The sequence below is a fragment of the Hippopotamus amphibius genome, chromosome 5 (assembly GCF_030028045.1).
Source record: "Hippopotamus amphibius kiboko isolate mHipAmp2 chromosome 5, mHipAmp2.hap2, whole genome shotgun sequence".
NCBI classification, from domain to species: Eukaryota; Metazoa; Chordata; class Mammalia; order Artiodactyla; family Hippopotamidae; genus Hippopotamus; species Hippopotamus amphibius.
This window is the reverse complement of record NC_080190.1, coordinates 111,165,169-111,237,257: the sequence shown is the minus strand read 5'-3', so window position 1 is coordinate 111,237,257 and position 72,089 is coordinate 111,165,169. Positions and strand designations below refer to the sequence as shown.

Below are 72,089 nucleotides of genomic sequence, written 5' to 3'. Positions count from 1 at the left end.
TCCCTTGGTCTGAAGTGGGTTTCTTGTAGGCAGCATATAGAAGGGTCTTGTTTTTGTATCCATTCAGCCAGTCTGTGTCTTTTGGTTGGAGCATTTAATCCATTTACATTTAAGGTGATTATTGACGTGTGTTCCAATTACCATTTTCTGAATTGTTTTGGGTTTGTATTTGTAGGTGTTTTCCTTTTCTTGTGTTTCCTACTTAGAGAAGTTCCTTTAGCACTTGTTGTAAGGCTGGTTTGGTGGTGCTGAATTCTCTTAACTTTTGCTTGTCTGGAAAGCTTTTGATTTCTCCCTCAAATCTGAATGAGATTCTTGCTGGGTAGAGTATTCTTGGCTGTAGGTTTCTCTCTTTCAGGACTTTCAGTATATCCTGCCATTCCCTTCTGGCCTGCAGAGTTTCTGTAGAAAGGTCAGCCGTTATCCTTATGGGTTTTCCCTTATATGTTGTTTGTTGCTTTTCTCTAGTTGCTTTTAATATTTTTTCTTTGTGTTTAATTGTCATTAGTTTGATTAATAAGCATCTTGGTGTATTTCTCCTTGGGTTTATTCTGTATGGGACTCTCTGTGCTTCCTGGACTTGGTTAATTATTTCCTTTCCCATGTTGGGGAAGTTTTCCACTATAACCTCTTCAAATATTTTCTCAGACCCTTTCTTGTTTTCTTTTTCTTCTGGGATGCCTACAATTCGAATGTTGGTACGTTTAAGGTTATCACTGAGGTCTCTGAGACTGTCTTCTAATCTTTTTATTCTTTTTTCTTTTTCCTGCTCTGTGACAGTTATTGTCCCCATTCTATCTTCCAACTCACTTATTCGTTCTTCTGCCTCAGTCATTCTGCTGGTTATAGCATCTAGAGTATTTTTAATTTCAGTTATTTTGTTATCCATTGTTGTTTGTTTTTCTGAGTTCTTATGAACTGTTTCTTGTACTTTCTCTATTTTGTTATTGAGATTTTGTATCATTTTTACTATCATTACTCTAAATTCTTTTTCAGGCATTTTTCCTATTTCCTCCTCATTTATTTGGTCTTGTGGGTTTTTTTCCTGCTCCTTTGCCTGCATGGTGTTTCTTTGTTTCCTCATGGTTGTCCAAACTTTTGGGGTTGCTTGTCCTGGCGATAGAGGTGTTTATAGAAGACTGTCCAAGCCTCAGACTAATGTCCAATATTGGATTAAACAAATATTAAGTCTAGGAAACACATACATGTATAAGACACACAATTACTGAATCCGTTAGGACATAAGGCTCTAGAAAGACCTGACAGAATGTGCTATCAGATATTCAAAGAGAAACCCAGCAGAAATTGACAACTGAAACAGAACAAATCAGAGACAAAAGCAAAAGCAAACAAACAACAAATAACACCCTACACATACAAACATCAATCCAGGGAGATTTTGTAAGCTAGGATCAGATATAGAAAAGAGCTGGAGTACCACCAGAGAGAATGGAGATTCTCAGAATGTAATTAGACAACTGTACTAAGAACTAAGATAAAGACAAAAGCCTAATATTAAATACCAAGGCAGTGCGTCATCTGGAGAATAGAGCAAGGAGTCTGAGCAGACCAATAGTGTTGCTTATAAGTATGTTAAGATAAAATAAACTTAAAATGGCTGGAAGAAAGGGGAACAGAAGAGCGTAATGTGGTTGGAAATATGCAAATAAAAAGAAAGGAATAGAAATGTATAAAAGATAGGGAAGAAAGGAAAGTATGAGAGATATTTTGTCCGTACTACCAAAAACTTAGCTAGATATAGAAGTATATAAAAAGGCAAAAAAAAAAAAAAAAAAGAATAAAAAATATCATTAAAAAATTATGTTATAAAACTTGTAGATCCCTTAGGGCTAAGATCGTATTTAATAAATCAAAAAAAAAAAAAAAAAAAAGAGAGAGCGAGAGAGAGAATGAAAAAAAAAAAAGTCCAGAACTGATCCCAGAATGGACCAGTTCAATAGGTATTGATACTACTATTTCTGTTTCCTTAGCGTCTCAGCTGTAAGTGTCCTTCTCCTTGCCTTGGGTTTTTTTGCGTTATTCTGTGAGCAGCAGAGGTTCCTTTATTGTTCGTCTGTAAGTGTCGGTGTGTGGAGAGGGAGAGGGTACAATAGTGGCTCCCTCTCCTGGGAGTGAGTGAGCAGTGGCACACTGTTGTTTCAGTCAGGCTTGGAGGTGCCTGTTGCAGAGGGCGCTGGTGGCTCAGGCGTACACAGAAAGTCTTAGAGTTGGGCCTCTTTCCGGGTTTTTTTCTTTTTGATGCTGTTGTTTTTTTGTTTTTTTTTTTTCTCTCGGCAGCCTCCCTGCTGCTGGCGTTGCAAGGGGTTTTAATCTAGCCCCGCCCGAGTGCCTGACGGTGCTTGTTATCCCTGAGCGCCTTAGGTGGCCCACGGGGCGTCTCTCCACTGCCTGTTGCAGAGGCGCCGAAAGAGAGAGAGAGGCTAAGTGCGCGACTCCTCCCCACAGCCAGTGAGCCTGCAGCCTCCAGCCACCATCATGGCCGGGCAGCTCTCAGGGACGGGCACTCCTCTCCGCGGACCTCCTCCCTCCTGTCCGCTCGGTCTGTCACCCTACCAGCAACAATGTTTCTCACCCTGAACCAGCTCTCCGGTTCCCATGCTCCCGCTCCTGGACCCTCCGTTCAGCCGCGGATCGATGTCTCGGTCCGGGAACGCTGAGCTGCGCTGCGCTGCGGACCCTCCGTATGTTTCTCACTCCCTCCCGTCTGCCACAGCTCCGCCGCTTCACCCTCTCTGAGCCCTCGTAGATGCCTCCCTACCGGCTATGTCGGGCTCCCCGCAGCCCTTTCTGGTGTCCGAGGCCGTCTGCTGGTGTTCAGCTGGTTCTCTGTGGGAATGACTGTGTCCTTCCGTGCATTCCCGTGCATTGGGAATGCATCTGTGGAGAGGGATGCACTCCACGTCTCTCTACTTTGCCGCCATCTTTTTTCTCCTTAGGTCCTTTTTTCTTAAGACCCTCTTATTTGACTGTCTCCATAGAGCTTGTTATTTTTGGTGGGAGGGTGGTGAAATTGTGTGTTGCTGTGTTGGGTGATGGAAAAGTCGAGCACAAAGAAATGAGCAGGAGAGAATTCTTTTTCTTTATGATTGTTGATTGGCTTTGGAAAGAAAAAAAAATATTCTGTTTGAGTTTGGAGCAGGAGGGGCAGGGCTGCAATAGAAAGCAGAGGGTAACATGTGTTATCTGAATACAGATATGAATATTTATACAGTATCCAGGTGTATAGATATGTTAATGGGAAAATGCAGGGATAAGTTATGGCAAGTGTGGCCTCAGTCATTCAGTTCGTGGAGAGAAGTGAGCAGAAAGGAAAGAAGCCAGACCTTTGGGGCCAGGAAAACTGCCCTATCTACGGGGCTGGTCCTAATAAGAGCAGTAGGATGATCAACTGAACAGAGTACACTGAGTAGGGGTTTCAGACCTAGTTCAAGCGTTCATGAGTATAGGAAACATCAGTGGCCGGGGAAGAGCATTGATTTACAAGCAGGCTCACAGAAGTGGTATGTTATCTTCAAAGTGACACCCATGGTAGTGGTGGAACTCCACCCACTCGCAAGAAGAGAAATGGGATGCAGAATCCAGCCCACCAGGGGAGGAGGCTAACAAAACTAGAAACAGTCTGGGTTCAAGATGTTTTCATTCCTTAAGGGGAATAAGCTTGTCGATCACATGACAAGAACTCTGCCCTGGTTCACAGGTGGAGCGGAAAGAAATCATCCAGAATCCTGAGACCCAGGCATAGAGTCAAAACTAGAATTCACCATTAAGGACAACACGATCTAATTTCAAGATCCGTTAGACACAAAACATGAAGCTTCTGACATCTGTACTTAATGCCCCAGTCTGGAATACATCTGGGCACATAGATAGAACCATTTTAAAAAGAGATCCTACTAAAAGGACCTGGCTATGCAAAAGGAAAGGAAATAGTGCAGGGGGTGGCAATAAGAAGGGAGGGAGGAGGAAACAACCTTAGGAAGTTTGAAGATAAGGGACAGTGTATCACAGAGACTGCTTGCAGCTGAAATTAAAAGTCCAGAATTTGTAGAAACTAAGTACATAATAGAACTACTTTTGACCTTGTGTTTCTTTCCTTTATTATTTGAATAAAAAATTCCTTGCTGTGAATGCAAAACAGAAAAGCCTGCTCTTTTCCCCAGTATAGTCATAATCGTTTTTAAGTACAACATTAGGAGATAGGATAAAATAAACAATGTTTTTTAAATAGAGGTTTTTTGCTACTCTGCCTGGGAACAGCTGATATATATGAGGGTCTAGTCTAAGACCCAGTTCAAAAATAATATTTTCGTTGGACCAAACGCTCTTGTGATTTACACCTAACATTACCCTTAACTCTGACTAAAAGCCAAGTTTTAGCAACAAAAAGAAAACTAGTGTAATTTCCTCGTTCTGAGTAACACTGAAAATTTGAGGAGACTAAGCTAAGATCCAAAGGGGCTTTCCCATCTTGTCATCAGATGTCTGTAGATTGATAAACTCTGGTTCTGACTCTTAAAGTCTACGAAGTTTCCCATGTATATTGCTAACCCATTTATGGTAAGTAACAGAGCTAAAAGAATGAATCATTTCTCCCCTCATAAATGCTTTGTGTATTTTCAATAACACCAAGAAGTTGAGCAAGCTAGATTTTGAAAATATTTTAAAATTCATAGCTTTTCTCATGAGTCTCTAACTTTTCTTATTCCTTGAAGATTCATGTAGTCTCATGAAGTTCTAGACTCTGTTATCCATGCTTTGACAAGTTATAAGTTCTCTTTGGTTTTCTCTCTGGATGTTTCTCCCAATATCAGGACTTGCTCTGTGAGAGCTTGTGCAACACCATTCCTTTAAAGTTTCACATTCAACTCAAATATGTGAAGTTACTTACTGGATGAATTCTTCTGTGAGAAAAATCTTAATTCTTTATTTGAACTGATCCTAATTCAGTAAGTGAACATTAATTTTAATTACTTGCATAGAAATAAAAAATGAGAAAATAAGCCTTGACAATAAAAACCCCCAAACTAAAAACAAATGTGAATTATATTAGCTCAATTTAGATTATTTCTGTACTAGTCACTGTTTGTATTCACTATACTACAGTTCACTTCTATTATGTGAATATTTCAGAATTAAATATATTGAATTATATCTCTGCTTTACCTTCAAATTAATGAAATATATGATCCTCCCCTTAGGAAAAAGTGATGTTCGTCTGAAACTCCTTACTAAGTCACATGTATTTGAAGAAAATATTTCTTAGAGGGAGAAGAATTCCTAATGTTGTCTAATTGGCTTTTGTATAGAAAGAAATGTCTTCCCCCAAGTGCTTCCAGAAAGCAGTGTCGGGGGACAATGTAAAGAAGAAAGTCAACTGAAGGGAAGAGAGACAGAGAGAGAGAGAGAGAAGAGAATCAAAGAAAGATGTTGAAGGAACCAGATACAGGGCAAATTTTAATGCTCAAATGATGTAGTGCTAATACCACTAATGGGTTTGCATTTCTAGAACATCAATTTTTTTAAAAAAAATGTAGTGTTGGGCTTCCCTGGTGGCACAGTGGTTAAGAATCTGCCTGCCAATGCAGGGGACATGGGTTCAATCCCTGGGCTGGGAAGATCCCACATGCCGCAGAGCAGCTAAGCCCATGCACCACAGCTAGTGAGCCCACGCACAGCAACTACTGAAGCCCACATGCCTAGAGCCCACACTCCACAGCAAGAGAAGCCACCGCAATGAGAAACCTGCACACCACAATGAAGAGTAGCCCCGCTCTCCACAACTAGAGAAAGCCTGTGTGCAGCAACGAAGACCCAAAGCAGCCAAAAATAAAATAAAATAAATAAATCTTTAAAAAAAAATGTAGTGTTGATTCTCTCCTGTATTTCATTAGGGTTTTTGTTTGTTTCTAAGAATTGCATCATCTGGTCATTCAGGTGTGATGATGGTTTTAAAAGTAAGGAAACATTTATTGGTCAACCATTTATTTTCCCATAGTCGTTTTTTCCTATAGCCCCTGAATTGCATTTTTAAAAAGTCAGTTTGATTTTCTCAATAGAATCCACAGAAAAACAACATGAATTGATTAATTTGACATACCTAAATAACTTTAATAAGCTTTATTATTTTGATTTGTTATTAGTGAATTTTGAGGTAATGTTGTTGTCCTAGTCATCATGTTTGCTTTTTTAGACACTGATCTCATTACTCTTACAGATTCTATTGAATATAATGACAGTCAATTCTATAAGAGATCCAAGAAGAAAATTCTTGCTTCCTTCAGACAATACTATAAAGGTGGTACAATTATTTTAAATGTTTTGTGCGTAATATTTTATTTCTAAACCCCTGCAGAATTAAGCTTATCCAGAAATTTTAGTTCTAAATTAATTACAAACATTTCTAGTACTTCATAACTTACATTTTTGAAAGCTGGCAAGAATTATTTGTCAAATAAGTAACTGTCCTTTGATCAACAGTTTGTCTAGGGGCAAAAAATATGCTGTGGCCCTGCTATTACTTTTATCTGTGATCACAAGCAAAATTCCCAGTTGAGAGATATAGCTTCCCAATAGCATAGATTTAGGATTAGCATTGTGCAGATGGTTTTTTTGGAATACATTAGCAAGCAAGGTTCTCATAGTTATCTAAAACATATCAAACAATCTCTTTTTCTGGCATCACAAAAGATCCAGCCATTTACAAAAGTTTTCCAGTTATACCCAATCCAGCAAAGTATAATCAGAAAAAGCACTGGACTTGGAGTCAAAAGAACTTGGCTGAAATCCCAGCTTCAAATTTATTAGCTTATTTAATATTTGACAAGTTAATTTACCTTTTTAAACCTTACTATACTGCAGTGTAAATTTAGGATAAAAATACTTACCTTAAAGGGTAATTTTCAAGACATTCCTGGTATAGGCCTATCATGTATTAGAAACTCAATATGTGGTAGTTAAATCTTAGTCCGATGCTAAATTGACATAATGGAAATATCCAATAAGTTTGACATTAGGCAATCTCATTTTTTGTGTACTATGATTCTTTGAGTCATCTGGAATATTAAATTTCATAAATATAAACATACCCCAAATTGTTTTGATTTCAAAATTAACATTATTCATGTTTGGTTTGGAGGATTAAGGATAGTGAACATTTGTTTGATCTTTATCTAAACCCATGGGTTTTGGATAGATGACTAAGTATCTCTATTGTTTTAAACCTTTCCATTACCTTTTCCAGAATTCTAGCAGCTTTTAAGTAATTTCTGTTTCTTACATCTGTATTGTCAAAAGAAAAAAAAATGGACCAGTATTATTAATAAGATAATTATATGACAAATTATTTACTTTGAGTAAAGAAGTGGGAATCATGATTTGCTACATTGCTAACACCAGACAGCATCAGGGCAACTTTATTTACTGAGACCGAAAAGAAGGAACACCCATTTTAAAAGAAGACCTTAGATCCAGGCTTACACAAAAAGCAAATGGCAAAATGCTACTGACTTTAATGTGCATCCAAATACTTGTTTTCCTCTTCACACATTTTCCTTATTCCCCTTCTTTGTTTCAAGAATTGCAATATTATTCCTCTATACTAAAAGAAATGAACAATTGTAAGGAAGCCAATAATCAACCAGATACATTATTCAACTTTATTGTTCTCTGCCCTACTCCTTCTGGCTAATTTCATATTTCTTCTAATTTTTCAAAATAAATACACAGAACTCTCTATATTGCACTGATTTTTACAGCATATGTTTCTTTCATATTATTTTTATTTATATTATATCCATTCCTTCAGACTCACTCAACTTTGTGTCTCCATTGGTTGACTTATTTTCCAAAACTGACTTGACCATTTGTTTCACTACTATGCTAGGCAATGTCAGAGACAACAAGATTAAGTGATTTTGTCAATGTTTTACAGTCCAATGGGGAAAAAAAGCATCTTACCCAAATAACCATATATATTTTCTCTCTTTCTCAGTATATATATGAACATACATATATATACACACTCACATTATATATATATAATATATACACACATAATATATATATACATATATAATATATATTATTCCTCTCTGTATATATTTTATATATAAATAGCATTAATTTATATATTATTATTTGTATATATTATTTATATATTATTATTTATATATAAATAATATTAATTTATATACTATTATGTCTCTCTCTCTCTCTCTCTGTGTATATATACACAGAGAGAGAGAGAGAGAGACATAGATTAATTTATTAAAAAGAAATGGCTTATATGATTATGAAGCCTGACAAGTTCCTAGGTCTGCGGTCAGCAAGCTGGACACCTAGGAGAACTGATGGTGTAGTTCCAGTCTGAATGCCCTCAGGCTCAAAATCCAGGAAAAACCAATGTTTCAATTTGAGTCCAAAGGCAGGGAAAACTCTGATGTCCCAGCTCAAAGCAGTCAGGCAGGAGGAGTTTCCTTTACCAGCAGGAGAGACAGTCTTTTTGCTCTATTCAGGCCTTCAACTGTTTGAATGAGGCTCCCCTACATTAGGAAGGGCAATATGTTTTACTCAGTCTACCAATTCAAATATTAATCTCATTCAGAGAAGCCCTCACAGACACACCCAGAACAGTATTTGAACAAATGTCTGGGTAACACATGGGCCAGTGAAGTTGACATACAATTAACCATCATATCACGTTATGGCAGGGAATGAGGCAAGAGCTAAGGAGTGTAATCCAGTATTAGTTCTGGTTAAATAATGTTCAAATCAACATCAGCAGCTCTGACTTCTTACTCCACTTTCAATCTTATGTTCTTCACTTCCTATAAAACACCTCCATGTGGATATTGTTTGTTCACCATAAATTAATTATGTTTAGATAAAAAAATAAAAATGTTGGAATCACTTTCCATTCCTTGTCAATGTCTTTATCTGTGGCACTATTAACCTTTTATCTTGCTGGCTTTACAAACAACTCTGAGATTACATAATAGTAATCCCAATTATCTCAGCACAATTACTAAAGTTTATTGTTTTACTTTTCAATGTCTGTTGTATTTATTTACTTATTCCCACTGCCATCATTCCAGTCACAATTTCATAATTCTATATCTGGATTATTACAACAGCATCCAGATTCAACCTTGTGTCACTAGTTTCTTTCACTGCCAATCTATTTGCATTTCAGTCCAGACTTCCTACAACACAAATTCTCTCTTGTGGTCTTTTGGCTCCAGGAAATACAAAGGGTTCATGATGGCCCATAGCATGTCTAATCTCTTCATTACATTTTTTGAGTTTCTCAAAAATCAGACCTTAGTTATCCATTCTTTTTTGCATACTTAAACTTTTAACATAGCCTTCACAATTTTTCTCTCAACTTCTCTTCCTATCCCCACTATGTGATTTTTCTCCCATGTCATTGTTCAAGCCACATTCTGGCCATGCCCTTCCTATTTTATCTCAATTCAAATTGTATCCACTTTTAAATTTCACCTTTAATTAAGGCCAACCTCTCTCTGCCTCAATGAAAATTTTGACTGCTTAGATTATCAGCCATCTCTGAATTTTCATTGTGTTTATAACCTGTCTCATTTAGCCCTTGTTCATGTATTTGCAAGTATTACTGCATTATTATTTCATGTTTGTTAGCTTTGCTCCTCTTACATACAAAATGTGTATGTATTATACTTAACAGTAGATGTAAACATTTAATATGAGTTTTGATTAACTGGTAAATATGCTCACTCTACTTTTGCAATATAAAATATCACAGACTTTTCCAAAGATAATTTCAGACTTTTGGACTATCGTACTTGTGTTATCTTAAAACTTTTAGTATTCTGCTCCCAAAATATAATACTTTAGTGGGAAATGACCTACAGTATCTGTGTATATAGCTCATGAGTCAGGGAAGCCATGAGGTAATTTCCCAGTGGAAGGAGGGCAAGACTAAATACCCACATCTGGGATTTAGTTAGTAAGTGAAAGAGAGAAGAAAGGCGGGAAAAACAACTGCACACTTTTATACATTCTCCTTTCCCTCCTGGTTGTTGAGATTAAATAGAGTGGTACATAATAGACATATTCCTAGCCAATGGGACACATCAGAAGTGTTTATATTTCATATTCTAAAAATTTTCTAAATGACCAGTTTATGAGATGAATCAAAAGTATAAGCAACGCAGACAAAGATGATCACGAACTCCCACTAATGGATGGACTTGTGAGATTAGGCTGAAGAATTTTCATTTAAATTGAAAGAGATAATTAGCAAGTAAGCTATGAGTTGCTTTGGCAATTATTGCATCATGAAAACCACCTGCCCTGATAGACTTGCTAAAATCCAATACGAGTCACCCCAGCAATGACCTTTCTGTTAAATCACCTAAACAAAATTCAGACATAACCTTCCTTTCTCTGTTAAAAGCGTATGTACTGTGGTTTCTTTCTTTTATCTTTTTTAGGATATTGGTTTTTTTTAAAATAATAATTAATAATTTGGTATCTCTATTAACTCTCTAGTCAGATAATTAAAGAATTATTGCCATTAGCCACCCTTTAAAATTTATCAATATGAAGTTCTATGATTCAGTAAATAGATTATTCAGTAAGCAGATATTCTTTTTCCCACGCATGGAAGAAGCATCAATATATTTAGCTTACTTATATTAGTAGATGGTACATTTCTGCAAATTGCATTCTACAACCCCCTTTTGTAGTTATATGGTATGTATGTGAGAGTTGGTTAGAATACATTGGCACTCTGTCACAGTTAACATATAGGAGAACCTAGGTTTAGGATTTAGCAGAGATTAACAGTCTGTTGTAAATGTGACCTGTTTTAAGCATCAAGAACTCATCATGTTGGCTTCCTTAAAGGTCATTTTAACACTTTCTGGCATTTTTGCACTCATTTCAAAATACAGATAGTTGCTGTTGTTTCTATACTAGAAACTGGGCTTTTCCTATAGACTCCTGACAGTTACTTGGGTTAATCTCGTTACCCAAAAAACACAAAATAAAACATTTTAGGGTCTTTGACATCTGCATAGTGTATGAACTATTTCTTGTGGTTGCCTGAATTTTGGAAGCTTTAAATATTATCTATACAAACATTAAGAAGTCAAGTCAGATCCTCTATAACCTGGTGTTCTTGAACTTCTGAATCATTTTGATTGGCTTTGTCCCAATCCATGTAGAAAGAAATTCCCATCCACTTTTCAATATCTATTTTTAAATTTCATGGTTATTTTTGTGGAACATCTGCATATAAAATTTATTAGTTACATATCTATCCATAAGAGAAATCTTCCCAACTACGCTAACTCCAAGGAAAATTACTTTAAAATGTTATGATTTTTCAACCACTGCTTGTCACAAGATCTTAGACTTCAGGAACCATATTGAATATTTTCATTGCTTTTTCTGGAATTTATTTTTTATTGAAGTATAGTTGAATTACAGTGTTGTGTTTCCATTGCTTTTTATCCCTCCCTGTGAATCTGAGATTCCATCAGGTATTATTTCCCCTTGGTTGAATAACTTCCTTTAGTATTGCTTATAGTGCACATCTACTAGTATTGTATTTCCTCATTTCTTTGATTTGAAAATGTTTTCCTGTTTATATTTGGAGGATGATTTTATTAAATATAGAATCCTGAGTTGATAAGTTTTCCCCCCAGAACTTTAAAGACATCATTCACTTGTCTTTTGATCTATTAGTGTTGTCATTTTCCCTTTAAGTAATATTCTCTTTTTTCCTCTCTCTCAGCTGCTTTTTAGACTTTTCTCCTTATCTTCATTTTCATCAGTTTATGTTATGACTATGTGTGGTTCTTTTTACATGCTTGAGGCTCTTTGAGGTTGGGGCTCTTTCAGATTACATTCTAATCATTTTGGTCCCGTCCTCTATATAATCAGTAGGATGTTGTTAGTATAAAAATGTTTCCCAGAATTAGCCATAAAAATCTAGGTTCATGCTCAGCATTACTAATCGTCAGGGAAATGCAAATCAAAACCACAAGGAGATATTACCTCACACCTGTCAGAATGGCTATCTTCAAAAAGACAAGAAACAACAAGTGTTGGCGAAGTTGTGGCAAAAGGGAACATTTATTCATTGTTGCTGGGAATCTAAATTGGTGCAGCCACTATGGAAAACAGTATAGAGGTTCCTCAAAAAATAAAAAAAATAGAACTACCAAATGATCCAGCAATGCCAGCCCTGGATATTTATCCAAAAGAAACTAAAACACTAACTTGAAAAGATACACGCACCCCAATGTTCCTATCAGCATTATTTACAATAGCCAAGATATGGGAGCAACCTAAGTGTTCATCAACAGATGAATGGATAGAGAAGATGTTTATATATATATATATAAAATGAATATTATTCAGCTCTAAAAAAGAATGAAATTTTGCCATTTGGACAACATGGATGAACCTAGAGGGTATAGCGCTTAGTGAAGTCAACCAGACATAGTAATACAAATACTATGTTTTAACTTATATGTGGAATCTAAAAAATAAAACAAATAAATAATTATAAAAAAATAGGAACAGACTTATATATAGAGAACAAACTAGTGGTTACCAGAGGGGAGAGTGGGGTGGGGGCGCAGTAGGAGGAGGAGAGGAAGGGCAAAATAAGTGAAGGGGGTTAAGGGATGCAAACTACTAGGTATAAAATAAATAAATTACAAAGATGTAATGTACAGCACAGGAAATATAGTCAATACTTTATAATGACTTTTTATGAAGTATAATCTATAAAAATATAGAATTACTATATTATACACCTGAAAATTAATATAACATTGTAAGAAAACTATACTTCAATTTTTTAAAATCTAGCTTCATAACTACCACAATAAAAATAAATAATAGTGTCCATCAAAATGATAATAATTTTTAAGTTATTGAATAGCTGAGACTGTAATATTTCTTAGTCTGGATGTAATGTTATTCACTGTGCAATCCAGGACTGTTTTAGCTTTGTTTTCCCAGCAACACTTTTGTTTCATACATTTTGAGGTTTTCACTACATGAACAGTTGTCATGAAATGGGATATTGGAAATTATTATTTCTGATATTCAATAAGACCCAAAATGTGACTCTGGGAACGGTTGGTGATAGAATGTGGAATAAAGGTGAAAGCTGCTAAGGTCCTTGAGTAAAGACACTAGATTTAGTGAAGATACTTTACAAAGCAAAGGCACTGGGACAAATTTTCTATGAAGATGATAGACTCTCCTAGGATATATATCAGAAATTTGAATGTAAAGAAAGGCAATAAATCAGGTACCAATTTCTCAATGAATGAGGGTGATTTCACAGGAAGTTGGAACAAGACAGTGATGTTGGGAGAACCCAAGTATTCCTTGGCTTCTAAATTAAATACATTTTTATCACTAGCTTTCAATAATTTCTTTATTAATTGATTTATTCAAAGTATTTATTGGGAATCCTCCAAGAGTTACCTACTTTTCTATTTTTGCCTCCTTCTACAGGCCATTTCCTTTGTCCTGAAATGATTTCCTTTGCAGCCTTCTACACTAAGCAGATTTTCCCCTTCAACACAATTTTGTATTAAAAAGCAGATCCTCCTGAAAATTTATGACCAACTTTCATATCCAATTTTAACCCAATAATATTCTTAGCAGCTTTCTATATGCTGACACTATAGCAATCATTTCTTTCTATCTGATAAATCCCATTCCACATTCTAAACTAGAACCAAGATTAGCAATTTACTGCCACCTAGTCATCATTTCTTTTCCAACCACCTGGGTCATAAACATTCTGTCTTCTCTGTATGGAATGTCCCCTTAATTTATTACTAAATCTTCCCTAATTCATTTATCTAAACTGTATGTAGATTAACATCCTTCCTAACATATCCCTAGACTAAACTTCAGCATCACATGACACCAAACAAATTCTGGTCAACTAAATTACTCTAGTCTCCTCTCAGCATCTTGATTTCCAACTTTCTCTGGTCACACTGTTTTGTCTGAAGCTGCTGTTTCTTTGCAGTGCATAACTGGAGGTTGTGTCTTAAGATTTCTTCTCTTCCCTTAAGATGCAGCACAAGTCTGATTGTCTTCTTATCATTTCTTCAGAGGCTTCTGTGTCATTGATTTTTTCCCATTTATTAACATTTATTGAGCCTGCATTACATGGAGTTCTTTTACGTTATGGAGAGAAATATAAATTGAATTGGGTAGGGATGTTTGTTTTGCCTCAGGTTTGCCAAGTAAAATGAGATGAAATAATTTCTAAGGTAATTTCCAGCTCTCACAGATAAATGTTTAAAGTGAATGCAAAGTAGGTTTTCTTTCCTTTTCTCTGAAAGTACAATACTATTCCATTCTTGATTTTATGCAAGCAAACTCAGTAGCATTAGTTAAGCAGCTGTGGTTTTGATATCACTGGTTCCCTAAGCTTATTACTGTCTGGACTAATTTTGTCGGTTATATTCTTTTTGTCCAACCTCATACTTTTTTCTAATACTTTATTGGACTTATTCTTCATCAATCCCACTCAAAATAATTTTAAGATAAAAGAATATCAAAGATATATTTGACAAGCAGATCCAACAATGCATTACCAGACCAGTTAGTTGTATATCTCACAAAGGACGCCTACGTCTGCTGCCTTGACTTCTACTCTTCATTCCTTGTATTCACTGCATTCTGGTTTTTGTCCACTAACTCACTGATGCTAAGTTTATAAAGGAATTTATTATTTCTAAGTACAGCTGTCCTTTTTCAAACCTTACCCAACAGGATCAAAGTCAAATTCTGATGCCCCTACGCCAATTGGCTTCTGCACTTTATCTAAGAAGTACCATTATCTCACTCAGCTGTTTCTTGAACTCTTCCCTTGTTTTCGTTTCATTCATTCAGATAACTTTTTGTTAAGTCAGCTCTACTGTCATGTAAATTTTTTGGAATTTGTCCCACTGAATAGCACACTCTCACTTTCTTGGTTTAATCATTCATGATCTGTCACCTGGACTATTATAATAATCCTTAAAAATCCCTTCTTGCCTGTCTTTCTCTCTCAATACATTGTTCATGTTGTCACATGAGTTATCTTCTTTTAATACAATTGTCATTATGCCATTTACTCACTCAAAAGCATCAGTGGCTCGTCATTTAGTAGAGGGTAAAGTTCAAATGTCTTAGCATAACAGAAAGTCCCTCTGTGATTTGGATCTAGTATAACTTTCCAGTCTCAACTCCCCATCGTCTCCATACATCTTACATTCTAATCACACAGTACTTTCTATGCCTGGAAACCTTTAGCTTCTTTAAAGCCTCTCACCTTTGTTTTTGCCATTGATCTACACCCCCTACTTGTTGAAATTCTACTTTTCTTTCAAGATTCAGATCAAATACTTCTTACCTACAAACTATCCTTACTGTGCCAGTCAGAAATTATCATTCATGTTTTTGATAACACTGTGTTAATACTTTTACTACATCATAAACTGACCTCTGCTTGACTTGTGACTACAGTGGTAATGTATCTTTTGCTCTACTAGAGTATGAGTGGCTTGAAGGAATAGACTGAGTCTATCACGAGGGTATCTCCAGTGACCAACACTTATTTCCAATTCATAGAACACTGTCAATGCATGTTTGCCGAAGGTTTCCAATTGCTGCTTAAATGACACTTTTCAAAGGTACCACATTCTCAATATACATTAAGCATTTTGGCTAGAAATATAGTACAGAGTAGCCTTTCTATTGAAAAGCAGTCACACTAATAGGTTTGGCTTGATCTAAAAGTATCTGTGAAGAACAAAGTATTCATAGTCCACTGCACTATCGATAGTGCTTGCCTTACTATAGACAAGGCAATGGCAGGATCATGGCATAGTTTAATTCTGTAGGTCTGTGTTAGCTCTTGCTTACATATGTATTTTTAGCAAAAACCTAGAATATAGAATAGAAAAGATTTACACCCTGAAAATTGACATTTAACGATTGTTAGTAAAACTTTTGAATTAGTGGTATTCAGGAGTGGTCAGAGACCACTGTCTTCCCACATTGAAAAGAGGGCATATTATCATACTCCATCTTAATACAACAAAAGAAAAAAAAAATACACACACACCACTGCAGCTCTCCTTTCCTTCTTTTCAATTTTGCTATTTCCTTACCTCAAAGATGTACCCTGGTAATTTCCTCCCCCAAAAAGCATATACAAGCAAAAGGAAGTCAGCTGCCTTTTATAGTTATCATTGCTGACAGATTTCCTCTGGTTGCATTTCCAGATGTGCATGACCATCAACCCAACTCCATTTGGCTAAAATCTTATTAGAGATCACTCCTGACATGAGACCCACCCAACCTCAGCCAGAAGAACTGATTTGCAATACTTCCAGGGATTATCTTGTCCTTTGAATACTGAGGCAGGAGAAGCTGGGTGACCCAAGACTCTGGAACTCCTTACTATCCTAGAGCTCACGATGTCAGAGCTTTTGGCTCAGAACCTCTGCCAGAGTGAGGTTGTGGTTCTCTGAGAGATGGGGTCATTGTTATTATTCTTCCAGTCTCCAAGGCAAAATACATTGTGTGACCAGCCATGTAGGTAATGCCAAAAACCACCTGGAAAAGACCCACAGTTGTCAATGGGCCACATTGAAATGTGAATCACTGAAAGTGCTTACCACTACAAAACCATGACAATTTTGTTTTTTACCTTTGCCAGATGATGGTTAAATTAAAGGACCAAAGAGAAGGCATTTAGAGATAGAATTCAACTTGCTTAAAAGTGACATTTATTTCCTTCTGACTTACTATGGCCCACATGATGTTATTCTAACTGACCTATTTAGAAACATTTAAGAGTAATATAACAAGCAGTTGGTGGAGGGCTGGCAATTTTCTTAAGCTGGTTCATGCGTCACTCTGCTTTTGTTTGTCCAGCTGCCAGTATAAATTATGATCTGTTGAAGTGGATCTTGCTTGGCGCCCTCTAAAGTTGGCCCAGACTTTAGGACAGTCACATGTATCTCTTTCTGAACAAGTGCATCATTCAACAGACTCATGTAGCTCAGATGATGCACAGATATTCTGTAAGCACAGAGGCAATCACTACTGTGGGAAAATGGAACAAGGGGAAAATCCAAAGTACATCTGAGACTGTCCTGTTCTAGATGTTACTCGATATGCTAAGACAGTGTGACATCAAGACTTCACTGGTGTGTTCAGCCACCCAGGCTTTTCCCAGACATTTTGATGAATTGCTTCACTGCCTGTTACTGTCCATGTATCCTACACCTTCCTGCTTACTTTCTCCCTGTTAGTTCCGTCTTCACCTTTCCCATCTCAGCCTTCTTTGAGATTTGGCACATGCCTCCATGGCAGCTGGTCTGAGCACCTCACCCTGAGGCTGAGAATGGCACTTAGGAACAGCTGTGAGAGACTGTGTCCCTTAGTTATAGTTGTTTTCTCTGGACCTTCTTTCTTCTCTCTTTCACTGCATTAAATTCATACTGTATATCCACACACATTAAATTCAAATTGTAATTCTATTCCTCTTTATGATTGTCTTCTCAACTCCATACCATTTGAAGACAATTAGAATATTGTAAGAAATTATTCTTTTTTCCTTTTATCAGCAATTTGGGTACTCTCCTTCCTTCCCTTCTTTGTCCTCTCTACCTCCCCACTCCCATAATTTCTACCCTGTTCTCAGGGTTCTTGGGCATAAGCAGCAATGTCCAAAATGTGCTATGGAATATGTGTGTGTGCATGTACATAAAATTGTGTCTGTAATGCTTTCCATAAGTTTCTTCTCTTAATTTTTCCAACAACCCCGTGTGGTAGAATATAATCCCTCCTTTAAGGAGAAAAAAAGCGTAGTCTTAGCAAAGATTAAGTAATTGACAATCCTAGAGCTGGGAAGTCATGGAGCAAGATGTATGCTGGAGTGTGGTTGTGTATTTCCAGAGTACACACTCAAACTGCCCTGCTGTCTCATTTTTCTCCTCCCAATATATGGAAAACTTGAGATAAATGTGAGGCTTGTACTTGTACAAGCTTGAGATTTTTTAGAGCTAGGAAGAGATAAGAAGGAAGAAGCCTTACTGCATGTCTTACCGATTAATTCCCACCATTTTCTGGAAAAGTAAAATATAATTTTCTGTATTACAGGGCTTTTCAGCTTTGGGTACCACTTGTTACTTTTCAAATCTTTGAAAAGTTGGCTTGAAGATGTGGCTCTGAGCCAAGAACACAAACTTGGAGGAGTTAAGAGATTACACAGCTGACGTTATACTGTAGTGGGAGTATCTACACATCAAAAAACTGTTTAACAAACAACAGAAAATTTCAGGAAAAAAGTGGGTATTATGGGATGATTTTCCCACCACAATGTTGGGAAATTGTTCTTTTTGCTTTAGTTGCTGTTAGTCAGAGGTAGAGATTGCATATAGTGGTTTTGTGAAAGACGATTTCACTTCAAATATTAAAGGGCAGCACTTTTTTAAAAAAGTTACCTTTTATTTAGTTTGTAAGGGTTCATATTAATCACAACTTAAGTCTTTTTATACAGTTTTTTTCCCACTCATATTATGATCTGTACTTCTCATTAAGGTAAGAAATGTTCTTTTTGACTTTTATATGTCTAAATAATTCAAACAGACAAAAAATATTTGTTAAATCCATATGTAGTACAAATTATTTTTCTAGGTATTATGAGGCTACAGATGATATAGTACTCGTCCACAAGGAATTTATGATCGTGTGGTAGCTAGAAGACTGATATACATTATACACAGAAGGAATAATAAAGCATATAATCTAATATAGAATAAAAATGGCATCAGTTATAAGTGAGATAAATGTTGGTATGCACTTCTTCATCTTGTCTCCAAAAGGATTTGAGACAATTTGTTGAAGTACTCTAGAAAGCCTGTAGGAGAATTTACAGAGGTAAGGAGGGAGTGAGTTTATGCCACTGGGGACACATTCTGAGCAAAGCTGCAATGAGCATAGGCATCATCTCCTGTGGAGGCAGCTGGCTTGACTAGCCTCATATTAATGGTAACTATGAATAGACAATATGATGGAGAAAGAAGGACTTACTCCTGGAGTAAGAGACTTTTGCAGTTGTAAACAGGGGACTAATAAGACAGGGGTGTTTATGAAATAAATAAAGATGTTTATAAAGTACTGGTAAATAATGGCATTAGGACAAACAGAAGTCAAGTTGTTAGTTAAGTGTTTATTTGAACATCCATATCATAAATGCCTAAGATGGGGTAATCAAAGTTCAAATGGAGAGGTGAATCTGTCCATTCAGTCCATGTTTGTTATTGTACTGTGCAGTGTGCCAGCCCAGTAGGAGTTCAGAGATGAACCAGAGACCGTCTTCTCCTTACCTCCTTACCTTGTGAGGGAGATCAACATGAAATTAACCAGCAACTCTAACTATGCAAATACCTACAATCTTCTTCTAAGTCAGTGGTTCTTATATTTCCTTGACCGTCAGAATCACTATGACCTGAGAATATGTTAGAAAAGCAAATTTTTGAGCCTACTACAGTCCGACTAAGTCAGAGACTCTGGCCCAGCAATCTGTGGTTTAACTTGCCCTCTGGGAGATTCTAATAATGCTAAAATTTGAAAGCCTTTGTTCTAAGAGAATTAGGAAGATAAGGTGAATTACAAGCTGGGGTGAGGATGGGGTGGGGTTTTGGGATGTCCTTGGGGCAGACCATCTGTGCCTTTCAAGGGTTATATAGCAAAATCAACTTACTGTACAAGAGTGCTGATTGGAAAAGAAGGTAAAAAGTTGCTTTTAGGTAACATAACATGAATGCATGTTACCACTGACCTGTGGACACATTCGCCTTGCATTTGTCGCCTATTTTGTTAGCAACTCTAGTTTGGATATTCTTATCAGAGAAGGGCCAGGAGGTTACACCACAGTAGAAAGTGGGGAGATTAAGTGATAAGTAGTCTTGAAATTTCTTCAAAACATATTATAATCAGTCACTATATGTGCTTGGAAACCGAGCCCTACACAATGACATCTTCAAATTAGTCAAGGCCTTTATTTTCTATCATATTAGATTGTATAGCTTTTATTTACCTATTTTTATATATCTTTTTGTTTACCACCACTACCTTAAATAGCTAGCATACTTTCAAGGATTTCACTCACATCTAGATTTTGAAGACTATATTTATTTCTAGTCTTCTAAGAATATTTTTGAAGGTCTAGTGCTCTTTTTTTATGATCATAGCCTACTAAATCTCACGGGACTCAGTCTTTGTTTAGTTCCAAATGCACACACCCTTATCTAACCACCCATCTATAGCTAGCAACATATAATAAGGCCTCACACCAGAGATTATATATTCTGGTTTTGCTTTTTTCCTCTAGATTTATTTCCACTTCTTCCTCTCATTTACATAGCCTTCTCAAACTTTATGCCTGCTTCCTTATCTGAACTAAGAAGATATACTAAGTTACTTATTCACATATTAACTGATTCTCTAGTGCTGATTGGTTTCTGGACAGAACCTGACCTGCAGTATATTCTATGTCCTCCTCCTGTCTGTCCCAGTGTCATAAATCCTGACTGTTACCCAATTCCCAGTACTATGTCTCCAACTCCACAGCTTAATATTTCCAATTGAATATCATTTCAAACTCAACACATGCATATTAAGCTTTTCATTTTACTTCCCAGGTGGGATTTCCATCCCAAATTCTTGGGCAAAGATTTTTTTTTTTTTTTTTGCAAGCTTCTAGGCTTAGAACTTTTGAGACATTTCAATTTTATTATTGATCTATTTATTAAACCCTATTCCCTGACTACATCCAATTGCTCTGTCCCAAAAAGTGCTATCTTTTATTTTTGTCTCTGTGTCTAATTTCTATTTTTTTATGTGGAAGTCTCTGTCTTCACCTACATCAGTTTATTCTTAGCCATGCTTTATATTCAGTCAAATTTTCATCTTTTGATAAGAAATCCACAATTAATATTGGCAGATTTCCATTTAAAAATTTCCGAATGGTTTTCTTCTACTACTTAGTATATGAACATATTTATTTAGAAATTACCTTCTATAATTTTAAATAATTCAATACATATGTCTTATTTCTACAACTAATACATAAGACCGTTAAGAGCATAGGGTGATTGATTTTTTATTAGTATTTTTGTTGTTATCATTAGTGCTCAACAGGGGATTGAAAATTGAGTAAATTTCTAATAATTATTTAATAATTCATTATTTATTTATATAAACCTCGTTTTGCTTCAAAATGATGGTATACTACAGTGACTTAGCGATCATGCTTTGTCTTCAGAAAAATATAGGTTTGTATCCCAGCCTCAGCATTTTCTAGCTTTGTACTTGAGTAAATTGCCTAATCTAATTAAACCTATTTTCTTTGCAGTAAAATACAGATGTGTGGAAACTTTCTCACAGGTTATAATTTGTTGTGAGAATTAAATTTTATCTTAGAAAAGTTCCTATCATAAGAAGTCTCAATATATCATGACAACTATTATTTTTATCATTATTTGCTGTCATTAAAGAATATTGGGTGACATTTTAAAAATGAATCAGAACCATATTAAAGGGAAAATAATTCAAAATCATGGCCAGCAAAAACATAAATAGATCAGGAATATAAAATCAGATGAATAAGTAGATATGGAAACCTATAGTCAATGTTCGACACCGAAATTGACTACCTGGGTTCCGTTAACCAAAGCAAAAAAGGAAACACAATCAATTTACAAGGTTTGAAATGGCATAAAGGAAAAACATACAAATACTGGTAGAGAAATGAAGCTTTTCCTATTACCTATAGGAAATAAACTTTTCATGCTGAGACCTCTGGTGGAAACACTGAATATTGGCAACACCCTTAAGAATATCCCTGAAATTACTGAGCTAGCACCATTCCCCTTTCGGTTAATACTTTTGCATCTGAGGCACAGTACCAATGCACAAGTCAGCAAAAGCACTCTTATAGCACTAAAAGAAATGTGGTCTAAAAGTGTGGCTCTCTGTTGACATTTAGCTTAATCCAGAGATAACACCCAAGCAGTGAGACAGGTCCTCCAAACAATCCTACATAAACATCTATGGTGTATTAGAAAGTTGATACATCACAATTCAGGATTTCTCCCAAAACATTTTAGCTCCTTTCTCTTCCCAAATCTTCCCCCAAAGCCCCCACTCTGCTAGTTGGATTTGTAGGTAAACATATCTCTAAATTTGCCATAAGAGGGAATCTCAACTCAATCTGTCTTCAGTAAATAACCAGTAGTTCAGAATTTCTCCTTCATCCTCTAACTCAAGATGACACCAGAGAGTAGAGAACATCTTGGATAATTTCATGAGGATAGAACTTTTAAATTTTGTGTCTGTCTTTATCTCCCCTGGATGCTAATTTGCTTTAGTGTTAAAACTCTGTTCTGTCTGGTAGCTGGGCACTATGTTAACATCTGCTCTCAAAATTGCAGTGCTAAAACTTGAGACTCTCACTTAGGACAGTGAGAATCAGGTGGCCCTCCATTGCCAACTTGCCCTCACTTGGGCTCTCACTGGCACTGCAGGGTTTCTGAATTTCAATCAGGTTTTTCTTCCCGGCTCTTGCCTTGGGCTCTCCACCTCCATTTGCAGCCTTTGTTACAATGTTACCTCACTCTTCATTACTGGCTTCTCTCCCCCAATCCTCTCCACCACTGGGGCATGCTGAAGGTTGCTTTCTGTGGTACTTGTGATCAGGAAGAGATTTGGCATATACTACATCCACTCTTTTCTCAGCTCATATATGCCATGTTGCCATTGCCACCATTCCATTCAGCTATGGGAATGGCATATCTGGGCATCCTGCAATGGTTCTCTTCCTAAAAGCCCCGATTAGAAGTAAGTCAAAGCCTTTCTACTTTTGGCTCTCTGCTTTGTAATACATGAAGTATCTATCCTTTGCCACCCATGCTTCATCTTCCAGGACTGTCACCTGGAATGATGAGTTACAGTTATCTCATCTATCTTTCTGTTTGTCTTTTCTTCTCTGGAACAAGGCTTTCTTTTTCTTCCTCTTCTGTCTAGGAGGGACTTGTGCTATGTGATAACATCCTTATCCTTGACGTGTCGTTAATCCGTTCCGTTCCTTGGGGCCGCAGTGGCAGTCAGGCTTTGTGGAAACATGATTTATGGGGAGCATAATAATTATTTCAGTTTATTATTTTCAGGCTATTAACCCATTATGCATAATTTTACTCAGCAGAATTTTTCATAACTGTTGATTACCAGATAGTCTGAGGTTACTTTCAAATGTCTGGAATGGTACACATTCCAGAGATTTTAATGCTCTTTCCATCACCCTTCATAAGGGCCGCCTGATTGCACACCTCTAATCATGGTCATTGTGAATGACAAATGATGGACTTTGTGATATATAATCTGCCCAATGACTCAAGGCATCCTAATACCACCATCTCATATGTTCATTTCTAAATTTTTACTGGGCAGCTAATGAGACTTTCCCACAAAGTTTATCCAGACCTTCTTCACAGTGAAAGGACCAAACAGAATTGATGACTCTGGCCAGAGTGCAGATGGCTTTTGGAGAGCGCAAGTTTTTTCTGGCTGTGTGCTGAGGTCCTGGATTATAAAAAGGCCATGCTGATATAGCATTTGTTTATTTATCACATTTAACAAACATCTTTTGAATGCCGACTATAGGCAGAGTCTGAAATGATGCCATGAATAAGTGCATTAAAATCTCTCAGTCTGCTTGACAATAGCACAGACCTTTTGGCCTTTATTTTGATGTACTCTTGGCACATGGAATAAGTTTCCTACCATTAGGTCACTGTGCTGTTTTCTTTCCTAGAATCAACTTTATCCTAAATATTAGGGAGAAAAAAAAATATATAGCATAGAATAGAAGTTTAGGGTTTTTTCATCTCTGGATGGTAACCATACAATTTCCGGATGATCCTAATATCCAAGGCTTTTTTCCCTACATTAAATAACTAATACTCATACTCTAATTCCAACAACTTTAACCTATGTTTGGATCTTAGTGTGTTTCACCTGATAATCCAATATTTCATGCCAGAATTTACCATTGTAACTTTATCTCTTATTTGTTAATCATAAATGTGATTTTTATACCTTATGAAGCCAGATAGTTATAAATTCAGTTATACAATCTTTCAGATGCATTAAAGTGTCTCAATGGAGAACAATACAGCTCTCCAATTGGCTATTTTTCTGACACCAACACAAACTCATTAGCTGTTTGAAGAGTCCCTTCATGTTTGTCCTCCTTTAGGGCTGGCAAGATCTCTAAATTAATGAAGTGTATCTAAGCTATGAGATTCTTCTTGATTCACCAGACACTTTGGTCTTAAGAGTCTTGAGATTATTACCCATGATTTCTGAAGGAAATCTAGAGGAAGTAGAGAAAAGTATGTACTCATTTTAAGAACTAGTTAGAAAACAGAAGGGTGCCTTCCTTTAATACTGACGCTAAAGAAACCATGACTATAGTGTTTATATACTTCATTTTAAAGCAACAACACAATCCCTAAGATGAGAATTATGGCTACCTCCTCTTTATCCAGGGCCATGAAACATCCACAGCCAGGACCATGAAACTATTACATATATGTTCTTTCAGGACCTCATTTTCTCCAGTGAAACACAGAAAGATGAAACCATAGCCTCAAACTCTGACAAGGAAGGTAGGCAAGGATCTATAGGAGAGTTATTCTAGGAGTGAAGCTATTGAATTGTTAAGATAAAATGCTCCAGTAAGTTAGAAGCCCCTGTAACATAAATCCAATGAGAGAAAGCCCAGGCAAACTCAAGTGTGGTTTCACTCTGATTTCCATCTCCAGTTTTTTCATCTGTTTATTTGCTCAGTAGACATATTTTAATCTGCACTTTTTACCAAATTAATTTGTATTAATTGATTAATTTTTACTTTAACTAGGTTATAAATGTATATACTTTAAGAAGTCTAATAATACTATAAAATTAAAATAAAATATATATTAGTCCCATGTACCTTACTTCCATTATATTTCTGCTCCCCAGAAACAACCACTTTCACCTCTTTTATTATTATTTTTTAACTTAATTTTTATTTTATGTTGAGTTATAGTTGATTTACAACATTGTGTTAGTTTCAGGTGTACAGCAAAGTGGTTCAGTTATACATATACATATATCCACTGTTTTCCAGATTCTTTTCCCATATAGGCTATTACAGAAGATTGAGTGGAGTTCCCTGTGCTATACAGTAGGTCCTTGTTGATTATCTATTTTATATATAGTAGTGTGTATGTGTTAACCATCCTCTTAATTTATCCCTCCCCCCCCCCCCCAACATTTCCCCTTTGGTTACAGTAAGTTTGTTTTTGAAGTCTGTGAGTCTGTTTCTGTTTGGTAAATAAGTTCATTTGTATCATCTTTTTAGATTCTACATATAAGTTATATCATATGGTATTTGTCTTTCCCTGTCTGATTTACTTCACTTAGTATGATAATCTCTAGGTCCATACATGTTGCTGAAAATGGCATTATTCCATTCTTTTTCATGGCTGAGTAATATTCCAGTGTGTGTGTGTGTGTGTGTGTGTGTGTGTGTGTGTGTGTGTATACTACATCTTCTTTATCCATTCTTCTGTCAATGGACATTTAGGTTACTTCCCACTTTCACCTCTTTTAATAGTTTCTTCTTGATAGGTAACCCCATATTTTTAATTAATATACATACTTCTTGATTTTAAAAAAATTAGCTATTTTCCAAAAATTTCCTGTGGTAAATAGCCTTCAAGATGACCCTCAATAATTCTCACCTACCGGTTCATGGTCTTACATAGTCTCCTCCCTCTTTGAATAGGTCTGAGTGGCTCATGTAACCAGTAGGATATTGTGGAAATGCTAGTGTGTGAGTTCCACAGGTAGGTCGTAAAACACATTGGATCTTCTATCTTGCTCACTCTTGGATCACTCACTGTGGGGGAAGCCAATTTCAGTGCTGTGAGGACACTCAACCAGCTCTGTGGAGAAGTTCATGTGGTGAGGTCCATATGCATTTCTCTCCTGCCAACAGCACCAATCTGTCAGGCAAGTGAATGAGTCATCTTGGAAGTTAATCCTCCAGCCCCATTTGTCTTCCAGCCACATTTGACTACATTTAGTCCCAACATTTTGACTACAACCTTGTAAGAAACACTGAGCCAAAACATTAACTAAGCTACTCTCAAATTCCTGACCCACAGAAACTGTGTGAGATAATAAATATTTACTGTTGTTTTCATCTCTAAGTTTTGGAATAATTTGCTTTGCAGTAGTTGATGTTATTATACATTTACTATAATAGAAGGTGAATGTTTATCTCTCTTTCAAGCCCCCCACCTCCTTCCCTGTAAACATATAAATTCACACTTCTTTCTTCATCCTTCCGACAGAGTACTTTCACATCTTTGGGTTACAGCACTATTCATTGTTTATATTACGTGTATGTAATTATTCATGGCAGGCTCACATAGTATTCTGTGATTATATTTCCTTTCACCTACAATGTTTCACGAATATACTCTCAACATGTTAAAAAGTATTATGAAATACATTAATCTCATTTTTTCCCCTTTAGGAACCCTCCATATTGGTGTTCTTTGTGCTTATATTTCGATCTAGACTGTCTGCCCCATAGGTTACCACACGTTTTGCTTGAGAATTCCCTTCACCGTTATTTTGGGAATTTCCAGCTTTGAGGGAATCTCTTATTCTCCTGTTGTGTACCTATTTCTTGGATTCCATATCTATCTTCTTCTAGATTTATTTCTTTGCTTTGTTGTAGGAAATTCATCAATAGCTTTTCTAAAAAGGTACAAGAATGAGAACTTTTTAAAACCTTGTATGAATATAACAATTTTATTCTACTTTTAAATTAAATATTCCATTAAACAATTATTCTCTATTACTTTGCATTATTTGTTTATTTTAGAATCAAGCTGTGTCCAGGACTTAAAAGGCTACTTTGGAACCATGCTTTTCAAAGCAATGAGAAAGCTCAAGTGTGGTCACACAAAATTGTAAATTTTTATGCTTTTTCATTGAAGAATACCTAAAAGTGTTTTCGGCTTTGTTTTTATTTGAGGAAAAATAAACATACAGAAGTTGGAATAATCACACAAGTATCATAACGTGATATTTAGTTCCTAATCACTTTTGGTAAGAAAGAGAAAAAGGAGAGATGATGGTGACTTAAGGTGCAGAGGCCCTGAATCTCGCTTCATGATACTAGATAATATAACAAAAGCAGTCATAATTATGTGAAGACGGTAGTTTATATGTATCTTACATAACTTCTCAAGTATTTCTTACCAATGCTGTGTTTTGGTATTATATATCATAAATATATATTTATTATACAATATATAAAATTTATATAAGTTTATAATGTATATAACCTATACATACATATTTATATATAGTATTAATTAGACAGAGGGCTAAAATTTGAAAATATTTCATATGTTTATTCTGCATATTTTCTGAATTTGATAAATTCACAATCCTCTACAACATTACAAATGGAAATACACATTAGACACTGAAACATTTTACCATTCTTGCAAAATCTCCACATTTTATCAAACTACGCCCTACATATGTACGGCCAAAAAGGTGGGGTAAAATGTTTGTTTGCAAAGCTCATTTAAACATCTGTAAATGTTGCTCACTCTAGAATGCTATGTGAGGCTTGTAATTAAGAAAATAATTTATTAAACAGAGGTCAATTCACAATGAGTGTAGTGCTATCTTACTGTTTGCTAAGTTCTTTTTATAATAACATACATAAATATCTGTTGTAATTACATTATTAGAGGCAAAAAAGGCTGCCACCCTACCTAGTGAATAACCATACATGGGCTTAACTTACTGAAGCCCACAGAAAAAGAGTGTGGTTAAGTGTAGTTGGGGCATAAAGTGTGACCAGGGTACAGAAATAGAAACCATTGGTTAAAGCAAATAAAGCTTAAAAGGTAAATTGATTTATAGTCTCAAGACCCTGGTAAGGCAGGTCAAGGCACTTGAACTTGTATCTATGGGCAACAGAGAACAAAGAGAGTTACACGCAAATGAGTGAAATGATTCAGTTCACTTTTTAGGAAGGTGACAAAAGGCATAACAAATGACAGGAAAGACACTAGAATAATACTAGGAAAAGACTGTGGAATTAACTTGAAGCAACCATAATAATGATTAAAAGTGGGGAACAGATTGACAAGACATTTCAGGGATAAAAATCTACATGATTTGTATGAAGCAAGGTGAGGAAGGTGAGGATGTATGAAGCAAGGTGAGGAAGAATAATGATTTGGGTTTCTGTCCTGGGGATGAGAGAAGAAAGCTATAATTTCTACTTATATGGCACGTCCCAATCTACAAAACACTGTCATGTATACTGGAGTCAATTATTTCAACAACATTGTGAAAATTAATATGTATCAAATAGGGTTGATGTAGTAATCTTAAAAAGACTCTGACCACCTCTAAATCATTTCTTTGTGAGATGCTCTACTTAGCTTCTCCCAGTCACCTTTTTCTCCTGATAAATTAGAGGTTGACTTGTGGTTGCCTTTTCAAAGATACTTGAACATATCTATATTGTCTTTGATTCTCCCTATGTTACTACATAAATGGATTTTTACAATAGTTTATTCAGTGTGCATGTGTATAGTGGGTTGAGCCTCTGTGTCTCTGGGAAGAAAAAAACAACTATTTAGATAGTACTTCTGAGACTTTGAGCATATGAATCATCTGTGAACTCTGATAAAAGGCAGATTCTGATTCCACAGGTCTTGGAGAGAGCTTGAAATCCTGCATGTCCAACAAGTTCCCCATGATGTCAAAGCTGCTAGTCCATGGGACGTATTTGGATCAGAAATGTTTTAGACTAAAACCATATGCGTATATGTACCCACACACACGCCAAGTAGCTTTGCTTAAGCAGTTGTGCCATTCTAGGACACATATTGTATCTGATTTCAATTTTAAAATCACAGCCATTTTCTCACAGGTTTCAAGGTAGACAATAGTTGCTGCCAATTGTTTACGTATTTCTTTCCAGTAGCATAACTGCATTCATTTCTGTTTGTGCTGGCAAGCATTCTCCTAAAGGTTTCTAAATACATCAATGGTCTTTTTCAAGACACGATCTCACAAAGAACCACCTCATTGTTCGTCGTTCATTAGTAGTTCTTTCACTGGCAGCTTGGATGTATGCCTCTTAATTTTGCAAGTATTTTAAAATTAAAATTACTTCCACAGCATTTAAAATACTTCTTCTGGCAACAAAGTCTGCCTGGAAGCAGAACTCTTAACTCTCTTCCCACAGGTCTTTTCTTTTATGATTCCATAGCCTTGTGGGTTTTCTTAATAGTCTGATATTCCACAATATAATTCATGTGTGTTGAAAGACAGCTGAAATCATTGACATGCCTCAGGGTCTCAGGATTAAGCAACTATCAGCTCTGTCTTCACGTAATTCGGCATACTTAGGTCCATCTCAGAAATTCCTTCTTTCTCTTTTTCCTCCTCTATGCCTCCACTTTCTCTTAGAGGAAATCCATCTATGGTTCAGACAAGTTTCTCAAGGGACACATTTTCATCCCTGTGGAAGTACCTCAAGTCAAACTTCAACAGATGAACAATATCTCTTTGTATATATGACACAGAGGTAACCTTGATAGCAATGGTTTATGAGATTTTTATGAGATTCTAAGTAAGAACTCAGCCACCCTGGAGAAAGAAAGGCTCATGTCTGCTGCTTAGGCATTAAAAGTCCTTTAGTCTCCTATATGGCAGACAGCTATAAGAGATATGTTGAAAAGTAGGCTAATCAGTGCTGGCACTAATTTCTCAAAAGGTCTTGGGATCTTTAAGTTGAATGGCCCACAGAGAATACGTTGTCTAGCCTCCTATTTGATTCATGAATCCTTGACTCAGCATCCTTGAGATTCATTCAGTGTGCCCTGAGTCCTTGCTGAAGAGGTGAGACCCTAGCTGGACAGCTCCAGTTGTTAAACTTCTACAGCTGTGAGCAGCCGCATGCATTCCCTCAAGCTGCTCTGATACTTCATACTATTCACGCTCACCTTCTGTGCTCATGTTAGATGCTCTGGCCTTTTCAGTTTTACAGTGTTAATTAATTCCTATTTCCAGCTTTCAGTATTGCACCTTGAACACATCTCAAAGTACTTGAATTTAATTAGGAACTTAACACTCATCAAAATACAGCCAAACCTGAACTTGGACACGTTATCAACATCAAAAACTGCATCTCACCACTGAACTTTGAAATTCAGTGGCACTTCCAGTTTCAAACACCATACTGCTCTCTCAAGGAATTTGATGAAGACTAGAATACACACAGAATACACACCTTTCCCTCCCATTTTTCAGACGCACCAATGAAGAGTTAAAACGTGTGCATCAGGCCACACATACTGCTAGAGACACAACTGGGAATATAGCCCAGGAAACTTGGCTCCCAGTCTGGAGTGCTTCTTCCCACATGACCATCATTTCTGACGAATATAAATCCACATAGTACTCCTCCTGTTGACACATGCAGGAGACAACACACATCGGCAAACTAGTCAGTGTACGTTAAGCAAGTTTCTTAACTGAGTAATGTGTAGTTTACAAGATTCCTGTTGCCACAGACTGTGAATGGTCCACATTTTGTTAATGTTATCATGACACAGGGTATTTGTGAGGGTCCTTTTATTACAAATTGCCCTAATATTCACATTCTTGGCTCTTGTCTTGCCAGACACAGATTTAGCTCCAATGGCATCTTTCTAAGGAGGCACTTCTGACTTCTGGCAGCAGCTGCTGCTGCTGTTAAATTCTTCATGGCCTCTGAGCTGTGCCCTCCAATATGTTTCCTGAGAGGCTGAGCTGCTCTTTGCTTAAAATTTCAACTATATGCTTCTAAACCTAAAACAGATGTTATCTTGGCTGCTGTCATTTGTCATAAGCTTCTCTATTTGTATTATCTTCAAGGCAGGTAAAAGGCAGGTTATTTGCTGCCTCACTCTGTAGAGAAAGGAAAAAAGGGAGACAGAGTGAAACAAGAGAAAGAGATAGAGAGAGACTAAATATATAAATTAGAGGAATAAAGCCACAGGGAGACAGAAAGTGCAACCACTTGAGTATCTATTATCCTAATATCATATGCTATAGTTTGGCTACTACTGATTTGCCTGGCATCTCTTTTGAGTCATATTTGTGGCCACCCAGATTAACTATGTGAACTGATCTTTTGATTTAATATCAGCTTGCTCTTTTCAGCTCCCATGTCATTTACTGTCTTAAAAAAAAATGTACTGCTTGTTACTCAACCTTCTGTGTTTTCAAGAACTCACAGCCCTTTTTTTTTATTTTTATTTTTTTACTCTCCTTTTTGTATGGGAACCAGGAACTAGAAAGCATTAAATGAGAAAAATTAACCACTCCACAGAAAAGGTGGAAGCCCAGAGAAAAAAGGGTTTGTCTTTTATGGTTTGTACTTTGTAAGCTGTGGGTGTGACTCAATTTCCTCACCACCCACATGAAAAGGTTGCCACCCAATCACTGTTTTTTCTATCCAAAACCCCTCCCCTTTGATTTTGGCTAGGAGAGACCCTAAGAAAGACTGCCCTTTCTGGACGTTGCAGACTGTGACATATAAAAGCTGTTAGCTGCTCTTGTAGCCAGCAGCACTCAAACCTTGCAGAGTTTTGCTCTCTGAGAGTTTGTAATAAGACACACTCCTCTTACAAGAGTTCATGCTACAGCATAGCAAAGAACTTTAAATTTTTGGAAGAATACTATATTCATTTTGGCATTGTACAGAGGTAAGCTATTTAGCTCAACAAGTTTATTTTGCATGCACTGCTTTTAAAGTAGCTCACATTTTTTTTTAATTTTTTAGAGATGAGATTGGATTATTATAACTTTTTTGTATCTGTTCTATTACTTGGTGTCCATATATGTCTGGGGGACATTATCAGCACATTCTCTGTTATTACCTGTGATACATTTTTCCTTTTCACTCTCCAGATGAATTTCAATTTCTAAAGACTTCCCTCTGAAAATAAATATGCAGTAATGCATTCGGTGGCTCAGGCGTTTGGGGTAAATGGCTCACATTCATTTTAGGGTTAGTGGCTGTGCTGTTTATTTTTCTCTAGCTATAGGAAGTTCCTCTTATGGGTCTGCCTCATAACACCAAGAAAAATGTATAGAGGCCACTACAGGTTGTCTCCTAGGCTTCAGTTCAGCATTTGCTTCGACTTTTTGAAGAAAGTCAAATCAAGCAATGATTTTGTAAATTCATACCCTCTGGTCCTATTTTTTTTTCTTTTTTTTCCTTTCATTGACCCTAACTCTACCTTTCTGCTTTAAGGCAAAGTAAACTCGGTGGCCTCTCCCTCTCCACCCCTCAAAATGATAGCAATCTCTGCCGTCAGCAGTGCACTCCTGTTCTCTCTTCTCTGTGAAGCAAGTGCCGTCGTCTTACTCAATTCCACTGACTCATCCCCGCCAACCAATAATTTCACTGATATTGAAGCAGCTCTAAAAGCACAACTAGATTCTGCGGATATCCCCAAAGCCAGGCGGAAGCGCTACATTTCGCAGAATGACATGATCGCCATTCTTGATTATCATAACCAGGTTCGGGGCAAAGTGTTCCCACCAGCAGCGAACATGGAATATATGGTAAGAGGAATTTGTTTTCTTTGAATTCTCGGTGAGAATGCTTTATTTAAATTGTACGTTGAGAGAATCTAAAGAGTTTATATATTAAGAGATATGGGGCTTTTTACCTTTTAACTTAGGGAAGATTCTTAAGTGCCTGGTAAAGTTAAGTACTGTTCTATCATAGAATTAAAAGGAAGGAAAGGGATCAAATGTTTTTGTGTGAGTTCCATAACCATTGATGAATCAGGTCTTATGTAAGAAGCAGATAAAGAGTGGGGTAGGATGACTGATCACATTTGGAAGGTCCACTTTAAAAAAAAAAAATCACATGGAATTTTTCTGTGCTTTGTTTATCTAATAGTCATATTTATCAACTAAAATGTTTCTTGAAAATAATTTTTTTTTAAATTATAGGTTTCGTGTGCATGATTTACTCTCTGGGTAGGTGTCTCTTCCCTTTCTTGGACAAAGTTCTTCCTGACACTAATCTATTTGTATTCTCAGAGAACATGCTGACTTTTTCTTCCTTGTGATTTAATGCTTTGTCATTCAGATAACAGTGAAGCCAGCACATTTGCACACTGTTGCAACTTGCCATGAACACATTCTTTGCTCTCTCTTAAAAATAAAAATAGGCTCTCTGTGTTTAAACCATTTTACTTGGAAAGTTTTAGGAAAAGTTAGTATTAAAAGGATAGATATCTTTTTAAAGTTTATTTTTGATTTTGAATTTATACAAGGTTATGTTTTTTAACTTCCAGCACCTTCCAAGAGCACAGCTTGGAGCCTGTTTAAGGCAATGAAGACCCAATATGGCATTTCTAAGTTGGGGTGGGGGTGGCAGTGGCAGTGGCAGTACCACTAACAAATTTTTAAAAGTGCTGACCTAAAATTTGGGGATTTCTCAGATTCTAAATTTATCTATCTTATTTAAATAAGCTTTTAAAGTTTGACTAATTGTAGATATCAGTGTCACAAGAAAAATAAAGACTTGCCAAATGTAAGAGAGTCATGGTTCATAGAAGTACAATGTAGACTCTATGAAAATGAATTTTTCTAGGATTTTTTAATGAAAGTGGAAAAGAAGATGTCATCGGTCCTGGTGTATGAGGTGCAATATAGTCTCATGATTAAGAATAAGGAGTATGGAATCTAAATGCTTGGGTTCAAACCTTGGTCCTGGAATATAAGCTGAGTGAATTCATTGCCGTATTTTCATCATCTCTAATATGAAGATAAAGATAGTATCTGCTACATGGGGTTGTTATGGGGAATGTATGAGTTGAGGGTCAGAACAATCAGACCAGAGCCTACAGAAAAATAGTATTCAATAAACATTAGTTTTTATGGGTTTCTGAGACCTTATTGTGAAAAACCCATTCAAGACTAAAAATAGGAACAGTTACTCACATTGAACAGGTGTTTCTAAAAGGTGATGTCCACATATAGAAAGGAGAGAAACAAACATGTTTTCAAACATTATACATTACGAGAGAAATATGCATAAGGTTCTATGTAAGCTCCAAAGGGTATGCTATCCAGACTGCAGGTTTAGGGAATACTTCCTGGTGGTGTTCACATCGCTATGTAGACTAAGGTGAGGATCAAAACAAATGAACCGGCTTTGGAGAGGAGCTCATCTGGATTGAGATCCTAACTGTGCTGCATACTTTGTGGCCGTATGCAAGTTATTTAACATGCATAAGACTCAACTTCCTTCTCTGTGAAATGGGAACAATATATAATAATCAATCAATAGGTAATGAAATTTATTATTTCAGTAATATTGAGGGGAGAGGGATCATCATGAGTAATATGTGGGGTACAACACTGTATGTTTCCCCACTGATGAAGAACTATTTCATTACACATGCATTTATTAAATGCGTCTATTAAGCATTGGCTTCTATGTGCCAAGTACTTGGCTAATTGTTTCCGTAGATGATCTCATTTGATCGCTCACAGTCTCCCTATGAGGTTAGGATTGTGATTCTTATTTTACAAATGACATCACTTAGTCCCAGAGAAGTTAATGACTAGGTGAAGGCGGTTTGGATAATGAACGGTGTCACTGGAATTAGAATTTGGGTCTGTATAATTTCAAAGCCTGTGTTTGTACTGGGGAGTATCTTTTCATTTGCTAGGCTGAACAAATACTACACTGGGGGAAACTGCTGGAGATGTCAGGATATCTCTGTTTCGTCCTTTACAGTGCCAGCTGAAATCATATAGTTTTCATATGCTACTTGTTATTCCTTTCTTATTATTTGCTTTTCAAATGTGGGAGCTACAAAGTACGATTTATTTTGTAAGAACCAGATACAGTGCTGGTTCTATAGTAAATGCTTTATAAATCCTACTTCACTTAGTAAAGTTAATGAGAAACAGTGAGAACAGTAAGTTCTATAAAGTAACTCTATCTCAAATTATCATGTAAATACTACATATAGTTTATCACACATGTATTTATTCACTTAATATTTATTGAGCATTTACTATATGTTAGGCACTCTTCTAAGCACCCAGAATAAATTCATGAATAAAATAGACAATCCTTGGCCCCCTGGGTGGGGACTGAGACAAAACAAGATAAATAAATTACACAGTACGTTAGAAGATGATAAGGCTATGAAGAAAAATAAAGCAGGTTGAGTTTGGGACATTTAGTAGCGTGATCAGGGACGGGCTCCCTTAGAATGTCCTGGAGGAAGGTGAGAGAGTGAGCCACACTGATAGATGAGGGAAGGCCATTCCAGACAGAGGGAAGAGCTTAGGCAAAGTCCCTGAGGTGGGGGGGAGGGGAACAGATTAATTCAGTTAGAAAAATGTCCTCAATTTAGTGAACTCCTAAGTCTCTGTGAGTAAATTGACCAACTGAAATTATTCATTGGATACCTCACGCAGACTCAGAGAAATTTTGAGGGAAGTGAACTATAACAGGTCAGAGCAGGAAGGTAAGTGACTTTTAACCACCAGGCCAGGTGAAAAATACAAATCTCAGTTGAACACTGTAACTTTCATTTTAATTTGTTTAACATTGCTTGGATTGTGAACAATTTGAAAGTAAGTTTAATTTCTAACCTCAAATATGGACCTCAAAATCTTAGGACACTTATTTCACCATGGCTACCACCCGTGTTTTCAAACTGTCCCCATCAGTGGGTGGTATCACCGTGGGAGCCTCATAGAAGATGGTCTTCAGTTCAGGGCTCTTTCCAGTTGCACCAGCCTGATTTGCAATCCTCTTCATTCACAACTTTTCTCTCTGAGCCTTTTCCCGTGCCATTTCCTCACCTTCTAATGTCTCTTCCTTAACTTATTCTATTATCTATAATCCTACCCGTCAAGTTTTATATAAGAATGTTATTTCCTTTATTGATATTTCTTACACTCACAGCCATATTTGATTTCTCCTTCTTTTGAACCACTGTAACCTATTATGTCTATTATACTGCTTTCATCAAATCAGCTCAGTTTATAGTTATTTGTGTATTTCTTGCAAACTTCCTAATTTTAAGCTTTCAGGGTACTAAGTCTATGTTTATTCACCTTTGTATATCTATTTTCTTTGGAAATTTCTTGTGTATAGACAGTAATCAACCATTATTTGGTAAATTTATTTGAAATACCTATGAATTGCTATATGTTTATAACAAATCAATTTTGATATTATTATTTATATTTAAAGTTCACTCATCATTTATAATAATATTTTATCCTGTGCACCTAAAATACAAAAGAAGTTTTTCAAAATTCAAAAAAAAAAATCTCCTTAAAATTAAATGATTTTATCTTTAAGTACTTGGTTATGTTAGTGTTTGCTTGAGTAAATTAAGTGGACACAATTTGAACACTAGAGTGGTGACATTCATATTATAGTGTATAATATCTTCTTTGGGTATATTGGCCATGATTTTAGTAAAAAACATGCACTTAGAAATGTTTAATATTCCAAACACTGTGTCCTTTCAAAAAATAATAATATAGATAGAGCTTAAGATATGCAAGTCAAACTCTCGGCTTCTGTTCTACAATTAGTTTATTGACAAATTTCCAGAGTTTCTTAGACACCAGCTGTTTTTCATTCTTCCTAAGGGCAACTTAAACCATGACTCTAAACCACAAACCACACTAGTTTCTTAGAATAAGAATCATCCCTAAGAGAATGAAATTACAAGACTCACACATGGAGTACAGTTTGTAGGATATTTCTTTATTTCTTGAATTTAAGTCAATTAAATAAATTAATTTAAAAAATTTGAAGTCCTTCTGTGAGAGGGTGAGATCCAAAGATAACAGAAATCTTTGTATTTAAAGTGTAAACACAATAGGAAAAACATGCAAGCAAAAAAAATCCGTAAGACGTAATTCAGTATAAGACTCTGCCGTGTAAGACTGATGTAATAAAAGAGTAGCGACAAATACCAAAATACCATAAAGAAATCAAAGAAAGAAGAGGGAATCTCTAGTTGGCAAAATCATGAAAGACTCATTGGAGGAAGGGTATTTGAGATAGATGCTCAGGAAAGGGCAGGACTGGCTGTTATAGTAGGTAAAGCAACACGTGAGCAAAATCACCAGGACGGAAAACGCATAACACATTAGCCATGTTTTCGAGGATTCTGAGAAAACATTGAGGATCATTTAATACAGAGCAATTAGGGAGACCAGAGAGATTTTAGAACAGGGTCATATGTGCATATGGGAAAGATGGCACTGGCAATTGACGGAGTTTAGATTGGCCGTGAAGGTGACCCAAGTGGTGGCAACCACTGAATCAGCAGGGTCATTCGTTTAGACAAAGGTAGGGGGCAGAGTGAACATAATGATGGATATGAACTGAACGACTTAAAAGTGAAAAAAAAAACTGTGTAATATAATTTCAAGAAGCCACAATAGCTATATTTATAATATGGCCAATTTCATTTGTTTGGTGCCTGCAAATATTATTTGCAGAGCTAAGGGAATAAGTCTTCCTATACTTTTCCAGAAAAGAGATAAATACTAGTTACCAAATCATAGCAGGTAGTAAAGTTACAGAAAGCATGACTCAAATGAATGAATGGAGAATAGATTAATCCATCCTCAGAAATAGCCAATAAAGTATTTGCGTCCAGTAATTTATGTCTTGAGAATAAGGAAAAACCCAGATTTTGTTTATTTGGGCTTTGTGTGGAAGAGAATGTAGATAATGTAAATGACTTTTTTTTCTTTAGTCAATAGTTGACTAAACACTTGCGATGTCTATCCTTATCGTTTTCCTTAAATGAAATCATACACTGTACCAGATGGCACATTTCCTCTCATTTGGGGAGGATAACTCAATTTTCTTGTTATAAACATGAGAAATTTCATGTGTCTAACCTAAATTTTTTCAGTGAATGCTTTTATGACCACTAGAAAGCCTCCTGAGAATGTTGCCAGCCAGCAGGGAACTGAGAAAGGTTGCTGACAGGAAGGCATTTCTCCAGCACATTTGGAACTCCACATTCCCGTTCTCCTACATGTAGAACCTTTTAAGTGTCTTGGCTTCAAACAGAGACCAGGCACATTTTGTAGGAATTTTCTCCCAAGGTGCATGTTGTGTAGTATTACTTACTTAGTATTCCTTATATGTGAATGTTCAACTCCCCACTTGTGGAGTCAGCGGAAGGTAAGGACATTTTGTTTGTCGTTGTTTTGAATACAGGCTCTAAGAAATGCAAATATAAACACATTAACATGATGTGGGGAATACGGGGATATGTGTATAAAAACAGATGACTGAACTTGGTGTACCCCCCCAAAAATAATAAATAAATAAATAAAATTAAAAAAAAAAAGACATGATGTGATTCAGAGCCTCACTATTCGTTAGTAGAAGGAAGAGCTTTGAATCACACATAGGCTACACATATATCAACCGTATTTCCTAGTATTCAGCACTGCTTTTTTGTTGGCAAGTAATATTTGACCACATGCAATGGTATAGAAATAATTTTATTACATTCCTGCTCACTATTTATAGAACCTAGCATCATATCTATCCCACAGAGGACACTCAGTAAAAATCCGTGGAACAACTGAATGAAGTCTTTTAACTTTTTCTGGGCATTCCATGTAAAGAACACGTGGCTATGGCTCTCTGGTGGGCAAGAGACACTCAATATTCAATCACTCATTCCACAATATATATTCATGTGCTGAGCAATTCAGTGGGGAGCAAAAGACAGTTTCTGATAGGAAGGAATATGAAAACAGGAAGGTAAGTGGGCAAAGCAGTGAGCTGAGTCCTAAAGTAGAATAAATACAGGGTGCTTTGGCATCACATGGGGCATACCTAGCCCAGACTTGGCCTGAGGGTAGAGAAGCAGGGAAGACTTATAGAAAGGAAATGATCTCAAGTATTAAATATGAAAAATAAATAAAAGTTATTCAGGCAGGAGTTGGAAAGAGGGAATATATGGTAGGTGTGTATGGTGGGGATTCTGAGAAGGTACATGCTACATTGAAGGCATGGATAAAATTCAGTGTGGCTTGGATATAGAGGATAAAAGAAAAAGTTATATTTGATGAGGCTGGGAAGGCAAGCAGAAACTTGTTTGAGTTTTATTCTAAGATCAAGGGAAGTGGTTGAAGGTTTTAAGGTATGTAATTAATTTGCCTTTTCAGGAAGGTCATTCTGGCTACAGGTTGAGAAAGGGATTGGAGAGAGGTAGAAGTAATGGCACGGTCAAGAGACTGTTATAATAGCCTGGGTGAGAGATGATTGAAGCCTCAATGACATTTAAGGTCATAAGGATGTGACAAAATGAATTTGGGGATCGAGTCAGTAGGAGTGAGTGATTTATATGAAAAAGTGGCCTGAGGATTTACATGATGCAGCAGCCAAGGAGGAGGCCTCCATTTTTGACTGGGACCATTGGGTTTCCCTGAGCTGGAGAACACAAAATAAAGTGCAGGTTTCTGGTAGTCATTAAGTAGCTGAAAGTTTATCATCCAGGGTACACTTCTACAGAGGTTGAAAAAAGTAGCTAGTGTGTGGGAGGGAACATTCTTTCAATACAAGGATTTTGGTCGGGATTATGCTTCGGTAATCAGAATGCACCACTTTACATAATGGAGGTAAGGGTAGTGTCATGGAGACAGCATGGGTGGATGATTTTATGTTTGGGAATCTACTCAAGAATTTTTGCAAGAAAGTTTCATGTATCTTTTTAATTTTTTTTTTTTTTTAGAATCAGTTCTGAGACTTAAATCAGCATGAATCCAAATCTATTTTAGGGGCTTAGGTAACACCAGGTCCATCTAGTCCTTCTGACACACTCAGGATAAGGTTTTTCTGGAAACTAATCAAAGGGCTTCAGGAAAATAGAACTTAACTAGTCTGGTTGGTCTGGTGTCCTGAATTTAGTATATCCGAAAATCATTTAATAGTCAATGGCCATTAAATAGCTATGAACTTGAGATGTTTAATAGTCTTTGAGAATTCCTGAAGAATGGTGTGAGAGGAAGGCAAGGAAGATAAAGACTAACGGCTTAAAGTGGTCAAGAGAAATGTTTGGCATAAAATACACCATGGACTGAGGTTTGGAGGGATATGATTTCAATGTTTCCAGTCTGTGTTACCCATAGTGTCTAAAATCAGGTACCAAGCATTTTTTTTGACACAAATATGGAAGAATGCCCCCAAAGTTTTGCGTTTAGACTAAACTTTTCATGACTCTTAAAATTTCACATCACATGCTCCAAAACTGAAGCAGTCCAGAAATGTTGCTTAAGGGCACAATATTTTTTTTTATCTTACAAAGTGCATCAAATTCACATTTCTAATGTCATTAAATATGAACATTCTACCAAATCTCTCTCTGCATTCCAGTGAGATCATGTTTTCAGCAAGCAGTAGGTAGGCGGAAAGGCATTTGAATTCTTCTAAGTGGGCAACGGCAAGATATGGGGTTTGCATGTGTATCACAAGATAGTTTAACAATCAAGAAGTCAGTTTTTAGATGACTGTAACACTGAATTGGTGAAAAAAATTAATCACACATGAAAATGTCTTCCTAGCATATAACTACAGTATTAAATGATAGCTGGTGGGTATTAATTTCCCAGGAAAGGGGGACTATTGCTAGAATCCATCAATGAATGGTCTTAAAATTTAAAGATAAATCATGTTAAAAAGGGATTTAAGGAGGACAATTAGTACCTTTAAAAACTTCTGAAATGTTCTCTAATTTTTACCTTCCACTGTCTGATGTTATTTTTCCTGGAAGTAAGGTCCTTATTATCTATACACAATTCTGTTGCTGATTAGTTAGTTGCTTCAGGGTTTATCTGTTTTCACTTTATCTGACTGCTCAGTTGAGATTAAAGCTTGATGTCTCTTAAACTTCAAGCTGGCAGATAAGGTGATCAAAGGGCACTTCACATTGCCTCCTATTTTTAGGCAGCTTTCTAGTTCACGGACACCACCACTCCAACGCCTGATCTTCCAATAATAATAATAATATCGACCATTATGTACACCCTGCTCTGCTACAGCTGTGCTAAATTCTCTTCAGTTACTCTCTTGCTTAACCTTCACAACAGTCTTGTGAGATGGGATCAATTTTCCTCATTTAGAGGCAGGAAATTTGAAGTTTGGAGAGCATAAGTAGCTTCCCAAGGTCACAGAGCAAGTAAATTAAAATGATGAGAAAGCAGCTCTGTATGAAAACAAAGCCCATGCTTTGAAAGACCGTGCAATACACCCTCCCCTCCATGTGTTCATCTCCTGCTCTTGAGCCCACTCCACATGCATTTTTATCTGAGGGCATCGCTGAATATTACAAAGTATTTTATTCATGTGGAATCAAATCTTGCTTCCTGTACTCTTTCTAACCTTGGCAGCCACATAGGAAAACTCTGTATTATGATAGTGTTTCAAGTCTTTGAAGCCTGTGAGCATCCATGCCTTAGACCCTTGTCTCCCAGTCACCCAGCTCTTTCTAAGCCTCCAGCCCTTTTGTGTGAAATACCTACATACACCACCTCTTGCACCCAGAGTATGGCCAATGTAGGGAAGGTGGCACAAAGATATTTGCTTTCTGAAGATTCTGGTAAAGGTTAAGAAGTGGTGCCATTAAGGAAATAGAAAAGCAAGTTACTCCCACCCCCCTGCCCCCACCCCTTAACGTTACACATACACATAGGAATCGTGCCAGTTAGATCATCTTGGGATCTGCAGGCAGTGTGGCTCTGAGCAAGGAATGCCTTTCACCATGCTGTTGTCCTTGGTTGGGTTCCAACATGTGTGTGCTCTTCTGACAGTGAGGTTCCTAGAATTGACATAACCCAGCCAGCACAGAGTAGCGATGACAAATTACTCTCCATTTGCCCTACTTCTGGGGATCCATACTTACGTTAGGTTGGCAGATTAGGTAGCACGTGCTCCTGTTGAGTCCTATCATATCCTCATGAACTAAGCTGCTTGTAGATCAAATGTATGTTTTAAATACAGAAGCGATGTTATTATCATGGAAAAGGATTGCCTTACTTTTAAAATCTTTTATCTTTTCTCCCCCAAGATTTTGGATTCTCAGAAAGTTATGTACATGTTACTTCTTATATCTCAGTTAATAAAGCCATTTAGAGTTCCCTTGATGTCTGAATAAGTACCATGGACCTCCTCTGTTCTCTGTATTCATATCCATGTTGCCATGGACTACAAGTTCCCCTCTCCTGGAATTGTCGCTCTCAGAATGAATGATGTTGTCTTATTTGCACAGCAACGTACAGGACTGTTTCTTTACCTTTCTCACCCATAATTCTGTCTTCCATGAATGCACAGAGCAAACAACCTCACAGCTCTTAGCAGCCAGTGTCTGTGACAGCCAGACGTTTTCCTGATGAAATGCCATGTTTAATTTTTATCAACTCTTGGATCAATAATAGACCAGAGCTGAGAGGAAGGATACTGATATAAGTGCTTATACGTGAAAACTAAATTCCAGAAATGCCCCCTTCTTCCTACACCTCTTATGTGGTGTGAGTATGGGGGGTGGGGGTGAGTAGGGGTGGGAGAGAAGAGGGGAGGCCCCAAGTCCTCTGCAATCAGATTGACGCTCCACCAAATAAGCGCTAGACAATTATTTCTAACCAGAAGAGCAAAGAATCACTTTGTAAGTGCACATTCAAGGTCTCCAACTCTGACATTTTGATTCACTAGGTCCAGAACTGGGCTGGGCATCTGCCTTCTCAAAAAGTTCCCTTGGAGATCCTAGAATGATTTCCCAGCTGAGAATTCTATACTGTGCCTTAAGAATATCTTAGATCATGATTTAGGACACAAAACTGAGCTGAGGAAGATATTTTGTGGCTCACATATCCACTTGTTTATCAGGAGACTATATACTGAAAGAATTAATATGTTAAAGCAAAAGAAGAATTATCCCGGTGATAATTTCTATATTATCACAAAATTTCACTTGAATATTCACTCAGCACTTGTTTTCAGAAGACAGCCTGTGGTCACTGTGGATGAGCTGCAGATGTCTGCCATGTGGAAGGACACTTACTTGGGAATACACTTGACTGACTAAAGACACTTCTAAAGAAGCAAACTTTTAAGTAGTACATGATTTTTTTGTAAGTGGCTTTATAAAATATATTACATATATTACACATGGATAATGTATAATATATTACATACAAATTAATTTATATGATGTATTATAATTTACAGTTATTCACTTATTTGTTTGGTAGTGCTTCAGTGCTTGTCTCTTCCCTGAACTGTAAGGCAGAGTCCATGTCAGTCTTGCTGACTGTTGAATTTGCAGTATCCAGTGCCTCCCAATAAACAGTCAATTACTATTGATTAATTGACTAATCAGTTAATTAATTGATAATTGACTAGATTAATCCACAATATCCAGTGCCTCCCAATTAATTTACAGTATCCAATTAATTCATAGTATCCAGTGCCTCCCAATAGATATACAATATCTAATACAATATCCAATACAGTATCTAGTGCTTCCCAATAGATAGTCAATTACTATTAACTGATGATTAATCAATTAGTTAATTGATTAATTGACTAGTTTAATTATTTGGCTAGATTCAGGAATTATCTAGGATTCTATTGGTTGATCTGGAAATTTGCATTTCTTGCATTTTCCATTGTTGATTACAAAACAGCAGTCCCCATCTGGTAAGTTTGGTGTAAGGAGATTTGGGGCCAAGGTATTTAGAGGGTCACTCTTTCTTGCCATCATCCATATGTATTAAGATCACACATCTACATAAGTGTAGTGGTGACAGTGATACCACCCCTCAGAGTTCATAAACTGTAGGTCCATCAACCATTCCAACTAGTAGTCGTGTTTAATTTGCTCTGCAAGTGTTGAGCTGTAGAGAATTTTACATTAGAAAAGGTGTTTGGCAATATGTAGGAGTGGGTTCATTTCACATATACATCACTATTTCTAGATTATCCTGAAAAGTTGTAAGGTTTAGAGACATGGTGCCCATTTTCTACTTGTCAGCAATTGGTTAAAAAGGAATAGCTTCTTTGGGTGGGGCAAAATTCACTCATTTCCAAGTCTTCCTCTCTCTCTTTCACATAATTGTCCAGATGTCAAGCAGCAGTTGTGCTTTGTCATCTTACACCCAATACTGCTGTACTCATTTTCATTACTAGACCAACACCCAACCCAATCAGTTGATTTTGATTATATTTACATAGCACTTTGGCGTTTTCAAAGCACTTGACTGAGTACAAATTGAGCCATGCATAGATTAAAGCACTGAAAAATTCTTTCCTTTATTTCCTAATCACCAATCCTGTTTAGTCTTACCTCAAATTCTGAATATTTTTATTTTATCCATGCCTTAATTACTTTATATATTAAGACTTTATATGTATGAAACGCTCTCTCAGCTAGGAGTCTTTTTCAGTAATCCAGATAACAAATGACGGTGGCTTTGCTCAAGGTGGTGGCAACAAGGGTGATGATCAGTGGGTATAATCTGGATAGATAGGATTTTAATAGCAGGATCAACAAGATTTGCTGATAGTGCATATAAAAATTATTAAGCAAAGAAAGGGTAAAGATGACTATGGATTTTTTGGCTTGAGCAACTACAACAGCAGTTGGTAAACTTTTTCTGTAAAGGACCAGATGATAAATATGCTTAGCTTTGCAGGCCTTGTGGTCCACACTGCCACTGTAACACAAAAACAGTCGTAAGCAGGCAATGGGACGGATCTGGTGATCCCTGAAGCAGAAGAAAAAGGGTAATGCCATTCAGTGATGGGAGGAAGACTGCAAGAGTAACTGGTTAGGGGGTAGGGAGTGGGGCTAAGTTTGTGAATACTGGAGCTCCATTCTGGACTTGTAAAGTAGAGGTTTAAAGTGGGTAGGGGGATAAATTAGTCTGGAATCCAGTGGAGAGGTCTAAAGATATAATTTGGAATAATACAACCGGCTTATAAATAGCATTTCAATGCGTGAGACTGGATATCATTACCTAGGCAGTGAATATAGATGAAACAGAGAAGAGAGAGACAGACAGACAGACAGAGACATGGCTTGAGCCCTAGGAACCCTCCACAATGTAGAGGTTAGGAAGATGAAGAAGAGTCAGCAAACATATGAAGAGGCAGCAGCCAGAGAAAAACAAGGCAAGTGTGGGGTCATCAAACCAAGGGATAGAAGTGGGTCCAGGAGGAACAAGTGGTCAGGCATTCTGAAAGCTGCTGAGAGAACAAGAAAGACAGTGATGGGGAAATGACCGTTGATGATATTGATGAGATCAACTTAGGTACAGTGGAAGTAACAGGCGCGGGGTGGGGGTGGGGGGACCTGCCTGGGGTGGGCTCAAGAGTGGAAGACAAAAAACCCTGAAAATTCTCTGTTAAGACAACACTCAAGAAATTTTATTGTAAAAGGAAGAAGAGGAATGGTGCATTGGAATATGAAGATAAAATGGGGTCAAGAAAGGGCCTTTCCTGTTTGTTTTTAAGAAATTTACGCCGCTGGCAATGATCCAGTTCAGAGTTTCTCTAAAAAAGTATACTTTTACATCATCTCTTTATAGAAATTCACCGTTCCCACCTACATGAAAGGTAGTACTCATTTTACCTAAGGAAAGTCTTCATTGTCTTCATTTAAACATTTAAAAAATGCTCAGGACCCCACTTTGATATTTTACGATATAATGTGGTCGCATATTTGTGGTCATTTTTGAGACTTGAGGGAATTTTTTTTAAATCAATTTCCTTTTCTTCTTTTTTAAAATATAATCAGTTTAATATCATTTAATTAATCTGATGAGTGCCCCCAATTTCCCATGTGAAATCCTTTTCCTCTGCCCCACTCCACCCCCTCCAGCCTTACTAAGGCTCACTCTTCCCTCCTGTCTGGTTTACAATGGGTCTTATACATTCAGCTCTCTGTTTCCTTTATTGGCCATTTCACAAGCATTTCCACCTAAGGGGAATAAACCCACCAATTTCAAAACAGAACCACAACCATGCCCATGAAGTGTTTTTTAAAAGCTTTGGCCACCCTTAGGGGAAATAATTTTGTCATCACTTAATATCTTTTTAATGGCTCTTTCTCACTTCTGTAAGTCAGCACTTCTTTCCCAGTCTAACCCAGGAAAAGAACAAAGAGCCCCAGCTGAGTTATTTTTCAGAGCCAAAAATGTGTCTATCTAAACTGCCTTTACTTTTTATCTAAATATATAAGAAATGACCACATAAAAGTCCAAGCAAATAAGTGTCTATGGGACATGCCATACTGTTTCCAGTGTCACTGCTGTCACAGCATCCATGACAGGAACCAATTTAGAAATGTGCCTTCAAAAAGTTAGTGTGATATTTTTATTTTTTAATATTTTATGCCTTTGAAGATGGTATCCATGTGCAGAACAGATTTTTTAAGAGGTCATTTTCAAATTTAATATTTCTGGTTCTCCTCTAACTTAGCTTCATATATACATAGTTTTGTTTATTCCTAAATCTAGCAAGTTTTGACAATCACATTTATTTAATGTTTGTTACTAGTTACAAATCTAATTAATTTAATTTTTAAGCTGTATTTATGGATTTAATATATTTGACCCTTAGTATTTCAATTGGTTTATTGAAAATAACTTCCATATATTTAAATGTCTTAAAAGTCTAAGAAATACCGTGACTCTTAAGTTCTAAATTTTGCAATACTGTTTAAAAATCACAACTAGATTTTCTTATAATTTTTTACTTAAAACCACAAATATAAACAATTGCTCATTGATATATTTTATGTTGAAATTACAAGGCCAACCTGTTGCTTTCATAACCTGTCATCACATTCTCTTAACCACTATAAATATTAATAATATCAAATATGTATGGGTTCCTCACCCAGAAATATTTATCATTTTCACATCTTATATTTAATTCTTTCAAACACTACTACATTTAATTCTTATGTTTGGAATTAAAAGATGGTACCCACTTGAAAAAAAATACAGTATGTCATCTCAAACAATGTTGGGGATATATTCTCAAGCAATTTTCAGGGTTGCCTTTCAGTTGGTCTACATTTCTTATTGTCCAGAGATAATGACTGGGGTTTAAGATGGGAGCTTTGGATGTCCTGGTGGCCATTGTGTTGTAGATACCAAAACTTAAGGAAATGGCTGATAAAACAAGCTCATCTTTGGGCTGGATCATATCATCTCTAATTCTTCTACTTATGAAAGTCAGTGGCTTTCTCCCATGCTGAGATATTCTTTGACTCAATTTTATATTTCTTTGGCCCAAGCTCTGAAGACCTCTGGACTTGATGAGGCTCTGCATTCTTTTCATATCCCTCCTATCTCTTGGAGCCACACTCTTCTAGCTATTTTAAATTACATCAGTTTGAATTCTGGATGTCTCTCATGGCTTAATAAGACTATGTGGTTTCCACAGACAAGATGCTAAATTTATTTATAAGCAGAGTAGCTCATGGTAAACATTTTAGTCCAAAGCTAAATTAATCAATTTACAGGCCAACCAACTAAATGGCTTGTAACAACAAAGAATGGAAGAAGACCATGTGGGGCAATAGGCACATGTACAGGTTTATGTATTCTTTTACACTGTTTTAAGCCATCTTTACTTTGTGAGTTATTTAATAATAACATCTAACTTCTACTAGCTCCTGTAAATGTTTTTGCTTCTCCATGCATAATTTTCTTAATTTTTGCCTCATTTTTAGAAGGCAAGATAAGATTTTAACTGTTCACAACTCAGTTATCTGTGAAAGTATTTTATCCATTTAGAGGACAAGAACTAGAAATACAGAATTTAAGGCTGGCTGCATAAAAGCTGAATAAATATCAGGTGTTTAGTTTTTCTAACAAATGATAATAACATGTTGCATATTTGCTGGTCATTCCATAGAATAAGTGTGCACCTATGAACTTCTTTATTCTTTTGATACATTTGTAGGGTATTATACTAAAATCATTTCAAATAAATACCACAAATGCTCAGCGAAATTCAGCAGATAGATTACCCGTTAAGCATCCAGAAATGTATATATTAGTCAAATGCTTAGATGATTACAATCTCATTCCCTAACCTTGTATAAGTTAGAATTCTTTCACATGTTTAAATTGGTAACATTCACCGCAATTTAGAGTTTCTAGATAGGAAAGAAGCTATGTTTGTTTGCTCTTTTCATGCCTCAAAGACCTCTCGTCATATTAATAAATTTAAATGCCACTGTAGATTAAAAGGAGACATCACTTACCCATATTCTCCTGGGAGTTGTAACCAATGGAGAAAGAGACAGCAAGTGCAGTAGATATGTAATTAATTCCTAAATTTCAGAGCTGGATCTTCCCCTCTCTGTAGGATGGGGGGGTGAGTCCTGCCTGGGGACAAACAGGCAAGAAAGAGCACAGGGCCTCTGACTTCCTCTACAGTGGGCATCATACAGACAGTTGATCTGTCTCCAACGGAAAGACAAAATGACCCCATTCTCTGTGTGGGTCCTGGCCAGTCTGCTCTCCAGCATCTTCCTTCAGGGGCATGCAGAAATCCCTCCTATCAGTTTCCTAAAAGCAAACATGGAGAGATGAAAAAAAGTGGTTATCCCTCCTCCCTCACAACTGTCATCTCAAAAATTTTAATTATGACACCTGTACATAGAAACAACTAAAAATGTAGGCATCAGTAATGCTAAATACATGGTCTTCCTATCAAAATCCTTTATAATAATTTTAAAATGGTGCTCATGTAAGATATTTTTCAGGCATGAACTCTTTGGTTTATCTCTTTGACATGTACAATATGTTTTAAGTATATGAGTGAGCAAATAGAATTATATATGCTAAATTACTTTAAATTTGTTAATTGCCTTAAATATTTTAAATTATTTTGCGAAGAATCTAGGTTTACTTTCTCTGGTATGGAAAAGGCTAGAACTGAAGAACATAACAGATCTTCCTGGTTCTGATGCTGGGGCTACTCAGGTATATTAAATAATGAGATGCTGAAAAGGAAAGGGACCCTAGAGATGGCTGCATCCAATCTCCTTATTTTACAGATGGGTTAACTGGGAGACAGAATGATTGACACGTCCTCAGTTGCAGATGATCTTAGCAGTAGACTTAGGTTAGAACACAAGATGTTTTATCTTCTTTTTCAGTATTATTTGTGCCATGCAGTGCTGATATGTTAGAACAAGACTATAAGAAAGACTGTTTTTAGAAAGACTATACAAAAACACAGAAAAAACGTGTTTTTAGCAGTTATTGTTCTCCGTGCATACTGTACTTCAATATGTAAATAATACTTAGATCTATTTTTTTCCCAAAGTGACTACAATTAGTTCAGGGGATGTAATTTGATGCTATTCCATCTAAAATTCATTTGTGAACTAATTGTGCTATATAGCATTTTGGTGAACTGTAATCCATATTTAGTAAATCCATATTTCATTAAAAATATCAGAAAAATAAATACTAGATGAATCCATTATTAGCCTAACAAAATGCTTTTAAAAGTTAATTTCAGTTCTAGAATACTATGACTTTCATTATAAATTTATTTTGTATCATTGATATTTTTGTGCAGATTTTTACAAATAAAACAAAGAAGTTTGAAGTTATAATTTATAAAACATATCAAATGATTATCTTATAGAGTTAAGTAACTGTGAAAAGTATAATACAAAATATTTTTTCATAACTGTAAAAAAGCATGATATAAATTCAAAGAAAAAGTACATATATAAAGAAACAGACAATAATGAAATATTATAGAATGTGTGTCCAATTTTATATACTGTATTTAACATTGATTACTTATTAAAAGGGTATTATGTAGTGTTTTGCCACATTTAACAATCCACAAAATGGGCAGATTATATTCTGGCTAATTAAAGAAAGTGTATTTTACTATTGCTTTTTGAGTGACCTTTTTTTTCACACAGTGGAGATGTGGCCACCATCACCATAGAATTACTCCAGATCCTTTCTTGATAATTCTGATTTTATGTAACTTTGTAAGTGAATTTATTTTAATGTAATTTTAGATAGATTTATGTAAGATGACTTTGTTTTTCTAAGTTAAGACAATTTCTGAGCAACTAACAAATCTTTTTTCAGGGTGGGTGCTGTGGCTTCCTAGGGTGAAAGTGTCTCTTGAAGAGTTCAGCAATTATTTTCTTTCTATTTCAAAGTCACTAAATTAATTTCCTTTCATTTAAATACACTGTTATATTAAATAAATCTATGTTTTCAGTTCATAACAATTAAAATATAGCTTCTAATATTGTTATTTTTACTAGCATATATTCAAATGGTATAAAATATCATTTCTATCATATTATACTTTAATATAGTTTGACCTTTAAAAGTTGGAATAAATGCAAATCAAAACCACAATGAGATATCATCTCACACCTGTTAGAATGGCTATTGCCAAAAAGTCAAGAAATAACAAGTGTTGGTGAAGATTTGGGAAAAAGGGAACCTTGTGCACTGTTGATGGAAATGAAAATTAGTGCAGCCACTATGGAAAGCAGCATAGAGTGTCCTCAAAAAATTAAAAATAGAACTGCCATATGATATAGCAATTCCACTTCTGGGTGTTAATCTGAAGGTAACTAAAATAGTAATTCAAAAAGATAAATTCACCGCAATGTTCATAGTAGCACTATTTGTAGTCGCCAAGTCATGGAAGCAGCCTAATTGTCCATCAACAGAGAAGTGGGTAAATGGAATATTATTCAGCCATAATAAACAAGGAAATCTTGCCATTTGTGACAACATGGATGGAACTTAAGAGCATTGCGCTAAGTGAAATATGTCAGAAAAAGACCAATAACATATGATCTCATGTATATGAATCTAAAACAATAACAAAAACAACACTGAACTCATAGATCTAGAGAGAAGAAAGGTGGTTGCCAGAGGTGGGGAATGGGGTGGGCAAAATATGTGAGGGTGGCCAAAAGGTACAAACTTTCAGTTATAAAATAAATTCTGGAGATGTAATATACAGTATGGTGACTACGGTTAATAATACTGTATTGTATATTTGAATGCTGCTAAGAAGCTCTTCATCTCTTCACAAGAAAAAAAGTTGTAACTATATGTGGTGATGGATGCTAACTAGACTTATTGTGGTGATGCTCTCACAAAATGCACATATATAAAATCATTAAGTTGTACACCTGAAACTAATATGTTATATATCAATTATATCTCAATAAAAAAAGTTAGACATTAATTTTGGTACACTGATTTGAATAAATTTGATCATATTAATTTTTAAGATATATTAATAGCATGCCTCCTTTTTGCTGTGGATAAGCTCCAGGGAAATCAGTTGACTTTGGTGGAATCAAACTTCAGTGGTCAGTATGAGGTGTCTCCAAGTTACATCTAGATGCAATATTTTTATTAACCTATCCTTTACTAAAATTGATGTCTGGGTTTGGGTCTAGATGACACTGTAAAAGCAATAAAAATTTTTGAGGAATAACCATATTGCATTACAGAGCTTTGAATAACAATGGTCTAAATTTGTTTTCTTTTAGTTAGGAAGCAGAATTGAAAAAACTTTAAGAAATAGTAGTGCCACTTAATTCCTCTTTTTGTTTGTTACTAGCAAACCCAGTAAAGCAGGTGTTTTTTTTGTTTGTTTTTGTTTTTTTGCCTTTCACAGGTTTGGGATGAAAATCTTGCAAAATCTGCAGAGGCTTGGGCAGCTACTTGCATTTGGGACCATGGACCTTCTTATTTATTGAGATTTTTGGGTCAAAATCTATCTGTACGAACTGGAAGGTAGGAAGTAGTTTCATTGATACTGTTTATCCACACAACTTTATTGCTTATGGACTCCAAGAGTTAGTGACACCAATTTCAAGTAATATCTGTAAGTATTTATTGAGGGCTCACTATGTGTCAGGCACTGATGTTTGGCCTATGACTGTTTTAGACGTCTTCAAGGATTATTTAATTTTTTAAAAGGGCCTGAAAAAAAAAGTTTTCCCTTTCACCCCTGGAATACCCTTCCTTAGCCTGTATTCTACACTTATCTCACAGAATCTTTGAAAGGCTCAGGCTGTATCCTGCATCCTGTCTCCTCTACCTCAGAAAAAGCCCTTGATGGTGGCAGAAGCCACTGCTGTGTATGCAGCTTTCCCATGTTTGCATATAGCTATATGTGTGTGTGTTGAACAAATTCAATATATTTACACACAGATGTACATATACATATGCACAAATATATATATGCAATTATATGCAACTACAGATAAAGCTGTTCCCAGTGATAGGTTCCTTTTTCTACCACTGTGGAATATCATCCAACATTCCAAAGACTCATTCTCTTCCATATAAGGAAGGAAAATCAGGTGTACTATCATTAAATTAAAATGATTCAAATTTAAAGGAAAAAAACCACACTGAATCTAGCATCACAGCTTCTTTTATATGTCTAATTCTTAATTGTGCATAAGATTCAGGTGGAAGAAATTTTTGACATTGATAAAACAAGATAAAGATGATAATTCTGGAAAGACTTGCATTTTCCTTTTTGAAACAACCAGACACATACTTAGACAAATACAGGATCACTTGCTCCAGCCCTGGGCATTTTCAGGCTTGGCTCTACTTGGAGGAATAGAAGATTTCACTAGGTGGTGATAGTAATTGTGAGGGGAGGGTATGCTCTTGATTTACCATGAATAATCTGCAAAAGAACAATTTATAACTTAATGTGAGTCCACTACATATTGCCACTGCTATACTCTTAAGTTCTCATTGTGTTTCTTGATACCTAGATATCGCTCTATTCTCCAGTTGGTCAAGCCATGGTATGATGAAGTGAAAGATTATGCTTTTCCATATCCCCAGGATTGCAATCCCAGATGTCCTATGAGATGTTTTGGCCCCATGTGCACACATTATACACAGGTAATTTTAACTGACTTCATTATAGTTTTAAAAAACGCTCTTACTGTTTTGGTGAACATGCATTTTCTTAGCTCTAACTTCAACGATGGTATATTGGTTTTCTTTTGCAGATGGTTTGGGCCACCTCCAATCGAATAGGATGTGCAATTCATACTTGTCAAAACATGAATGTCTGGGGAGCTGTATGGCGGCGTGCAGTTTATTTGGTGTGCAACTATGCCCCAAAGTAAGTATCCAGTTGGATTTTACTTCCTGGAATCTTTAAAATGGTGTTAAATATCTTCATTCTGATAGATATTTTTAACAGGTAAATAATATGAATAAGACTTAACCAATGAGTTCTAATCCTCAAATCTTCCATCTTCTTGTATATCTGAAAAGTTATAAGCTGAAAGGCTTCTTTTCACAAGGATTCTAGACTAAATTTGCAGGCAAGACAATCTGCAATTTGGAGGTTCACTAAATTCTCCCCATCATCTTTCTTTAGACGTGGTAATTATAAAATAAACATGAACTTCCAGGCTTTTGATAAGCATATAAAAGGAATCAGGAAAGGATCTTCTAGGGAATTTATCAACACCACAATATTCTCATCAATCAGTACTGGAATGTTGGCTTAACTTTTTCACTAGGAAAGCAAAACAAGCCCTTCTTTCTTTTAAGAGTAAAATTAAAAGCATAGTTTACTTTTTCCATAGATGGTTAAAGAGGCATTCAGAATCAGAAGGGAAATTTTAAATGCTATGAATTCTTTTTAATGAAAGCTTTGCCATGATTTAAATTTCAGTATAAAATAATTTCAGTATAAAAAAAATAATTTCCGCCTATGGCATACATAAAAAGGTATTGTGAAAATTGATCAAAGATTATAAAATATGGTCATATTTATGAACATTCTTCATAATATGAGGATAAATAAGCATTTGTTTTGATAAAATGCCTTTTTGATAACAATGACTTTTTGGATAAAATGTTCTAATATTTATACATGAGTCTGTTCCCATTTGGAGTAAATACTAAAATGTGCAAAGGATTTATGACACTCCTGGTGTCTTCCAAAGTAAGTCCCAAAGATTTTCTCCAGCTTTGCCAGTATGGGGAGGGAATGAGAAAATGTTTCACAAATAACTGTATTACTCATTTATATGGTAGTATGCCAGTGGCAGTGTTTTTGCAAAGTTAGAAAAATAGCGATTTTCCTGATGGTCCCCTCTCCAGAGTTATTAGAATAATAAGATTTGGAAAGTAAAAGGTGGCTGCATTATGAAAAGCATTAAAACTGTGCATTTGTTTGATATTTTCAGTTTTATATCTTATATAGTTTCCTATCAAGACTTTTTTTTTTCTGCTGCTGGTTTAGCATTTTATTTGTCCTTTTTATTAATTTATTTTTTAAGAACTTTTATTGAGATATAATTGACATACAATAAACTGCCTTATTAACGCTTTACCATTCTTTCTGACATAAACAGGCCAAGTAGTACTCAAATAGTGAAAGAGGTTTTTATTACATTCATTTAACTATTCTGTTTTTGGCCAACGATTGGAATTTTGTAATATTATTGGTGAGATGTCTGATTGTTTTATAAGGCCTAAGAGATTAAGATATTGTTAGTATGCTATATTTGCTGTAATATAGGACCATTGTTTTGAAACCTAGGCAATGAAGAAAGTTTTAAAGTCCTGACTGATAGTTGAATATGTTTCTTCCAATCCCAATATGAAGTTATATGAAGCCTAACTGGTTTTCAGGGGAAAAATAAAACAGAGAAGAAGAGGGGTGAGGGGAGAGGGAGGGAGAGAGAGAGAGAGGGAAAGAGAAAGAGAGAGAGAAATTAGAGAATGAGAATAAATTGAATTAGAGGAAATAGGATAAAAATTTTAAAATTAAAAGGAATAATAAAAGTTTATCAATTGACTGATTTATTATTGAATATAATTATCCTCCATTCATGTAAAATTCTATAACATAATATATAGTAGTTTTCTAATATAATAAAATTTTATTTCTAAGTTAACATTACCAAAAATATGTGCTGTATAATTTCCAAAAGCTATGTAGAATAAATTGAAAAATATGAAATTAAAATACCACAGACTGGGTCCATATACTTTTTTATAGCTTTGGGTAAAGATACAGAGGGAGATAAGATTATGAATGTAGAATGGGAGCCATTAGGATGAAGGAGTGAGCCTCATTCTTGAAGAATGGACCTCCTTGAATGTTTACAAACAAACATGAAACTATCAAAACTATGCTTGAGGAAGCTTCTCTGGAAGGCAGACTGTAGAATAAGCTAAATAGAGGTGGGCAGTCTTGGAATCTTATCTCATTTGTAGTATGAATAATCAGCCTATTTTTCATTATATAGATAAATTTTCCTTTATAGACATTTTATAGATGAAAATATGAATTTTCAACTAACTGAATGAGAGGATATGTTCATGTCTGGTAGATGCACTTTATGAGTCACCTGCTTGGCCTTATTTACGTCTTAAAGATAAGACCCATCTGTTTCAACCCTGACTTTTGACTCTTGATAACCAAACTTTCCTCCTGACCATTCAGTTTCCTTCACGTTGTTGGCTGTATTGCTGTCTCTTAGTACTGCAGTTACTAATCACCATGCTGCTGAAAATACATTCATAGCCTCCTCCCTCATAACTAAAAATGCTTAATAACTGTAAGGCACTGTGGCTGTTTTTAACTATCCTAAAGGGTGAATTTGCTGTATCACTGTAACCATGGCCATCACTACAGATGAAGAAAAATATTGACAGCACATAATAATTCAGTTACATATGTTCAGCATTATAGAAAAGCTAATAGTATTACTAAAAATTATAATTATGAGTTTACATATGGGAAAATGTTTTGGAATCACCTTTCATGGCTGCTTCTGTGAGCCATTATTCTCTCACTGAGTTTTCCATATCTCATTTTGTGAATACTGAGAATCTATTTTTTCAACTTGAGAAAGAAATCCTTTGAACACTCAAAGCCTACTTTTTGTGCTTATGACAACTTCTTGCTCATTCACCATTTCTAAGCCTTCCAGAATTATGTATATATTTATACATATAATATATGTGTATATCTATGTCCATATACATTTTACTATCTTTAAAATAACATTAGCATGAGTTTTTTTAAAAGGTAAGTTTAAGTGGATGCAGCCTGAGTGCTCTAGAAGGCTGCTGCAGGAAAGAGGCAGCTGTGGTGCATGGAAAGAGCATCAGGCCTGGTGTCCGATGACAAATAATGTCACCATGCATTGTAGTGCCTCACTTCCTATCTGTAAATTAACATAACACTAACTTACTCAGAAAGAAAATATTTTAAAAATAAGATATGTAGAACAAGTTACTGTAGAAATAAGAAATGGATATAACTTTCAGTGCTTTTCTAAAACAACAAACTTCTAAAAATATCGTCACATGTCAACACGTGATCATGAGCTTAAGGACAATCAGATTTTTTTAAATAGGCATGTAGCATTCATGCTCTCTTCTTCTTTTCTTAGGGGAAATTGGATTGGAGAAGCACCATATAAAGTCGGGGTACCATGTTCGGCTTGCCCTCCAAGTTACGGGGGGTCTTGTACTGACAACCTTTGTTTTCCAGGAGTGACGTCAAACTACCTATACTGGTTTAAATGAGCTTATCTTTTCCTCCAGGAAATATAATGGTTTCTGGGAATCATAGGCATATATATATATTGAGTTTTGCACATATTATACATATTTTATCATAATCTTGTTTTCCTTTTATTATTCATTGTATAAACTAGTGTTTGTCTAGTATGTTTGTTTAATCCTTTGAGGTAATCAAAACATCCATTTCTTTTTTCTGACCTCTAAGCCTAAATTAAAATATTGTGTATGTAGTATTAACATAGTTGATGCATCCAGTTCCAAAACTTGTTTTCCAAAGGAATTATGTTATGTTCATAAGGGATAAAATATATATTTGGCCTATAATGTATGTGTGTGTATATACACACACATAGATAATATAACACATAGATAATAATATGATTTTGTAGTTAACCTGAGGGAAACTTTTTAAAATCCTATTCCAAGATACATGTGAGGTGGTGGGACATCTTCAGCACCCATTTCTATAATGCCCCAAATTGATAATTAGCAAAGTAACACTCAGTAATATCTGGATATAATAATTTGTTTAAGCAACCACAGATTTCATTCTGGAGATATTTTATCTTCCTTGGGTTCACCAAAAGATACTCTTGACTTGTGTAAGATTCAAATCATGTCTTTTTCTTAATCTCTTCCATTGAATCATGTGTTGAGTGGTTACAATGGGCAAGGCGCTCTGCTAGTTATGTTCTGATCATGCAAAGGTGATAAGATATGATTCCTGCCTTCAAGAAGCTCACAAAAATATTCAGGAAATAATGCAGCCTAATTGTCTTGCTGTAAAATTATTTTTTTTAACAAATTGATTTTTCATGTCATTTTGAGGAAATGAATGCAACAGTGTTCACATATAGATGGAACAGGTGATAGGCCACACTGTGTAATATGTAAGACTTCTGATTAGCATGAAAATGTAGCTATAGTGCTTGGAACTAAATGAGGCAGGGAGGAATTGACAACTGCCCAGGGATTACCGGGTAATAGCTGTGATTTTGGAAGATGGAAAGCAAGACCTAAGTAAATGGACAAGGTCCAAGAGAAGTGAGATTCAGGAGACAGGTATGAAAGTCACAGAAATAGGGTTATCACGCGCGCGCGCACACACACACACACACACACACACACACGGAGAGCTTCTGAAGGGCATATCCTGAAGGTCTAGTATAACTTGAGGCCTGTTGGCAGAAGGTGAAGGATGCCAGAGAGAAACACTGGAGGTGCCAAGGACACCTCCAGCTCTGCACGGTTCTGCCCATCCTTATTTGGCGAGAACCAGTCTAATCATCATGGTCCTTGAGCATCACGTGTAACATTCCATGTGCACATCACAGACAGTTATGACTTCATTCAAGGGGCCTTTTCAGGTGATTTTCTAAGGACTAATCACCAAATTTTATTCCCATGTCTAAGTAGAAGAATAATTTTCAGTTTTCCATTGTTTGGTGGAAATCAAATCAAAATCACTATAAAAATTTCACTTACGTTGATTTTGAAAATGCTTATTTCCAAATCAGGGAATCACTTGCAGAGAGATTTCAACACACGGATGAAGACATTTAACACATTACACCTCAATGTGCATGCATGTGCATATGTACGCGCGTGCGTGCGTGTGTGTGTGGTTCAGGTTATGCAGTGTTTCAGTAGAATTACAGAATAAACTAAACACAGTTCCAGAGCACAAATAACAGAAGGAAGCTACTTGTTTTAAATTCCCTACAGGTTTACAATTTCTTAGGGTAGATGCATTGAAAGATAACAGATAGTTAATTAAACCCAATGGGGGAAAACATCCACCATCTGGAGTTCAGGTTTACATGATGACAAACAACTGCCCTGATTCCCTTCGCAAACTGAATCTGACCAAATGTTTTCATATCATACTACTTTGCTTTTGTGGGAACATGTATAGACTTTATTAAAAATAAATATTTTTGGAGACTAAAATGAAGAACAGAAATATCTGTAAGTCAGGCCCCAAATAAACTTTTAGTTAACATATATATAGGCAGTGGAAGAGAAAGCTCATTAGCAGGATATTCATTTGGTTTACCTATACAGTATTTCCTTCCTTGAGTTTGCTAAACTAGTTCTATGGAAGTAGTAAAAGTACTGTTAAACCAAAAAAAGGTCATTAGTTCCAGTTCTGTTGTGGGTTTACTTGAGTGGCTTAGTTTCTCAAGTTTCAAAAAGAATAATGATATTTTGTCATGTGAAGGTAAAATTATTAAGAGAAATTTATGAATATTAAAATTATCATTAATATTGTGAAACTTTTGAGATAAAATTATTTGAGCTCCTCTTCGGCAGAAATTCTGTCTTATCTTTGTATATATCCCAGCTTCTTATATAGTGGCTGTAATGTAATAAATGTTTATATGAATGGGTTTTTAGAATTAACTAAAAAGTCTAGAATTACAAGAATTTAGACGAACCCCACCTTTCCATGTTTCATTAAGACAAAAATGTCTTAAATACAAAGCTTTGAGTGCATCAACAATCTAGATAAATCATCAAACATATCTGATTAAGACTAGGGTCCACACACTCATAACTTGTATTCAACAGTCCTTTCCAAATCACAACTAGAACTGTAAGTTTATTTATAACTTAACAACTCAGCTGAAAATATAACGGGTATATTTGTTATTCTATCTGTACTTTTTAAAGTTAGTAATATAAAGTGGCCATGTGAAATGTTTTATTTTCCAGGCTAAAGCAAATGAAAGTTTGCTAGTATCAACACAGAGTGTCATATTTTTTCACAGCATGCAACAATGGTGCTAGGATAGCTGTTTCTCACTGTAATTCCCAGAGGCAAAAAGGGTCTGGGTATAAGCTATTTCGTAAGAGCAGCTTTAAAGAGTCAGTATTGAGGTTTTCATTCTAATAGATTTCATTCAAAAGAAATAGTAATTGGCATATGTATTCTACAGCATTGACTTTATCTTTGGTATAGATTTTTCATGTCATCCTTTATTCAGTAGAAAAGTAAAAACATCTGTCACAATATAGAATTTTTTGGCTTCCATGTCATCAAAAGACTGGAAAATCTATAATTTTAGCTATTAAACTGATGGATTTCTTTATAGAATTATATTTGAGTTGTGTAGGCACACTCTTAATGTTCCTGGTTATGATAGAGAAGCATGATTTTAAAATGTGGCAGAACCAGTTTTTATTGTTATGTTTTTGTTTGTTCAGTAGTCCAAGCAGTGTTGCTTATATAGCCCATTAGGGCTTCCCTACCAAATTCAGTTGGCAGTGCTGTGGTGTTCATTTGAAACCCTCATGGAAATATTCATTTGAAAGCTCCACGCAGCTTTAGTACCAAGTTGACTGAACACTAGGGAAAGTGCAACCAATACAATTTACTCCGAATATCTGAATTGAAACAATATGTGTTTTTCTCATTAATACATGCTTGTGTTAGATCAACTTATAACATCCACATAAGCAAATCTAAAACACATTTAGGCCAGTTTAAGTGTTTTGTGTTCATATCCTGCTTATTAAATGAATGCATAAGTTAAACAGATAATTTGAATGTGTCCAGGAAGGAAAAGTCATGCTTAACCTGGGGTCTGTGTTCTCCCCGCTGTATAACAGCATTCCCTGTGTCCCGCAGTAGCATAGGACACAGATCTTGACATGGACGGAAGGAAGCCTTTTCCTGTGGAAGTGTTTAGGGAGAATGAAATTGAATTTCTATCAATGTCTGATATTATCTTTTATATATATTTTTTGTATTGTTGTTATATGTGTGAGGGAAGACATATTTAAATGCATGCAAAATGGTTTTTAAAAATTATGCCATGGTCTGACTTTGACTTATGAGAGGTCAATCAAAAACTTATAAAGTTACACGATTCACTAGTTAATGGTGCTGAAAATGCATTACAACCACCATATACTTGCTACGATTTTGAAGTTTCTTTGCAATTAAAGTTTTTATTAAGTGTGAACTATCAGTATCTATCCTGGTGCTAAATATGTGGTGCTAAATGAATCGTTAGTGTTAGTAGCTTAGGAACTCTCTTTTTATTCATAGTTAAAAGTTATCTATTCAATTCCTGATTTAGAAATATTAATAAAGTCCTGTTAAATTAATCTTAACCAAAATAAGCCAGTGCACTCAATTTTTTATGTAATAGTCCAACATTATTTAGGTGTTACAGAATGTAAGTATATTTCTTAGACGTTATCAATTTTTTTTAAAGGCATTTTTTAGCTTGGCAATGCGAAATTCAAGTATCAACTAAAGGTTACATTACACCTACACCAACCATGCTGCAGGCACTGGCGCCCTCTGGTGGTTGTAAGAACAAATTCTTGATGGCTACTTGGCCTGCAACAAAACCATTCCTTCTCTGTTCAATAAAAATTTAAGTTGCACAATATTAAATTCTTGGATATTCTCTAAATCCAAGAACATTGAAAATGCTTGACTCTACTGACATAACTGTCTAGGAGGATAAGAGAGATAATATATCTTGACATCCGTTTTCCTAAATAGTAATTTTTTAAATGATATTCCAGTTCTGAGGTGCTTATTAAAGTGTTCTTTTTTTTTGAACTAGGTATTAATAAAATACATTTTTAATTTTGTTTACATCACAAATACAATAAGATTTAAAATTTAACAAACAAAACATTGTGTCTCACTTTCAGAAATGATAATTTATTTTTATATATTAAAACAATTCCATATATCAAAGGGTTATCTCTCCACTTTTACGTGTTAATCTATAATTTGATAATGCTCTTTGGTCATACTAGTGAGCTAATGATAACATTTTATTATTCCATTCAAAGTCTTTCTAGACCTAAAAATTTACACAAAAACTTAGAATTACATCCCCTGTAACCAATGAAGGCAACATTTTTAGATAAACTTTCACTTGAGTTGTGCAACTGACTAGGTGGGATAATCTGTTTTGATAAAGATATTTCTTAAACTATGTTAGCATAACCAAATGAAATACGCTTTGAAGCAGTTTTCCAAATTAGTATTTTAAAACTTATTTTAAAGCAATAGAACCCTTTGTATGATCTCAATTTTATACAAAGCTCTAACATAAAATACACATAAAATGGACCTACTTATTTCCCACACCTTCTTCAGTGCCTTGGAAGTTCCTTCTGAGAGCCCTAGAAAAACTTGATCTAAATCATCAAGTTCTCCCGATTTTCTCTAAAATAATCAGCTAATTAAAGACAAAAAAATTGAGACTCAAAGTTTTGCAATGGTTATCTTAAATACCCACTTCACTTTGCATGTGTTAGAAGCCAAACTAATTGATGGAGCATTAAATACTGACTTTAACTGGTGCTTGGTTATAGATTACAGCATCTTGTGTTTTATTATTTGACAAACAGATTTTGGTACCATAATATTTTGAGAATTAGAGATAATTGTGATGCACATATGAAAATAATGTGTTTAAAAATATCTAAATGTTTCAAATATGTACATAATCCTAAAATATAGTGTATCATTTTAGATTTTTTAAGAGATTAAATTGGTATTTTTTATTCATTACCTAATACTATGGCAGTAAAAGGTGCCTTTGATATTGTGATATAATGTCATGAATGTGTACATACCTAAAACCTGTGTAAACCTCTATCTTTATAAAGCATAACAAGTGTAGCTTTCTGAGCTCTGCTATATTGTTTTTGCTTTCAATAAAATATTATAATTAATTGTTTTGCTTTTAAGGTTTTAATTAATAACAATCTAATTGTTTTCTTCTTTTCAGTAGTTTCACAATAGAATCAGAAGTAGCTGGCATGATAGTTTTGATAAGGAATGAATTACTTTTCTAAAGCAGCAAGGATTATATCTTTGGGCATCACTGAAATACATCGGATATTCTGTTTTTCTCTTTTTCCATTTCTTTCTTTCCTTCCCTGCCTCCTTTCTTCCTTCTTCCACTTTTTTTCTATTTAATTCCAAAAAATATAAAAGACATTTTAGGTACTAATATAAAAGACATTTCCATGGAAAAAGAGGAAAAGAACATTATATCAAGTTCTGGTTGAGGAAAACTGCAGCAGTTGAATATAAACATTTTCATGCTTCCTTATACTGAGGGCAAGAAGAGAAACCATAGGCATTCCTGGGGGAGAAGCACTGTCTCCGGTCGCTAGTTGGCCCAAGGCTGGTGGTTTACCTTGCAGACGGTAACTCTTCTCTCTCCAGTGAGATGGTAGAGCTACCAGCCTAGTTTGAGAAGGACTCAAATCCAGGGCTTTATTTAAATTTCTCCTTATTTCACGTAAGATAAGAAAGCCTCACTAACTTAAGCCTTTTCAGAATGTCTCCTGCTCCCCAGCCCCACTCCCACCCCCAGAACTCTGTGGCTCTCTCTCAGCTTCTCTTTCTCTTGCTAGTCTTCCCTTTTCACTTCATTTCCTCCTCTTTTATGCCTCCAATTTCTCATCCACATGTTTGGAAAGTTCTTTCCATCTCTACAGGAGGTAGGGCTTCATTCGTTGATATCTGTGTGTTGCAGTCTATAGCCCCCCAGACTAGGCCTGATGGATGCAAAAGAAGTTTCGTCCCCGAGTCCTGCACACCTCTGAAGGTGAAGAAATGGGGGGATGATGGGTGCCTAATCCCATTCAGCCTTCCCCAACAGTGAGAGCTATGGTTGACCACCTCATGAGAAGCAGGCCCACCCTGACAAGGTGAACATCAGCTTTCTCAGAAACAGCTGACTGTGCTCTTGGGAGCAAAGCCTATTTCCACTACCAGTGACTCTGACCCAGTTCCTTCTGAGACAGTAACCTTGGCATTGTGGTGTCAGGGGCTTGGACTTCTTCCTGAGCTGTGCTTGCCAGAGTGTTGTTAAGCCAACACTGCAGGAGCAACTGGCTTTGTCTTAGCAAACTGGAGAGGTGGCACCAACCCTAGTTGAATCTCTCTGGCCCCAGTTGTCTCCCTTGATGAAAGAGGAGTGAGGTATTGGCGTGTTTCCTTTATTGATAGCCTACTGATTGAAGTCAATGTGGCCACTAATCAAGGGGCACGTGAGTTTTACCAAACATGAGTGTAGACAGGGATTTGTTCTATGAGTTTTCACACAATAAACTGAGCAATGCCCTTAATTATCTTTTCAGAAATGATTTTTTCTAACATAAAAAGTGAATTCTAAAAAAATTAAATGGGTACGTGAAAATTCTACAAGCCTTAGAATCTGCCATTTTCTCCAAAAATTATGTATACATTTACCCTTTGACCCTGCAATTCCTCTTCCACAAATCCATTCCAGAGATATGAAATGACATGTGTACAACAGTAATCATTATAGCATTATTTGTTCTCATAAAAGGGCAGATGCAACTCAAAGGTCCATCCGAAGGGGATTGGCTAAATGGAACATCCTCATGAGAGAATACCATGCAAGTGAAAATGGAAAGAGAAAAATCTTCAGACGGATAGAGTGGTCTGCCAGGATATGAGAACAAGTGAAAACCAGGATATGTAAGAGCATAACTAGTATGTTAGCCTTGTGAAAAAGGCTAGAGGGAGTAAAACACATATACACATAGGAAATAATAGATATTTGCTTTTAATCTGTGGAAATAAAAGTGGGATGGTACGTTTAAAAAAGAATAAAGATGATTACTTCCAGGAATAAGACAGGAACCATATGGAGGGGACAAAAATCTTTCAAATGATTTTGAACGACAGTGTTTTGAGGGTACAACCTTAGTGGAATATATTGCAAATAAAGAGCTGCAAAGAAATACATAACTTTATTCAGTAGTTTGTCAGTAATAGTATTAGTGGGAGAAACAGGAGCAAGAATAATGCAGATAAGTAACTGGCCTATTCTTTTTGTTTAATTAATTTATTGTTGTGCAAGCACTTTACTTTTTGTTGCCTTATTTTGTTAGAAAGCCATAAGCACTAATAAAATCTTGTAATTTATTACAAGGTTTGGCCATCAGCAAATGTTGAGATTAATAATCTACTCCATAATTAACTCATAAAATTATACAAATTTAGATTTGGATGAGGTTTTAGAAATTTACCTATGACATTTTCCCAGATTTATTCCAGCCAATATCTTACTTTAATGATATGTTTTACCTTTGTGAAAATTTCTATATAGATTTATTTATATGAATATTTCTGGCTGTTAAAAATCTCAGTCAAATTTATGACTTGTTCCTTCTCAAGTGAATAATAATAGTTAATAAGAAATAATAAGGATGAAGATAAATAAAACTGATAAACCTTTAGCCAGATTTATCAAGAGGAGAGGGCCTAAATAAATGAAATCAGAAATGAAAAAAAGAAGTTGCACTGACACCACAGAAATACAAAGGATAATAACAAATTACTGTAAACAATTATACACTAATAAAATGGACAGCCTAGAAGAAATGGACAAATTTCTAGATATGTACAATTTCTTAAGACTTAACCAGGAAGAAATTGAAAATGTGAACAAATTACTAGTAATAAAATTGAATCAGTAATTTAAAAACTCCCAACAAACAAAATTCCAGGACTGGATGGTTTCACAGTGAATTCTACCAAACATTTAGAGAAGAGTTAACATTTATTCTACTCAAACTGTTCCAAACTTTGCAGAGGGAGGAATGCTTCTGAACTGATTTGATGAGGCCACCAACATTCTGATACCAAAACTAGACAAAGATATTATGAAAAAGAAAATTACAGGCCTATATCACTGGTGAACACAGACAAAAAAATTCTCAACAAAATATTAGCAACCCAAAGTCAACAATACATTAAAAGGATTGCACATCAGGCTCAAGTGGACTATATCCCAGAAATGCAAGGATGGATCAATATATACAAATCAATCAATGTGATACACTACATTAACAAATTGAAGATTAAAAATCACATGACCATCTCAATAAATGCAGGAAAATCTTTTGACAAAATTCAACATTCATTTATGATAAAAACTCTCAACAAAGTATGTATAGAAGGAACATACTTCAACATAATAAAGGCCATATGTGACAAGCCCACAGCTAACATCGTGATCAGTGGTGAAAATCTAAAAGCATCTCATCTAAAATCAATAAGACAAGGATGCCCATTCTTGCCACTTTTATTCAACATAGTATTGGAAGTCATAGCCACAGCAATCAGACAAGAAAGAAAATGAATAAAAGGAATCCAAATTGAAAAGGAAGAAGTGAAACTGTCACTGTTTGTAGATGACAAGATACTATACATATAAAATCCTAAAAATGACTAGAACTCATCAATGAATTTAAGTTTTAGAATACAAAATTAACATACAGAAATCTGTTGCATTTCTATACATTAACAACAAACTATCAGAAAGAGAAATTAAAACAATCTCATTAAAAATTGCATAAATAAAATAAATAAAATGCTTAGGAATAAATCTAAGGAGCTAAAAGACCTGTACTCAGAAAACTATATAATGGTGATGAAAGAAATTGAAGACAACACAAACAGATGGAAAGGTATATCATGCTAATGGTTTGAAAGAATAATTTTGTTAAAATGGCCATACTACCCAGGGCAATTTATAGATTCAATGCGATCCCTTTTGAAATACCAATGGCATTTTTCACAGAACTAGAACAAAAAATTCTAAAATTATATGGAAATATGAAAGACCCAGTACAGCCAAAATAATCATGAGAAAGAAGAACAAACTGTACTACAAAGCTACAGTAACCAAAACAGTATGATACTAGCACAAAACAGACACATAGATCAATGGAATAGAGAATAGAGAGCCCAGAAATGAACTCACACTTATATGGGCGATTGATCTATGACAAAGGAGGCAAAAAATGTACAGTGAGAAAAAGACAACCTCTTCAATAAATGGTATTGGGAAAACTGGATAATTATATGCAAAAGAATCAAACTGGGTTACTCCCACGCCGTGCATAAAAATGAATTCAAAATGTATTAATGACTTAAATGTAAAACCTGAAATCATAAAACTTCTAGAAGAAAATATAAGAAGTACCCCCCTTTGACATTGATCTTAGTAATTTTTTTTTGGATATGTCTCCTCAGGCAAAAGAAACAAAAGCACAAATAAGCAAATGGACTACATAAAACTAAAATGCTTTTGCACAGAGAAGGAAACTATGAATAAAACTAAAAGACTGACTACTTACTGACTGGCAGAAAATATTTGTAAACAATAAATTCAGTAAGTTGTCAACTATATATAAAGTAAACTTAATATTCAAAATACACAAAGAAATCATACAACTCAACATAAAAAAAAATAAACAACCTGATAAGAGGAACTTAAAAGATGTTTTTCCAAAAAAGACATACTGATGGAGAATAGGCAAATGAAAAGATACTCAACATCACTAATCATTACAGAAATGCAAATCAAAACCACAATAAAATATCAACTTTCAGCTGTCAGAATGGCTATCATGAAAAAGACAACAGAGAAATGGCTTTGACAAAGAAGTGGAGAAAAGGAAAACTTGTGCACTGCTGGTGGAAATGCAAATTGGTCCAGCCACTATGGAAAACTGTATGGAGATTGCTCAAAAGATTAAAAATAGGACTACCATGTGATCCATCAATTTCACTTCTGGGTATTTTTCTGAAGAAAATGAAAACAACTAATTTCAGAAGATATATGCACCCTTATGTTTATTGCAGCATTATTTACAATAGTCAAGATATGGAAGTGACCTAAGTGCCCATCAACAGATGAATGGGTAAAGAATATGTTGTATATATACACAATGGGATATTAGCCATAAAAAAACGACATTTTGCCAACATGGTTTGACCTAGAGGGCATTATGCTAAGTGAAATAAGTCAGACAGAGAAAGAAAAATACAGTATAATTTCACTTATATGTGAAATTTAAAAAACAAAACAAATGACAAACATAACAAAACAGAAACAGAGTTACAGATTCAGAGAGCAAAAAAGGTTGTTGCCAGAGGGGAGGGGAATGGGGGGAAGAAAGAAATAGGTGAGGGAGATTAAGAGGTACAAACTTCCAGTCACAGGTATGAAATGCACAGTGTGGGGAATATAGTCAGTAATTATGTAATATCTTTGTATGGTGACAGACTTTAACTAGACTTCTCATGGTGATCATTTTGAAATGTATAGAAATTTTGAATCACTATTTTGTGTTTAAGGAACTAACAAAGTGTTGTAGGTTAATTATGTGTCAAAAACTAACTAATAGAAAAAGAGATAAGATCTGTGGTTACTGGAAGTGGAGGTTGGGGGCCCGGAGAATTGGATGAAGGCAGTTGAACAGTACAAACTTCTAGTTAAGAGATAAATTAATACTATGGGTGTAATGTACAAATGATAAATACAATTAACACTGCTATATGTTATATATGAAAGTTTTCAAGAGTAAATCCTGAGTTCTCATCACAAGGAAAAAAATTTTTCTATTCCTTTAATTGTGTATCTATATGAGATGATAGGCTACCCTTTTTTAGGTGTTTGAAAAAATGTAATGTTTTTCAATGTAAGTACAATTTCCAAAAAAAAAAAGCTAAGTAATGCTGAAATGTTAAATGAATTTGAATTGTCAGTATTAACTCAAGATATTTTTGAGAATTAACATTTTTAGCTTTGAATGGTGAAAAGCCCTAGATGTTCTGACAATCCAACAACACTAAGTGCATTTAGTGCACAGGTGTTGTTTCTAATACTGTTCACCACTTGGTAGCACCTCAGCTGCAATCAACCTAATCCAAGCCACCAATGTTTCTCACATAGATTAATGGTGTCCCCAGTGGAGTTCTTGCTCCCAGAAAGTATATAAGAAGAACCATTGAGAGAAGTGCTTAAAAAAAAACACAAGAATTCCTATTTATATTTAATTTTATCTAGAGAAAAAAAGACATTATTATGATTTGCTGCAGGATAATGGATTGAGAGCAATTGCTCTCCCTTGGTCCCTACATGTAAAGGCCACTTGTCTCTTGAGGGCAGTGGAGTGCCCTGATGGAAAGGGGAGCCCCAGGAGGCAGCAGCCGTCACCATGTTCCTCACATGACTCTTTGCTTTCAGGGCTTTTCCACACGTTGCATTTGCATGAATCAGGTAAGAGAATTAACTAATTTTGAAAACCAGTGTTTACTGAACATTGACAAATATTCTTAGAAAATTCCTGCAGAACCAAGATTTAAAATAAATAATGAAAGCACAAGTTGACCCTAAGGAAACCTAACAGTTATAATCACCTTGCTCATGATAAAAAAGCTTTCTGTCAGCCAAATTATGAGGTAAAAATAATGATGATTCCCAAACTTGTGGTTGCCAAGGGGGAGGCGGGAGGGAGAGGGATGGACTGGGAGTTTGAGTTGGTGGATGCAAACTATTACACTTAGAATGGATAAACAACAAGGTCCTACTGTATAGCACAGGGAACTATATCCAATCTCCTGGGATAAACCACAGTGGAAAAGAATATCAAAAAATAATGCATTTATGTGTATAACTGAGTCACTTTGCTGTACAGCACAGATTGGCACAACATTGTAAATCAACTCTACTTCGATTTAAAAAAGAGAAAAAACAAACAAAAGCAAGCAAACAAACAAAAATAATGATCTCATCAGGTATGACAGAATGGTCGAAGAATTAAAAGTTTCAAGGCTATTTGGAATGGTAAATATGCTATTAATTATTCATTAATAATGAAATTTGCCTTGATGTATTAGCTGGTGACATTTACACTATTATGATTAACGAATGTTTTTAAAGCAAAATAAATGTAAATAATGATGTTTGAAGCTATGTACCAAATAAAACTTTCCAAAATTATTGACCATATGTGATCATATTGCTCTGATAAAATGTTTAAATAATAATAAAATTTAAAATTAAAGTTAAAAGAAAAATAGAAATATCAAAATAATATTTCAGTGAAAGCAAAATGTTTTCATAACATTTAAACATAATAAAGTATTTTAAAGGCTTTAAAAACAATTTAAATATACATTTGTTTAAATATTTTACTTATTTCTATTTCATAGTGCACACATATTAGTGCATGGCATAATGTGTAGTATCTATTAGCACGTGGTATATTTATATTATTTACAGTGAGGGTGCAAGATCCAGAACTTTCTACAAATAAGGGTGCACAACAAAAAAGTCTAGAGGCCACAAGTCTAAACGCTGGCAGCTTCCAAACATGTTTCTCTGCTTCCACTTTGGTCTCTGATAATCCACCACCACACAGCATCCACAGTGATTGTTTAGAAAGTAAAGCACATCCAAAGACTTTCCTGCACAAAACCTTCCGATGACATTCCCATGCATTTCACAAAATCTAGTGCTTTATCACGACTTACAACTGGGCTGGCTTCTACCTCATTCTCCAGTGTCCTTCTCTCCTATTCTCCCTGCAGCTCACTCTGCACTGACTGCCCTCACGTCCCTTTTGCCAAGTTTATCCCCACCTCGGGCTTTTTCACTTGTTCTTCCCTCTGACTGGGACTTATCCTCCAAGACAATCACAGGATTTCTTTCCCTCTCACTTCATTATGGGTCCCCCCTCCAAGTGACACTTTTCTGACCTTCATATCTTCAGTTGTCCTCTTTCACTTCCAGAACTCTTTTACAATGTCTTTTCATTATTGCCTTCATAGCACTAATGCTATGATAATGGAGCTGAGATCTGTGTTTGCTTGTGCTGTTAAATTGCATTGCATACATTGGTTCCCTGTCTGTCTCTCCCACTGGAATGCAAGCCTCTTGAGGGCAGGAATCTTGTTTATTGCTATATTTCCAGACCCCAGGTAGGTGTCCAATCAATATTTGTTAGATAGACCAATGAATGAATGCAGTTGCAAAGGTTAAATCAAGTAATTATGTAAGCATTGCATGCACACAGTTCCTGGTAAGGAATAAACAAAAATCATTTTTACCATCGCTATAATTTTTTCATGGTGTTCCTGAAAATGACAAGGAATCTGTGGGTTCTCTATCCTTAGAGAGTTTGTGCTAACATAATTAATTTACCACAAAAGCAATTAACCAACCCTGTTTTTCCAGAAAATCAACGTCTTTTATCTTTTTTTTGACATACAATAAACTGCATATATTTAAAGTGTACATTTTGATACTTTTTTTTATTAGTAATGTGTATATGGCAATCCCAATCTCCCAATTCATCCCACCCCAAGTCCTTTATCTCTTAAATTACTTTTTAAAAAAGCTGAAGCTGAAATCAGAATTAAATCAATATCTTTTGGGAACAGGTCCACGTAGCCTGAATGGTCAACTTATGATAGACTGCTTGGAGAGACATTTTTATGTTGGCCCCCGATTTCATGCTTGTATGTCAGGTGAAAGTGACAACCTCTACACTGTGGAAACAGATATAATTTCATCTTTATGTGGAAAAGAAGGAGCCAAATTCCGAGATGCAAGTTCTGAGAAAACAGCACCAAGCTCTTCAGCCTTTCCTCCATTATTTGTGCTTAAAAATGAGGGTAGGCTACAGAGAAAAAGAAAAACAAGTGAGAAGTATGTCAAGGGCTGCATTTGCTCAGTGATTCCATGTGAACTGAATCAGGCAATCAGGATAACAATTAATTGTTATGTTTGAAATCTGGGTCTTTTCTCCGTAGTATTTAGTGAGGTTGTACCCAGATTACAGAGGAAGTAAGAATTCTATTTCAACCAGATTCATGAACTTAAGACATTAAGCCAATCTGAAATAGTCATATAGAAAAAAAAAAATCTAAGAACATGAGACACCTTTTTGGAGACAGAAAATAAAATGATAAATCATAGTATGCAGTAAAATAACTATATAAATAATAATATTTATATTAACATTTTCAGATAAATTATAAATCCTTCCTAAAGTAAAACACAATATCTATGTGTTTTTAACATTTTGTCTAGTCATCAATAAACAGCCTCATAATAGTAGTAGATAGCCCTTTGTTAAATAAGGAAACATTTTTCAGTAGTAATGTTGACATACGGGTGGGAAAATATTTTGTTGTGAGGGACTTCCATTCCCAAGAGGCATTTATCATGCCTGGATCCTCAGAACCCGAAATGCCTACAGAACTTGTCCAGTTTCCACAAAATGTCACAAACAAAATTACCTGCATACATTTTTAGCACCCTCCTGGAGGGGGAGGGGTGCAGCAATACCCCTGATTGAGAATGGTTGATAGAGACATTCAGGAGTGAACA

The 72,089-nt window shown here is 35.6% G+C and overlaps 1 protein-coding gene across 1 annotated transcript; it reads left to right on the top strand.

Annotated features, from left to right (window-relative positions):
* The first annotated feature begins 32,503 nt into the window (after positions 1–32,503).
* Positions 32,504–62,545, top strand: PI15 (peptidase inhibitor 15). Its single transcript, XM_057737446.1, has 5 exons — positions 32,504–32,811; positions 51,974–52,092; positions 53,094–53,226; positions 53,337–53,452; positions 56,751–62,545. The coding sequence occupies exons 1-5, from the start codon at positions 32,539–32,541 to the stop codon at positions 56,884–56,886; spliced, it is 777 nt and encodes a 258-aa protein (XP_057593429.1). The 5' UTR covers positions 32,504–32,538; the 3' UTR covers positions 56,887–62,545.
* Positions 62,546–72,089: the final 9,544 nt, after the last annotated feature.

Bases quoted from the DNA above. Each gene is read 5' to 3' on its own strand.
- PI15 (XM_057737446.1), top strand. From the start codon at position 32,539: ATGATAGCAATCTCTGCCGTCAGCAGTGCACTCCTGTTCTCTCTTCTC. The intron at 52,093-53,093 runs GTAGGAAGTAGT...CTTGATACCTAG, and splicing joins CTATCTGTACGAACTGGAAG to ATATCGCTCTATTCTCCAGT. The intron at 53,227-53,336 runs GTAATTTTAACT...TTTCTTTTGCAG, and splicing joins TGTGCACACATTATACACAG to ATGGTTTGGGCCACCTCCAA.